This window comes from Danio aesculapii, chromosome 12, assembly GCF_903798145.1.
Source record: "Danio aesculapii chromosome 12, fDanAes4.1, whole genome shotgun sequence".
NCBI lineage: Eukaryota > Metazoa > Chordata > Actinopteri > Cypriniformes > Danionidae > Danio > Danio aesculapii.
This window is the reverse complement of record NC_079446.1, coordinates 5,185,918-5,249,815: the sequence shown is the minus strand read 5'-3', so window position 1 is coordinate 5,249,815 and position 63,898 is coordinate 5,185,918. Positions and strand designations below refer to the sequence as shown.

The following is a 63,898-nucleotide window of genomic DNA, read 5'->3' as shown; positions in this document are numbered from 1 at the left end:
AAAAATAAAGAAAAATTTCCATTTATTTTCTTTTCGGTTTAGTCCCTTTAATAATCTGGGGTTGCCACAGCGGAATGAACCACCAACTTATCCAGCATATGTTTTATATAATTATATTATATATTATATAATTTATATTATAACAGTATTATATGTTTTTTCACAGCGGATGCTCTTTCAGTTGCAACCCAGTACAGGGAAACATCCATACACTCTCATTCACACACATACATTATGATCAATTTAGCTTACCCACTTCACCTACATGTGTTTGGACTGTGGGGGAAACCGGAGCACCCGGAGGAAACCCACGCCAACATGGGGAGAACATATAAACTCCACACAGAAATACCAACTGACCCAGCCGAGGCTCGAACTAGCGACCTACTTGCTGTGAGGCGACAGCGCTACCCACTGCCCCACCGCGCCTCCCAAAATAACGAATATGTAAAAAAATAAGAAAAGAAAAAAGTGAACAAAATTTCTGAAACTTTAACTTAAATTACAATGAAAACCCCCCAAAAACTAAAGCTTCTGACAACATGAAGTTGTAATAACACTGATATAAAGAGAGTGTGTTTCCATCTCTGCAGGTCACAGCATTATGGAAGTGGCAGTTTTGCTGTTGCTGACTATACCAATGAGGACGGCCACACCAGTGAGACAGACGCGCAGGTGTGTGTATGATCACCACACACACAAACACTTGTATAGCTATCTTCATGGGGACTTTCCATAGACGTAATGGTATTTCTATAGTACAAACTATATATTCTCTCCCCAACCCCAACCCTATCCCTAAACCAACTCTCAAAGAAAATAATCTTTAAGATACGTGCATCAAACTTTTTAAAATACTGAATTCTGTGTGATTTATGAACCATTTTCCTCATGGGGACCAAAGAAATGTCCTCGCAAGGTCAAAATTGGTTTAGCTATATTTGTGGGCAGGAACGTAGCAAACATTTTAAAAGTCTGGGGGACAGCTGAATGAGATGCAAAATTTTACATTCATATAATTATTATTTACCTGTTTCTAAATGGTGTGTCTCAAAAAGTGAGGGGGACGGATCCCCCACCCCCTCCCTCCCAGTTGCTACGCCCCTGTTTTCAGGTTTTTAAACAGGTTTTAATACAGTTTTCAGTAGATTGTGATTCATGTTTTTATTCTTTCTTTATTTATTTATGCTTTTGAATTGCATTATGGGATCTTGATCTTTTCTCCAACAACTTACGATGTTGAAAAGTTTGAAAAAGTGATTTTTATTGACATTTTTAATAGTCTGTGGTGATATTTTGTATGGGTTGGTGTTGTAAATTATGGTACAAAGGCCTGGTAATACAGTAAACGGCCAGTACTTTTTCTGTTGTTTTACAGACTTAATTCTCTCTATATTATTTCTTATACAATATCCCTACTGAAAAAAACTGCTTAAACCAGCTTAGGCTGGTTGGCTGGTTTTAGCTGGTCGACCAGCCTGGTTTTAGAGGGGTTGTAGCCATTTCCAGCCTAGTCTTAGCTGGTCAGGCTGGGAGATGACCCAGCTAAAACCAGCTTGACCAGCCTAGCCAGGCTGGGAGCCCAGCCAAAACCAGCTATGTCCAGCTTAAACCAGGCTGGTCAAGCTGGTTTTAGCTAGTTTTAGCTTGTCATTTTCCAGCCTGACCAGCTAAGACCAGGCTGGAAATGGCTGGAAACCAGCATGGAAATGGCCAAACCCCCTCTAAAACCAGGCTGGTCGACCAGCTAAAACCAGCCAACCAGCCTAGGCTGGTTTAAACTGGATTTTTCAGCAAGGATATTGTTTCAAAATAATAAAATGTCAATGAAAGTCACTTTATTAAGAGACAGAGCAGAGATCAAGGTCCCGTAATGCAATTCCGTAAATAAACTAAAATAACCGTGAATCACGAAATACGGGATCTGTTCATTAATAGATATTGTAGCCACCCGCCGTTATTAAAACAGTCCACGCTTCCAAATACTGATGTGCATTCGTTTCATTTATTGAACACCGTGTAACCTAAAAAATAAAAAATAAAAAAACCGAATGTTCTACACAAACACAATCAAAAGGACATCAAAATAAACAAATAATATAGAACAATGTTTAGTAACCGTGTTGGCCTGATAACCAGCTGTAGAATAAGCAGGAGTATTTAACAGGTGTCTGCATTGAGATCCATACAAACGCTCACAGGTTAAATACACAACCTCACGGCAATTCGTAACTTTTTGATTTAGTGGCTAATTCGTATGAATTCGTACGATCTAATTTGTACAGTTTAGTACGATTTGCTCATCCCCCAATGACGGTTGGGTTTAGGGGTGGGATTAGGTGCCACGCCTCCTTTTTAAAATCGTACAATTTCGTACGACTGAACTTGTACGAATTCGTACGAATTAGCCACTAAACTGACAAAACGTAAAATACTTACGTATTCCCGTGAGATCAAGCTGGTTAAATCAATCACAAAAGATCATATGAGCTCCGACTTAAGCCAACCGGAAACAAGGAAATTTAGAACATAAACAAACCAATACACCTTCAAATAATGAAATACAAAACAATAAACAAAGTACTAGCTGACCGATCAGCGTCAGCTACAGATATTTGGACTGTATATCACAGAGTAAACTGAGTGTCAGTCACATCTCTTCAGCAGGACACAGACAGAAAGCGTTTCTCCAGTGAAGAGCATTCAGAGATCCAGAGACGTGAGTTTGTTTGACACTGTCAGAGAGAGCAAAACCATCAGCAAACCAGATCCAGACACGACCTTTACTCTTCTTCTGCAGACCATCCTGCAAAAGGCCAGAGAGTAAGTCATATTTCACCCTGCAGGATATCATGCAATAAACAATATATGGTTGAACACCATTGGGAAAATGTTCTGTGGTCATCTGATTGTTGAACTAATCTGAGCTGCTGGCAAACTATTGTCTGACTAAATAAAATATCAAATAAAATAATATGAAATTAAATAAAAATAAATATCAAATGAATAAAATATAATATAATATAATATAATATAATATAATATAATATAATATAATATAATATAATATAATATAATAAAATAAATAAAATATAATATAATATAATATAATAAAATATAATATAATATAATATAATATAATATAATAAAATATAATATAATATAATATAATATAATATAATATAATATAATATAATATAATATAATATAATATAATATAATAAAATATAATATAATATAATATAATAAAATATAATAAAATATAATATAATATAATAAAATAAAATATAATATAATTTAATAAAATATAATATAATATAATATAATATAATATAATATAATATAATATAATATAATATAATAAAATAAAATATAATATAATAAAATATAATATAATATAATATAATATAATATAATATAATAAAATATAATATAATATAATATAATATAATATAATATAATAAAATAAAATATAATATAATATAATATAATATAATATAATATAATATAATATAATATAATAAAATAAAATATAATATAATATAATATAATATAATATAATATAATATAATAAAATATAAAATAATATAATATAATATAATATAATATAATATAATATAATATAATATAATATAATAAAATAAAATAAAATATAATATAATATAATATAATATAATATAATATAATATAATATAATATAATATAATAAAATAAAATATAATATAATATAATATAATATAATATAATATAATAAAATATAAAATAATATAATAAAATATAATATAATATAATATAATATAATATAATATAATATAATATAATAAAATATAATATAATATAATATAATATAATAAAATATAATATAATATAATATAATAAAATATAATAAAATAAAATAAAATATAATATAATATAATAAATATAATATAATATAATATAATATAATATAATATAATATAATAAAATATAATATAATATAATATAATATAATATAATATAATATAATATAATATAATATAATATAATATAATATAATATAATATAATAAAATATAATATAATAAAATATAATATAATATAATATAATATAATATAATATAATATAATAAAATATAATATAATATAATAAAATATAATAAAATATAATATAATATAATATAATATAATAAAATATAATATAATATAATATAATATAATATAATATAATATAATAAAATAAAATATAATATAATATAATATAATATAATATAATATAATATAATAAAATATAAAATAATATAATAAAATATAATATAATATAATATAATATAATATAATATAATATAATATAATATAATAAAATATAATATAATATAATATAATAAAATATAATATAATATAATATAATATAATAAAATATAATAAAATAAAATAAAATATAATATAATATAATAAATATAATATAATATAATATAATATAATATAATATAATATAATATAATAAAATATAATATAATAAAATATAATATAATATAATATGATATAATAAAATATAATATAATATATTAAAATATAAAATAATATAATATAATATAATATAATATAATATAATATAATATAATATAATATAATATAATAAAATATAATATAATACGACAAGGTGGCACAGTGGGTATCACGATCGCCTCACAGCAAGAAGGTCGCTGGTTCGAGTCCCGGCTGGGTCAGTTGGCATTTCTGTGCGAAGTTTGCATGTTCTCCTCGTGTTGGCGTGGGTTTTCTCCGGGTGTTCCGGTTTCCCCCACAGTCCAAACACATGTGCTATAGGTGAATTGAATAAACTAAATTGGCTGTAGTGTATGTGTGTGAATGAGTGTATATGGGTGTTTCCCAGTACTGGGTTGCAGCATGCAAGGGCATCTGCTGTGTAAAACAAATGCTGGATAAGTTGTCGGTTCATTTTTCTGTGGCGACCCCTGATGAAAAAAGGGACTAAGCCGAAGGAAAATGAACGAATAGTATAAAGAAATCAAATAAAAGTTATTCTGACCAGTTTTCATTTAATCAAAATGCTCTAAATGACAAATCGGGAATAAATGTTGTCAGACATTTTAAAGAATAAAACAGTTTCATTGTCTCCTAATAGAGGGATCAGCAGAGGTGTTGAAGCACATGAGCTGATGTTTGTCTTCTCTCTCTGCAGAAAGCGAGCCGCTCAGAGAGGCTGTCAGCTGGGAACATGTCAGGTTCACAATCTGGTCAACAAGTTATACCGAATGGGTCAGAACAACGGCAAAGACGAGTCCAAAAAGGCAAACGACCCAACAGGATATGGACGCTGAGAATGTAAAACAGACGGGCTTCTGCTCATTCATCAAAGGACAGAATGTATTGGACTGGTACTGCTCAGAGTATTGCTAAGATAAAAACTCCAAATAAATTATTCAGTATTTTATTAACTAATTAATTAATTCAAATATTGCATGTCTTTGATAGACTACAGTTAGGCTGCTCTATTGTATAAAAAGTGTATAATCTATTTAAAAATGTATATAAAGGTAATAAAAGTACTAAAATAAATAAATAACACGCACAAAAGGCTTTATGGTTTACAATCTGAGTATATTGTACATGTATTTTGCATATATTTTAGTGTATATATTACACTTGTGAAGGTATAGGGCTTGTATTTAAGAAACATTTGTCAAATATTTAGTGTAATACACACAGTTGGTCATAATTATTAGCCCCCCTTTGAATTTTTTTTCTTTTTGAAATATTTCCCAAATTATGTTTAACAGAGTAAGGACATTTTCACAGTATGTCTGATAATATTTTTTCTTCTGGAGAAAGTCTTATTTGTTTTATTTCGGCTAGAATAAAAACAGTTTTGAATTTTTTAAAAGCCATTTTAATGTCAAAATTATTAGCCCCTTTAAGTTATTTTTTTCAGACTGTCTACAGAACAACCCATGATTCACGAGTTCACACTTGCAATCGTTTCAGAATAAAGCGTATTTGGCGTGCTGTCTGGGGAGAGGGCTCTGAGCTCGGGGAGATACCCCAACTCGAGTTATTCCCCTTATCAGGAAACACAGAGGAATTGGGATTCGAGCGAAGTATCTAGCCCGGCCCCAGAACGCTCCCCCTAGGATTGTAATGCTTAAGAGGTGAGGTGTCGGGGTGGTGGAGGGATGCTAAAGTCGTGAGATGCTGCAGGTAAGACAGCTTTGCTATATATAGGGGTTTGGTCAAGAACTGATTGGATAATGGAGTAATTGTCAATTACGTATTTGATACTGAAACTTCTGCATGTGCTCCTCCCGAAATGTGTTTACAAAACATCACTTATACGGTAACTTGCTTAATTACCCTAACCTGCCTATTTAACCTAGTTAAGCCTTTAAGTGGGGTTTATTCATAAACTAATTTCGAGAGGATCACGTGCTTATGATTTATCACAGCCGGTCTCGTATTAAGCTAATCAGTATCATCCAATCATATGAGCCATAAGCTACTATAAATAACCACAGTTTTCAGTCCACTTTATCTTCATTTGGAAGAAACCCCCCTTCCTCCCCATTCTCCTCCTTCACTACAGATCGGGCCGCACGGAGGCCCAGTGGTTAGCACTGTTAGCCCCACAGCAAGAACACTGCCAGCCCTGGTCCTGCCAGGTCGGTAGGTGTTTCTGTGAGGAGTTCGTATATTCTCCCCGTGTCCGCGTGGGTTTTCCCCGGGTTCTCCGGTTTCCTCCCACCATCCAAATATATACATCATGCATAACAATCAAGCATTTGTCTAGCCCCCTATTTTTCCTCACGTGTTCCCTTAGCTACTGCAGACGGGGAGTTCTGAGATCCACCGAGCTCAGGCTCCCCTCTCGCTCTGCAAACGGGAGGAAGCCCCGGGCACGAGGATCCCTTGAGCTCGGAGCTCGCTCCCGGGACAGCATGCCAAACAAGCTTTTGATGAATCATCAGCTAAGTGTGAACTCTTGAAATGTCACTTTAAGCTGTATAGAAGTGTCTTGAAAAATATCTAGTCAAATATTATTTACTGTCATCATGGAAAAGATTTAAAATAAATCAGTTATTAGAAATGAGTTATTAAAACTATTATGTTTAGTAATCTGTTGAAAAAAAATCTTCTGTCCGTTAAAAAGAAATTGGGGAAAAAAATAAACAGGGGGGCTAATAATTCTGACTTCAACTGTAGATGACACACTAATCATATTAACCGAATGCTCATAAATATCTTAAGAAAAATGAAGTATTTTTTTATTGCCTATTCAAATTCAATAAAAACTGAAGGATTCAATATATGCATAAGCCTAAAATACTTTAATTTAAAAAGAAATAAAATTATAATTATTTGTACAGCGCTCAGCATATATGAGTACACCCCTCACAAATGTCTCATTTAAATGAATATTTTCAATAGGACGCTTTACAATATTATATTTGTGCATATACATTAGATTAGTCAATACTAAAGGCAAATCTAGAGCTAATCTAACAAAATTATTTACGAGAACGGCCCAAAAATTAGTAGCCCAAATGGATGTTAGGAAAAAATATTACATGAAAATTTTAAAGGGAACAAAAATCAAGAGAAACAAAAAATATATATAATTTTTTCGTTTTTTTTTCTAATATTTCGCATGAATTTAATTGTATTATCTTTCTGTTTATAACGATGTGCGGTGACCAATATATTATTTTAATAAATATCTGTTTAATAAATCTGTTCTGTTCAAATGCACTTAAATATATGACCTATATTCACTGAGAAATGGATAAAAAATTCATTTTTAAATGGGGGGGGTACTCAATTATGCTGAGCCCTGTATAGTTAAATAATATTGTAATAGTAATACAGAAATATTGACCTTATTCTGCAGTGCTCATTTTTACGGTTGTTGCAATTTAAAGTCTATGTTAACCGGAAGTTGCTGAGCATTTTATTTCAGTATAGTGATACTTCTAACTCATGCGGAATATTGAGTAGGAGGTGGGGCTTTCTTTTACATACACACACAGTGTGTCCAATGCAGAATAATATCCTTTTCATGCTTTCTTTCACACCTCAATCACAGTTTCTCAGCTTGCACTGCACACTGTAATAAATATGGTTATACTGTCTGCACCCATACAGAGACCGAGACTGGTTTTCATTTTTTGATGTTGAAGTGCTCATTCCAGTCAGATTACTTTATAAAACCAGGCCCTGGTTTGTAGTTTATTTGTGGAAAGTGTCTGGTACATTATACGTACTCTGTGGCCAAATGTCAGCATATGGGGTTCATAGTTTTCACAGTCTGCTGATCTTTGTAAAGAAATGCTGCACATCTGCTGCATAATGCTGTTTTAGTGAATTATGGAGACATTCCACAGGTTTCCATTGTTTTTACACAGTACATACTGTGTTATCTATCACCCAACCCTATCCCTAAACCCAACCCTCACAGCAAACTGTGCAGTTTTACTAACTGAAAAAGCTCATTCTCATAGTTCACAATCAATTTGCAATCCCTGTGTCTGTCACACTTTACAATAAGGTTTCATTAATGTATTTACTACCATGATCTAATGATCAACAGTACCTGTACAGCATTTATTAACCATAATTCAAAATTAGCTAATGCGTTATTGAAATCCAAACTCATGCTTAAGTTACACTTAGAACTGTTGAGTTTACAGTAAACACAAATTGGGTAAAATATGGACTAACCCAAACACTGGGTTAAACTTGGTCCTATTAAAATTAAGTGGAGTTTAGTTATAAACTAATTTCGAGAGGATGACATGCTTATGATTGCTAGAGGCTGGATCCGCATTATCCAATTCTCAATGCACCAATCAGACAACTCCTAAGCTACTACGAATACCCTGGGTTACGTACCACCGCTATCTTCGTTTTGAAGAATCCCCCATCCACCCCTACTCCTCCTTCTTCCTAGATGGGTGACACGGTGGCCCAGTGCTTAGCACTGTTGCCTCACAGCAAGAATGTCTCTGGTTCTAGGCTTTACCAAACATTTCTGTGCAGAGTTTGCATTTTCTCCCCGTGCTCACGTGGGTTTCCTCCGGGTTCCCCGGTTTCCTCCCACCGTCCAAAAAACATGCAACATAAGTTAATTGACTAATCCAAACCGGCACTATAGACATGCTACTAGTAAATGGTTATCTCTCAAGAGCAATCACTGGCTGTTCATTGGTTATTACAGCGGGGGAGTTCTCGAGATCTCCCTGAGCTCAAACTCCCCTCTCGCCTTGCAACGGGAGGGAGCCCCGGGCTCGAGGATCTTATGAGCTCAGGGCTCTCTCCCGGGACAGCATGCCAAACAAGCTTATAATTAATCATCAGCTAAGTGTGAACTCTTGAAATTAAATAAAAATAACCCAGCAGTTGGGTAAGTCTCTATTACACCCAGAATTGTTTTGAAATAACCCAAGATTTTTTGAGTGTAGTTAATGCAACATGAGTTAACATAACCTAGCAATGAACGGCTGTAATTTCATTAACATGAACAAATTCTGTAATGAATGTAATGTTCATTGTTTGTTCATGTTAGTAAATGCGTTAATTAACATTACTAACACAACATTATTGTAAACCCATGTTATTATACACACCTGTGTCTTGATATGTTACAAAAACACGCATACACACACACACACACACACGTCTAACGTACAATGAACCGGATTGTGCTTCAGGCAAACTCCACTCAATTTGCCGTCTCGCCTCTTTGCGTTCTCACGTGCCTCTCCAGCCGCCACACCCAGCGCTGAGCACACCTGACCCGCAGAGAGTCTCCAGCGGCCCGCAGTTCCTCCTTCCCGGCGGTTATGGCTGTAACGCACGCACACTGAGCACCGTGAACTGAAAACTCACAACAAACAGAGATTTGATAAGATCCAAAAACCACCACCATGAACGAGAAGGACATTGAGGAGGGCGGAGTGGCTGCGATGCCGAAAACAGATCTAGTAAGTCTGACAGAAAACAGATTACAGCCGCTACAACTTTTCCGAAGCTGCTTGTTTCGATTTAATGTTGGCAACGACGAAGACTTCTGGGAGGTTCTCAAAACAACATACCAAATGCAAGGCTGTGCATGTGCTTGCTTGTCATGTGCTGCTTTCTGCTTCTTTATAGAGATAGCTAGCTTGTTATTACAGGCCACGCTTTGTTAACTTCAGCGTTCATGTTACAGGACATTTATTACTGCAGGCACATTTATTGCTGTTAATGAACAGTTAATGACGTGTTTGTGTTAGTTTGTGTTGTTTATTTAGTTAAAAATAGTCAATTGTAATCTTAATACCTTTATTAAATAATGCATTGGTGCTTATAACTTAATGTAAAGAAATATATTTGAACTTCGAAGCTGTTAGTCATGGACAGGCATGAGGGAACTTAAGCTGAGCTGAGTTGGATGCAGTGTTTAGTTTTTTAAAAGTGTGAAATTCTTATGTAATTTCCTCAGTTAGAATTCCCCTGAAGACATGTTTAACATCAGTAGCTCATTGCACTGTGCATCGATAAAGTTTGTGACCAAACACTTTAACAGTTAAACTGAACCCACAATTTATGGTCCAAATAAGTCATCATGAGCAGTCCAGAAATCTGCAGTTACCCACAGATTTTTGAGGCCAAGGTTCAATCTATTTATTTACTTATGTAAATAGGCATAAATATATATTCATTTATTTTTTATGTTAATTTCTGTAATATAATTGAACATTCTGCAAATGTTTATATAGTCTATAATAACATGGTATTATTTTAAGTTTTCTTGTAGATATATCATATGACAGACTTACTTTGTTTTCCAAAGAAGTGGTTCTAATTGTGTTCTAAGTAAAATAATTAATTAAATAAAAGTTCCAAAGACTGTTTTATTCCATATGTTAAGTTTTTAGTTACTATACTCTAAATTATTTATGATTTAAAATGATTATTAAAATGATTTTGTACAAAATTTTGTCATGAGTATGTCCCTGGTCATAAGTAAAGTGATTCTATAAAGAGTAAACAGGTTTTTCTTGCTGTCCTTATGAAAGGGGGCAGGGTTGAGAAGAAATTACGAAATTAAAGCTGCAGGCAGCATTGCGGGAACTAATCCCCAGTGGCACTGCCACTGGCACTGGCTTCAGGAAAACAAAGCACCGTGGGCACAAACTTCAAACACTCTGGTAGTCTTTATTTTTAAGCAACCCTAAAAAACACCAACAACAACAACAACAAAAAAAAAACAGCAAACGTGCCAGTAGCAAGTGCTTTAACCACACCCCTGTCTTTTGCCCATATCCGAGTTGTGTGCAAGTTTGATGAAATTCTGAGCCTCAAACGCCTCAAAAATCGTTTAAACGTTTTAGCTGTTGTCATGAAATCCGTTCGCAGCTTTACATTTGTAGTGTTTTGACAATAATATGCCTGGATTTGAAACAAATCAGATGAAATGAAGATGATTTCAAAGGCACACACTGTCATATATGAGTGTGAACCTACACTGGTCTCACGGTTCGGTTCGGTTAAAATTATCATGCCATCGATTCGGTTTAAATCGATATCTCGATGCATCTCAGTGAATTGACGATGCTTTCCATAAACAATTTAATATTTTACTTAACAACACAATAATGCTTGTATTGAAATTATATTATATGTATTATAATTATATTTATATATTATTTGTAATACAAATTTGTTCTTTAATACAGCAGTCAGATATTTGTACTGTACCTTTAAATTTACCTGCTCAAAGAAAACACTCTTTGAATGTATCAAAAAACTCAAATACAATCACAGAAGACATCATGAGCATTTATAGCAAATAAACAAACGTAAATATTATCCCGCTTCCTTTTGAGCGTTGTTGAGCGAGTTCTTAAACTCCTATGATTAATCACGCGCTCAACAGAAAAGGCTACGATTGGCTCTAACGGTCAGCTCGGCTCTGGCTCTGTTCAGCAAATAGTGACACGGACACTGATGTTAAACGGCCGTGGCAATCACAGCTGATCCATTATAGCCGGCGACACACAGTGGAGAAAACTCGTGTCTGGATCCACAAGAAACGTTATTGTTGGAACAGCCGAGAGAGGAGATAAAACGTTACCTCACGAACACGCCAGCATGTCAAAGGGGCCACAGAGAGTGTGAGGGAGGGTTTACAGCTTTCATTTTTGGGGTTCTGATGTACTTCCCTGTCAGTGAAAGACTGTCCAGCAAACTCACAAGCAGTTAATTGTGCACAGTTGTCTGCTTTTTAAGTAGTTGGAGTTAGGGCTGCGTGATTAATCGAAAAAAGATCACGATCTTGATTCGACCCTACACACGATCTTAATTCAGCTTTTCTACGATTCAGCCAATTATATTTTCAAGGACAGGAGAGAAGAGTAAAGGCAGACCCATGAGTCTTAACAGGAACATGAACACCTTTAAATGGGGGTAGAAGTGTCACATACTGTATTTATAAGGTATAATTCACCCAGAAATGTCATTTCTGTCTTCATGTAATGATATTTGTGGCCGCGAAATCACACGTGAGCTGACCATGAGCTGCTGAGATTGCACGTACGTGCACGCAGCACGCCAATGACGGCTACCTTAGTGAACAGAACCTGCATAGGCTGTAAATAACAAGTAATAAAGTTGTAAATAATGTTCAGTTTGATGGGTGGCAGTTTGGGCTCTTGAGGGCCCCTTGTCCTCCAGCTGAAGGGTCTGTGACCCCAGTGGGCTGCCCCAGGGGCCTGCCACTCTCCCTAGGTGGCAGTTTGGGCTCTTGAGGGCCCCTTGTCCTCCAGCTGAAGGGTCTGTGACCCCAGCAGGCTGCCCCAGGGGCCAGCTACTGTCCCTGGGTGGCAGTTTGGGCTCTTGAGGGCCCCTTGTCCTCCAGCTGAAGGGTCTGTGACCCCAGTGGGCTGTCCCAGGGGCCTGCCACTCTCCCTGGGTGGCATTTTGGGCTCTTGAGGGCCCCTTGTCCTCCAGCTGAAGGGTCTGTGACCCCAGCAGGCTGCCCCAGGGGCCAGCTACTGTTCCTGGGTGGCAGTTTGGGCTCTTGAGGGCCCCTTGTCCTCCAGCTGAAGGGTCTGTGACCCCAGCAGGCTGCCCCAGGGGCCAGCTACTGTCCCTGGGTGGCAGTTTGGGCTCTTGAGGGCCCCTTGTCCTCCAGCTAAAGGGTCTGTGACCCCAGTGGGCTGTCCCAGGGGCCTGCCACTCTCCCTGGGTGGCAGTTTGGGCTCTTGAGGGCCCCTTGTCCCCGTTTGAGAGTCGCGCTGAAAGAATGATTTGCATGCGTGTCGGTTTTATCACAGTGACTGCAGCCATGAGCCGCACTAGGAAGTGAAAATGAAACTGGCCGCACATGATTTAAATGATCATAACGCATTTTACGGTTATGATTACGACAAGCATTTGATTTTTGATTTTTTCTTTCATAGTGAACACATAGTGTTGTGCATGAAAATAAATGTTTTACATTGTCAGTATAGCTACTCTAGCTTATATAATGTTGAATATAATGCAAGAAGGAATCTGATCATGACAAATGTCTGATTTTACCAGTGAAAACAAATGGTCTAATAATGTTGTCAATGACAAATGACAAGCACATGTCTCAAACATAATAATTCAACTTTATAATTATGAATAGTTATATTCTGATGTCATCATTTTACTGTGAATTAACAAACAGGACATAAAGAAAGTCTGTTCAAGTCCACCATAATGACTACAAAATTAAGCATTTTAAGCAATAGTAGACCTACACACAGGCCTAATATTATTATGGTGGCTTGAAAAGCCAGCATACTGTTATCTATCTTAAACTTATTATTATTCTTCTTCTTCTTCTTCTTCTTCTTCTTCTTCTTCTGAGACTAATTTCTAAGTGTATCTCCTCCTAGGCCTTTCAAGCTACATACTTCAAACTTTCGTCAAACCTTCAAACTGGTCTGACTCGGGTTGCTATATCTTTTCTAACTGATCCGACCTTGGGTTTTCCGAAAAACGACCCAGAAAAAACCCAAAAGTCCCATTGACTTAACATTGGGTCAAACTTTGTGAGCTTATAACTCTGCATCAGACTGTCCTACAGACTTCTAACTGGACTCATTTAACTCAGTCTAGCCAGCAGCCAATAACTGATGACTTTTTAACTTACTAGCCACTCCCTAGCAACCACTTACAGCACCCTAGCAACTGTCCCATAGACTTCCACTGTAAAAGACTCCCATTCACTTAACATTGGATCAGCCTTTGTGAGCTCATAACTCTGCATCAGACTGTCCTACAGACTAGAGTCTGGCCTCATTCAACTCAGTCTAGCCAGCAGCCAATCACTGATTACCTTTAAACTTACTAGCCACTCCCTAGCAACCAATTTCAGCACCCTAGCAACTGTCCCAGAGACGGTGACTAGCTATTCTAACACACGCTAACAGTTTTAACATCCTACTGACATGCTAATCTTGCTAGAAAGGTTCTAGCAACACGATAGTGACATGCTAGTCATGCTAGTAACATGCTAATTCATGCTAGAATCATGCTAACAACATGCTAATTCATGCTAGAAACAAGCTGACTCATGCTAGAATCATGCTAGTAACATGCTAGTTACATGCTAATTAATGCTAGAATCATGCTAGTTACATGCTAATTCATGCTAGAAACATGCTAATTCATGCTAGAATCATGCTAACAACATGCTAATTCATGCTAGAATCATGCTAACAACATGCTAATTCATGCTAGAAACATGCTAATAACATGCTAATTGATGCTAGTAACATGCTAGTAACATGCTAGAATCATGCTAGTAACATGCTAATTCATGCTAGAATCATGCTAATAACATGCTAATTCATGCTAGAATCATGCTAGTAACATGCTAATTCATGCTAGAATCATGCTAGTAACATGCTAATTCATGCTAGTAACATGCTAATTCATGCTAGAATCATGCTAGTAACATGCTAATTCATGCTAGAAACATGCTAGTAACATGCTAATTCATGCTAGAAACATGCTAGTAACATGCTAATCCATGCTAGAATCATGCTAGTAACATGCTAATTCATGCTAGAATCATGCTAGTAACATGCTAATTCATGCTAGAATCATGCTAGTAACATGCTAATTCATGCTAGAATCATGCTAGTAACATGCTAATTCATGCTAGAATCATGCTAGTAACATGCTAATTCATGCTAGAATCATGCTAATAACATGCTAATTCATGCTAGAAACATGCTAGTAACATGCTAATTCATGCTAGAATCATGCTAGTAACATGCTAATTCATGCTAGAAACATGCTAGTAACATGCTAATTCATGCTAGAAACATGCTAGTAACATGCTAATCCATGCTAGAATCATGCTAGTAACATGCTAATTCATGCTAGAATCATGCTAGTAAAATGCTAATTCATGCTAGAATCATGCTAGTAACATGCTAATTCTCGCTAGAATCATGCTAGTAACATGCTAATTCATGCTAGAAACATGCTAGTAACATGCTAATTCATGCTAGAATCATGCTAGTAACATGCTAATTCATGCTAGAATCATGCTAATAACATGCTAATTCATGCTAGAAACATGCTAATTCATGGTAGAATCATGCTAATAACATGCTAATTCATGCTAGAAACATGCTAGTAACATGCTAATTAATCCTAGAAACATGCTAGTAACAGGCTAATTCATGCTAGAATCATGCTAGTAACATGCTAATTCATGCTAGAAACATGCTAATTCATGCTAGTAGCATGCTAGTAACATGCTAATTCATGCTAGAATCATGCTAATAACATGCTAATTCATGCTAGAAACATGCTAGTAACATGCTAATTCATGCTAGAATCATGCTAGTTACATGCTAATCCATGCTAGAATCATGCTAGTAACATGCTAATTCATGCTAGAATCATGCTAGTAACATGCTAATTCATGCTAGAATCATGCTAGTAACATGCTAATTCATGCTAGAATCATGCTAATAACATGCTAATTCATGCTAGAATCATGCTAGTAACATGCTAATTCATGCTAGAAACATGCTAATTCATGCTAGAATCATGCTAGTAACATGCTAATTCATGCTAGAATCATGCTAATAACATGCTAATTCATGCTAGAAACATGCTAATTCATGCTAGAATCATGCTAATAACATGCTAATTCATGCTAGAAACATGCTAGTAACATGCTAATTCATGCTAGAATCATGCTAGTAACATGCTAATTCATGCTAATAACATGCTAATTCATGCTAGAAACATGCTAGTAACATGCTAATTCATGCTAGAATCATGCTAGTTACATGCTAATCCATGCTAGAATCATGCTAGTAACATGCTAATTCATGCTAGAATCATGCTAATTCATGCTAGAAACATGCTAGTAACATGCTAATTCATGCTAGAATCATGCTAGTTACATGCTAATTTATGTTAGAATCATGCTAGTTACTTGCTAATTCAAGCTAGTAACATGCTAATTCAGACTCGGCTTTTCAAGCCACCATAAAGTTTGTCCTCAAACTTTAATATCTAGTTATCGTTGTTTTACCATATCGTCACTTTAGAATTAGTTTTTATCTGACATTTTTGTCAAAATTTAGCTATTGACATATTCTAATTAAATGACAACTTACTGCAGCCCAGGCTCATTCCCAAAACGTAGTCCCGAGGACGTTTCTGGAGACCGCGAAATACATCCCGGGAGGTATTTTTGCAGTTTTTGGTTTTCGCGAATCCGCGAGAGGCCGCTGTGTGCGCCTTTTTAGCTTCTCGGACGTCTCCTGCGAGTGCCGTTCACGCCCGCGCTGTTCTCGCGTAAATCCACCAGAGGCCGCTGTCGAACGAACGTCTGTCTGTCTGACTCGCTGAATGATTGACTGGGCGACCGGTCCACAATCTACATAAGCTTTGCGTGGTTTTAAAACATTCATACCTGTCTAAAAGAAATACTGCAAGCATGGTTCTTCAGACAAACACAACGCAACATGTTTCTGGATACAATCTCCAATAGCATCTTTAATGATTGCTAACTTATGACAATTTTATCTTGGTGATTTAATGAGAGTGTACAGTGTATTTGTACAGTATTATGTTTACGAGTGAATAAAAAGTCAATTGTGTTGATTTTAGAGCTGGATTCCAAATTTCTTCAAGAAGAGGTTGTGCACAACATTTGTGGAGGACTCGTTCAGGTAAGACTTTGGCTTTCAGTTTCTCTTGTTGAGGACTGCTCGATTGTGAGAAAAATCATAGGAATATTTAGTTATTGTTCATTCATTCATTTTCCTTCGGTTTAGTCCCTTTATTAAACAGGGGTCGCCACAGTGGAATGAACCACCAACTTATCCAGCATTTTTTACCAGCTGCAACTCAACACTGGGAAACATCCATACACACTCATTCACACACATACACTACAGCCAATTTAGTTTATTCAATTCACCTATAGAGCATGTCTTTGGTCTTTGTGAGGGAAACCGGAGCACCCGGAGGAAACCCACGCCAACACGGGGAGAACATGCAAACTCCACACAGAAATGCCAACTGGCCCAGCTGGAACTCGAACCAGCGACCGTCTTACTGTGAGGCGACAGTGCTAACCACTGAGCCACTGTGTCGCCATTTTGTTATTGTAATCATGAATATTTAACACTATTATATAGTGATATGATGAAAATCTTATGATTAATTTATTTAACGTACATCAAGCATTTATTCACCCTCAGATCATTGTAGAACATTTAAAGGTCCAGTGAATGTAAAATGTAGTTTAGAATCAGTATGTTAGCCATAAGGATATCCATAAGCCAACGTGCTCCAAAACAGTGACAAAATTCACATTTAGAGGATATAAACCTGATATAAACATCCAAAGCTTGCAGTTTGTCAAATCCACTACTTTTGACGTCACCTCATAGTTTCTGACCAAATTTTCTGACCAATCAAATGCTCTATAGTATCTTCCATGTCCCGCCCCTTTAAGATGCTTCTGGTTGGCTTTTCATTTGATGCACTTGATGTCAACCACTCTCACTGGCAGAGCTGCGATTAAAAAACAAAAACACTATTGGTTGTTTTTTAATAAAGGGGAGGGACTATTATACATTCTGCCCTGTCTTCATGTTTCAGTTGCAATTAGGTCAAATTTAGACTAAAACTGCACATTTCAAAGCACTTCACAGGAATTTTAAGAAGATTTTTAGTTTGTTTTGTCACTGTGGAAATGCACAGTGGCTTGAGTTGAGAGAAATCCAGTACATTTTGCTGGCATCCATAAGTGAATTTGCACATTAGTAGATTTGTAACAGCCTCATCTTTTGCACATTAGTAGATAATAAGTTAAACAGCCTCACTTAAAGGGTAGATTATCCATTATATTACATTTGTTATAAATAACAATATATAACTTCAATGTATGGCGGTTCATTCCGCTGTGGTGACCCCAGATTAATAAAGAGACTTAGCCGAAATAAAAAAAATGAATGAATGAACTTCAATATATCATAACAGTCATGTTACAGTACCATTATCATGTGTCATTACTTTCATTTTCCTTTGAATCACCCAAGTCCAAATCATTAGTTCAGCAGGGCCAGATTAGCCAATGGGCATTATGGCCACCTGTGCGCACTTGGGGCCCCTGCGAGGGGAGGGGGGATGGTGCAGATTTTGGAGTGTCTATTTAGGCTAAGTGCAAATAGCGCACCTCGTTGGAATAAGCTAGTTGAATGATTCACGCCCATCACCATTTAATTGACAGTAACAACATAACCAGAGAGAGTGACATACCGCAGTGTAAGTGGCGTAGCTTGTAAAGCACATCGCAACATGTTTTGACGCGATCGATCATGAACCCGGTTCAAATCCAGCATCTGATGAGCACGTTCTTTTTTTTCCCCCACTATATATCAGATTTTGCCTACTCTTCATCACGAGGAAGACAAGTAGGAGTCATTACTAAGTGTGTGTATTATGGAAGACTGGATGAATAGATCTGGATTAGAGAGGTGTTATATCCAAATCATATGCATTATAAGTGTATAGAAGTTATGCATTAAAAATACCCTTAAATATACATTTTTAATAATGCTTCAGTGAACAAGTTTATTAAAATCCATTCATTTTCACTAGTTGTATTAGTATTTTATTTTTCAAAGTGTGCTTTAAATGCTTTAAAAATAAGTTAAATGTTGTAAACTAGAAATATATGTACTGTATGTCATTTATTTTAAAAATGCGGGCATAAAAAAATATTTTATTAATCTTATTTTTTAATTCAACTATAGGGGTGTGGCCAGGTAGGGGGCCTACAAGACTTGTGCCCAGGGGCCTCTGAATTGTGCCCAGGGGCCTCTGAGTCCATGGCTGTCCCGATCATGAGCTCATCAATGTAATCTAATCTCACTCTCATGTCTTTTCTACCGTTATTCATGGACGGAGGCTTCTGTAAAGATTTAGTCGGAATATAGAGTTACTCTTAAACTAAGTTCAGTGGTGCAACACGAAACTATTTAGCAGTGTGTACGTTGTATCTTAGTGCCCTGTTATGTCGCAATGGAAAGAAATGAAAATTTACTCTTCGTATTTTTATATGTATATAGTGGTGCTTGTTATGAATGATGTATCTGTGCACTTCATTATTTTGTAAACATTAATTTTCCCTCAGTATCTACAGTCAAGTAGATGTATATATCAAGACTTTTTTTTTGCTTCGGGTCACATGGAATTCCTTTAGAGTGGGGCTGTCAGCCATTTAGGGCGGAGCTATCAGTCCTTTAGTGTGGGGTTATCAGCCATTTAGGGCGGGGCTATCAGTCCTTTAGAGCGGGGTTATCAGCCATTTAGGGCGGGGTTATCAGCCATTTAGGGCGGGGTTATCAGTCGTTTAGAGCGGGGTTATCAGCCATTTAGGGCGGGCTATCAGTCCTTTAGTGTGGGGTTATCAGCCATTTAGGGCGGGGCTATCAGTCCTTTAGAGCGGGGTTATCAGCCATTTAGGGCGGAGCTATCAGTCCTTTAGTGTGGGGTTATCAGCCATTTAGGGCGGGGCTATCAGTCCTTTAGAGCGGGGTTATCAGCCATTTAGGGCGGGGCTATCAGTCCTTTAGGGCGGGGTTATCAGCCATTTAGGGCGGGGTTATCAGTTTAAGGCAGGGCTATCACTCCTTTAGGGCGGGGTTATCAGCCATTTAGGGCAGGGCTATCAGTGGGTGTCTCGTTTCTGCTCTGAATGTGTTCATTAGTCAATCTTGTTTCATTTTGTTAGCAACACCCATCTTCCAACAATCTAATCGGTTCCCAAAAGACAAAATCATGCACTGCCCTACATTTTTTTTTTCATTTCAGGGTGGTTTCAAGTAGATATATTATGTTACAAATCACGATAGAGGAAAAAAGCACAATTTTATTATCTGTTTCATGGCAGACCTTTAAGCCCCTTTGTTTCAGTCAGTGTTTCCTGTTTATGTAAGTTGTTCATGCTTCCTGTTATGTTTCCTGTTTATATTACCTGCCTTTCGATTGTTCTTGAGTTATTATAATAAATAAACTTTACATTGCATGTGGTTTTGTAGTAATGGAGGTCGGTGTCAGTGCGGGGCGACGCGAGACAATCACCCGTCGGTGGCTCTGGGTGATAACTTCAGCACAGCAGTGGTCAGTCAGTGGCTCAGCGCTCAGCACTCCTCTGAACAGCCCACTGACGCTTATGGAGATCTGGAGTTCGCCGGCATTGGGAAGAGACACAGCTACGTGAGTTCACATCAATGCCAAAACATTTTTATTTACAATTAATTAATTAATTAAATTATATTTTATGAATGTTTGATTCTGAGGGTAAAATAATGCAATTTACATTAAATAAAAAAAAGCAGCTAAATTGATTTTAGTAAAATTTATATAACAACATTTTCGATTGCATGATTAACTTTCTATATACAATTCAGAAATCATTCCCATATTATTTTTTACACCGCTTCTCTTTGTGATAATTGAAATGGTTTACTTGAGGGAATAAAAATGAAAACCATTCCCCTTGATTTACTCACCCTTTCAGATAAGCACAGAGTAGTATTAAATGTTTATCGAGGCTCTTCAATGCTGTATGATGTTGGGTAGTGGGGATTTGTTGTCAAACTAACCCAAACACAGCCAAGTGGTTAACATGTCTTATGAAAACTTGAAGTTCGAGTAGAAGCACATCCAGGAGGTTGTTATCGAAGAATAAACCCCGACAGGCTTATCAGCAGAAGCAGGACGCAGTTGTATAAAACTTTATTCTGTGTAAACCATCATCCTGGATGTACTTTATCCCGCTTATTACACGGCTACTTGCCACAAAACATAAAAGTTAGACACAAAACTAAACTGTAATAGTTTAATAATTTTTTAATGAAGCCTAAAAAAGCTGACTAGCCTGCGCATTATTCACACTGCTGAAAAAAACAGCAGCTTTGAGACCAGCGGTCCGTTCTTCGTACCTCGCTTAAATGATCTAAGATGATTTGGCAGATCCTGGATTTTTTAATCTTGATAACTGATCTCTGGCTAATTTGGTTCTTCAAACAAGTTCGTGAATTAGATTAAAATGTCTGGATCAACTGATCTGAGATCGCTGCGTGTGTTGGAAGGACAGATCTATCGATCCTCGAAATCATGATCAGCAATGCAACGATTGGCTGATGGCACAGCAGCTTAATGACATCATCTGATTAATATTCAATTCTCCATGTGAGCTATATTACATCAAATTCATAGCAAACGGTTTGTTAAATATGATACGCAGTAACTTTCCACATTTGTTGTGGGCTGCAGGCTTTACACTTTCATGTGTCGAGAGTATTTAGCAATTTAGTTTTACAGTTAGAGTGGATTTTCTTTACTATAGTAGCCATAGTATAAAATTTAGCTATTGTAGCGGGTTTCTTAATCGGTGTAAAGAATAACTAAATGTTTACAAAAGCATTTTGATGTTGGTAAAGTCGTCTCCAACTTTTGTGAAGCATCAAATCATCGTCATATTAACCGTCAAAACATGTTCATGACTGCATAAATGTATTATTGCTTTTAAAACAAGTCACATATTGTGCATGTCTAATATCATACACAAATTGTACTAAAGCGATCTAAAAAGTTCATATCAATAAATTCTCTCTTTGAACCATCAGGTGGCAGTCTTTGTACTGCAGTACAAAGTACGTAGTGCAGATTGCATAAGTTTTACTAATATATATATTTTTAACTCAGTGTTTCTCAACTGGTGGGTCGCGGGAACATTTTCAGTGGGTCGCGTGTGGTCAAAAAACAACAAAAGTTTAATTTTTAACTTATTTTGCTTATACCAGACTTTTATTTTGAAATGCGCGCGCGACAACCACAACGTGTCACATGTGAAATTTCATTTAATTGTAGCAACAAATATGTCAATGCGCAAGTACGATCTCGAATATGTAAAGTATGGATTTATATATGTTGACGTCAAAAAAGGCTTAAACCTCAAGTGTGTCAGATGTAGTCAGGTGCCCTCACAGGACAGCATAAAACCTTCTAAATTAAAACGACATTTAGAAACCAAACATCCCGATTGCAAGGACAAACCTGTGGATTATTTTCAAAGACGACTCCAAGAGCTGAGGGCATCACAAAAGTGCATTTTGTTGATTTTATTATCATTTATCTGTCACTACTTGTGTATATTAAAAATAAATTCAAATTATAAAATTATAATTCCTAAAATTATATTATAGTTCCTAAAAATTTGGGATGCGGCTTGATGACAATGTAAAAATGTGGGTCCCATGGCCAAACCAGTTGAGAACCACTGCTTTAACTTGCATATATATATATATATATATATATATATATATATATATATATATATATATATATATATATATATACACACATATATAAGTAAACAAATATATTTACTATTTTCCCAAGTGTATATAACTACTGTAAATAAATATCAGAATTCGGTACATACTTTCAGTATTACAATTGCTTGAAATGACCTGATCTAATCCTGTTTATATGAAATAAGCTGCTGCTCCCTAGCAGGTTTGAGCTACCAGAACTGTTGCTATAACAACAACTCTCGGATCAGTTTTGAAGAACAAAACAATCCTGGATCATGTCAAATCGTCAATAACCAAATCCAGCTAACCGAGTAATCCACGTATGAACGGATGAAGAAGAACAGACCCCAGCAAACCAACATCAATATGCTGTTTTTTTTTCAGACGGGCAGTCACAAGATGGCGCTAAACAGTCAAAAACACAAATATGATAGTGACTGAAATGGCTGAATAAAGCATAGGCTGACTGACCTACATATTATTCATTCACAAAATGGCACCAAACAGTAAAAAACGAAACAAAAACTAATGACAGACAAGCGGATGCATATGAATGTGGATGTAAGTATGTGGATTTATCTCGGGATGACATTTATCAATCAGAATAAAGTTTTCCAGACAGCAGGGTAATTACATACATTTAAGAGTGTATTTTGAATGTTTTTCTTGCATTAGACTTTTAAAAAAGCACTATAAAAGTAAAAAAAGCCAAAACCTAACAACTTAAGACTCACCTTAAAAGAATAATAATTAAAAAACAAATAAGCCATGGTTAACATCCTTTTCTTTAATTTAATAAGAACATGTTAAATAATCCCCATGAGTTTAAGAATTGCTGATAGTTGAAGAAATGGCTGTATGTTGTCATGTAAATGTGATTTTCGTTCTCCGTGTGCCAGTTTCTGCGTCTCTCCAGCACCACAGATCCTGCCAGGGTGTTTGACCTGATGAGGGAGCACTGGAAGCTGCCGCAGCCCAACCTGGTGGTGTCAGTGGTAGGTGGCGAGGGGAGATCAGAGGTCAAGAGCTGGGTGCGGGACATCCTGAGACAGGGGCTTGTCAAAGCGGCTCAGAGTACAGGTATATCTGACCCTTCTCTCTCCACATACACAATAGCATTCATGTCTTATGCTTTATTCATTTTTTCATGCTGATTTTACAGTTCTGGGTGTCCATTCCGATTGTAATAGATTCATAATCAATTTGATTTAATTGGGTTAATCAAGATTTAATACCAATGCTGTTGATATTTCTGAAAATGATCAGTGGATACTTTATTTTTTAGGTTTATGGCTACATAAAAACCCGTGTACTCATCCACCCAAATAAAACATTCATTCATTCGTTCATTTTCTTTTCAGCTTAGTCCTTTTATTAATCCGGGGTCGCCACAGCGGAATGAACCACCAACTTATCCAGCATATGTTTTACACAGCAGATGCCTTTCCAGCTGCAACCCATCTCTGGGAAACATCCACACTCACTCATTCACACTCATTCACACTCATACACTACGGACAATTTAGCCTACCCAATTCACCTGTACCACATGTCTTTGGACTCTTGGGGAAACCAGAGCACCCGGAGGAAACCCACGCGAACGCAGGGAGAACATGCAAACTCCACACAGAAACGCCAACTGACCCAGCTGAGGCTCGAAACAGCGACCTTCTTGCTGTGAGCTACCTACTGCGCCACTGCGTCGTCCCCAAATAAAATATGCAAACAATAATATTTTTTCAGTAACATTTGAAGAGCAGCAAAACATATAATAATAATAAAAACCTTGAGGATTATTATTATATGTTTTGCTGATCTTCAAATGTTTAATGAAAAATGTTTAACAATTCAATATAAAAATGATTAAAAAGTATTTAAGATCACTTTTGTTTGTGGGTTTAATTATATTAATTAAATATTCAATAACTTCGTTTTTTTTTCTAATATTGTGTTTGTTACAAGTATAAAACAAAGAAAAAATTTACAGAAATAATTAGAAAAGCAGAAAATAAAAACCACAAAAAATGTATAATAATAAATATGACTCAAATGTCCTCAATTCACTTAAATGGTTAATTTAATTATTTAAAAAAGGACCAAAAAGGGTTAAAGGGACAATTCACCCATTCATTCATTTATTTTCTTATCGTTTAGTCCCTTTATTAATCAGGGGTCACCACAGTGCAATGAACCATCAACTTTTCCAGCATATGTATAACGAAGCGGATGCCCAGCGTGCTACCCACTGCGTCACCGTGACGGCCACAGTTCACCCAAAAAGGAAAATTTACTCACTATTTACTCTCCCATAAGTAGTTGCAAATGAATGGGTTTCTTTATTCTGTAGAGAACACTAAAGAAGATATTTCAAAGAAAGTTAAAGCCAGTAACCATTGACTTCCATAGTAGAAAAAACAAATACTATGAAAGTACAGAATTTCAGTTTTGGGTGAACTATCCCGCCAACTTACCCAGCATATGTTTTACACAGCGGATGCCCTTCCAGCTGCAACCCAGTACTGGGAAACTCCCACATACTCATTCACACACATACACTACGACCAATTTAGTTTATTTAATTCGACTCGAACCAGCAACCTTCCTGCTGTGAGGTGACAGCACTACCCATTGCACCACCCCTAATATAATACATTAATTCATTCATTAACTAATTTTCGGCTTAGTCCCTTCATTAATCAAGGGTGGCCACAGTGGAATGAACCGCTAACTTATCCAGCATATGTTTTACACAGCGGATGCCCTTCCAGTCGCAACCCAACACTGTGAACCACTTATACACACTCTTACACACACATACACTACAGACAGCTTATTCAATTCCCCTATAGCGGATGTCTTTGGACTTGTGGGGGAAACCGGAGCACCCGGAGGAAACCCACACCAACACTAGGAGAACATGCAAACTCCACACTGAAATGCCAACTGACCCAGCTGGGGCTCAAACCAGCGACCTTCCTGCTGTGAGGCGATCGTGCTACCCACTGCGCCAGCATGCTGCCTAATTTAATACAATAATATAGTAATATTTCAATGCATAACTTAAATATCCTGAGTTGAAGTAAAAACATTGTGTGTGTTGTGTTCAGGAGCATGGGTCATCACTGGAGGACTGAGGCAGGGCATCAGCCGGTGTGTCGGAGAGGCTGTGAAAGATAACGCCACTGCTGTTTCCTCCATCACACTCAATAAAGTGCTTCCTATAGGCATCGCTCCCTGGGGGCTGGTGGAGAACAGACAGCAGCTCATCAACCCAGAGGTAACACTCTGATAAAGGCCACACACTCAAGATGATATTGGGAAAATCTGATATTGCCATATATTATTTTTCTGTGATAAATATTGCGACGTCAATACAGTTAGTTTATTAGATAGTTTAAACAGCACTATTTGACAGTTTTTCCTTAAAACAAGCAAGTGGCGTCAGTAAAATAGCCTTGTTTTCACTTTGAAATGTAGATTTATTTGTATAAATCATATAAATTTCTCATAAATACAATAATTGAATACAGTTCTGGAGCTCCTGATCAATTATAATTCAAACTTATTATTGTATATCATGTGAATGGGACTTTTGCAGACGTGCACATTCTGATATCAATGCTGAAACTAAGGCTGCATTTACACTGCACTGTTCAAGTGACTCAATTCCGATTTTTTTTCTCACAGATCGGATATGGCCCATGTACGTGTAAGCAGGAACAAATCACATGAATTCCAATTTACTCAAATCAGATTCAGGCCTTGTTCATATGTGGAAATTTATCCGATATGAATCTAATCTGTGTTCTCGTGTCTGCAGTGTAAGAATGTAGATTGGATTTTTACCCGTCAATGCGAGTCACGCGTCATTAAAACCCGTAACAAATGATGTCAAGCCTGACGCTTTCATTTCAGAACCGACTTCAGCAGAGTCCCAAACCTTAAATCTCATACACGAGGACTAAAACAGCTTTTATATTGTCATATAGCACAGGTATTTAAGCATGTTAACGAGAGCGAGAGAGCGCGATGTCTGCCACGTAACCAATATAAACTAATCTAAGTGCATACATCACATACATAAATCCCGCCATGGACATTACATTAAGATGCCGATGCCTAAAGGTTTAAAAAAAGCCTATATATCAAAAGAAGACGGACAAATGAGAACCTTTCTGTTATAAACTATAGTAAAAGAGCTTGTCAAAAACTGCGAACAGATTACTGCAGGAATAGAGAAACTCTTTAATTATCAGCTGTTAGTCAGCGCCTGCTCTTTTTTCCTGCTCTTTGCGCCTTTGCCGTGTGCTGTGTAAATGCAGACGATCGGATACGAGTCACTTTTAAAAGATGATGTAAGCAGATCATCAAACAAATCGGATACAGTCACAAAATCGGAATTGACCATCAAGATCTGCAGTGTAAACGCAGCCTATATATTGGGTTGTTAGATCAGATACCGTTCCGCTGGAAGGTAACGAGATTTATTTATGTTATATATTAAATTTCCCATTAATTGTACTTTATTAACATCTACCCCCACCCCAACCTTAAACCCAACCATCACAGTCATGTAAAAACAGTAGTTGTGCCAAGTATTCATTCATTCATTCATTTATTCATTTTTCTTTTCGGCTTAGTCAATTTATTAATCTGGGGTGGCCACAGCGGAATGAACCGCCAACTTATCCAGCATATGTTTTACGCAGCGGATGCCCTTCCAGGTGCAGCCCATCACCAGAGATGTATAGTAACGAAGTAGAACTACTTCACTACTGTACTGAAGTACTAAAAGGCAGTATCTGTACTCCACTGGAGTATTGTATTTTTCTCCTACTTCCACTTTTACTTAAGTACATATTTTCAATGAGTTTAATACTTTTACTCTGATAAATTTTTTAATGTGCTGCATCGTTACTCGTTACTAGCGGTGTCAAAATTATTGATATCGGTTCAGTAATAAATCATAACCAGTTATTAAGTACTGACGTCATTTATCTCCTATGGGCGATGTTGTAGTAGAATACTATGGCGAAGGAGGCGAGTAAATAAAACGCTCCTACTACTTAAAAGGTAGATAATTGTACACAGTTCAACTGCTTGTGAGTTTGCTGGACAGTCTTTCATTGACAATGAAGGCGGCACAGCACACGAGCCGCTATTTCACTACTACGGAGAAATGCTGTAAAACTCCATCTTTACCTCCCTCTCTCTCTCTCTCTCTCTCTCTCTCTCTCTCACTTTGGACATTTGACCCGCTGGCGTGTTTATGAGGTAACTTTCCTCTCCTCTTGGCTGTTAAATCGATACTTGTGGATCTTGACATGAGCGTGCCTGTGGTGCGTGTTTTCTCCACTGTGTCTATTATGGATTACCTGTGATAACCGCGTATTATGCGCATACAGACTGTAACCTCGGCTGTTCTTCCAGCCATCGGTGAACATCGCTTTCATTTCTAAAGCCGATTGCAGCCCTTTCTGTTGAGCAGGTGAAGACAATAACCAATCATAGAGGTGTAAGACCTCCATTGACAGCGCTCAAAAAGCAGGCGGGATAATATTTACATTAGTTTATTTGCTGTGAATGCTCATGCTGTCTTCTGTGCATGTGTTGGAGTTTTGTTTGATACATTCAGAAAGAGTGTTTTCTTTGAGTAGGTCAGATTAAAGGTACAGTTCATATATCTTACTGCTGTATTAAAGAACGAAACTGTATTACAAATAATATAGAAATATTAATATATTTATAGATTTTAATAAAAAAATCTTGTGTTGTGAAGAAAATATCTAATTATGTATGGAAAGCATCGTCAATGCACCGAGGTATTGAATTGAACCCAGTCGATGGCGTGATAATCGTAACCGAACCAAACCGTGAGACCAGTGTAGATTCACACCCCTACTCGTCACAATTATAGACCTTTTTCTTGGCTGCTGCATGGAGGGGCACCACAGCGATCAGCATCTTCCGGTGGAATGTTTAGAACTTCCGTTTACCAGCGTTTACAAACCGGTAATCTGCGATGCGAAAATGGGTTTCAATAGCGTTTTGAGTGGATTATGGAGTGTTTTTGTGACACACAACTTTGAAAGGTGTGCGTTAAAGCTGTTATAATCTGTCAGATCAGTGGTTCAAGTGCGAGAGAATTCATATAAACATTCGTAAGCCATGTTTCTTTTCGTTCTGCTTTATCACGTGCCCCCAAAAAGATATTTAAAATAAACAAAACAATATGATGTCTTTCTTTAATAACTACATTACACAATACTTGTACTTTTACTTTCAGTACTTCAGTAGTAAATTTTTAATCTTTATTTTAGGGAAGTTTTCCTGCAAAGTATATGGTCAAGAACATATCACGTGACTCCTGCTATCTGGACAACAACTATAAGGCTTTCTTCTGGTGGACGACGGGACCACTGGCCGTAAAGGTGGAGAGCTGGCGTTCAGAGCCCGTCTGGAGGATTACATTTCCCGCCAGCGCCCAGGTACAGAATAAAACTGATTAAACTGACTGGGCCACATCTGCCAGTCAGAGTAGAGCAGACTTTCAGAAAGGTAGGGTTTGGAGAGACTGATGCTTCAGTGTGAATTTGGAGAAAATCACATTTATTGACTTTGTATGGATGTAAACCTATGCATGTGACATCCCAATCCAAGTTTTAAACTTTAAAATGGCCTAATAGGGGCATGTTAAAGGTCCTCTTGAGGGATATTATGAGACAGTGTGGCAATGAAAACCACCTAGATCAGGGATGTTAAACTCAATTCTTGGAGGGCCGCAGCCCTGCACAGTTTAGTTTCAACCCTGCTCCAACACACTTACCTGGAGGTTTCAAACAAGCCTGAAGGACTCAATTATTTTGATCAGGTGTGTTTAATTAGGGTTGGAACTAAACTGTACAGGGCTGAGGCCCTCCAGGAATTTAGTTTGACATCCCTGACCTAAATGAACAAGAACACTGAAATATTAAGTACAATATTAACTATAATAACTAGAAATGAGTTAATCAATGATGTGGTGATCAACCCCAAATCAGAAAAAGTTGTGACTATGAAAAACACAAATAAAAACAAAGAAGATTTCTAATTTACTTTGAATTGTATTTCATCGCAGACAATACAACAAACATTATTTAACGTGTTCCCTATGATATATTTTTATAATAATTTATATAAACACATATTCCAATTTTGGTTTTGCAACACATTTCAAAAAAAGTTGGAGCAGTAAAGCATCTACCACATTTGCCGTTCCTTATCACAAACACTTAAAAGACGTTTAGGGACTGAAGACACCAAGTGATTAAGTGTTTCAGGTGTAATTTTGTCTCATTCTTCCTGCAAACAAGTCTTAAGGTGGGCAAAAGCATTTAGTACTTCAATATGTGCCACACGTTCTTTATTGGAGACAGGTTGGGACTGTAGACAGGCCAGTCAAATAGCTGGATTGGGGTTGTAGAAGTTTACCATTACATCTATTTGTCTGATGCCAAGTTGGATAATACATGCTTCCCATGGGTTCGTAAAGTTTATAAAATTATTCAATTTGATTTTTAAAATATAAGGGCATAATAAACCTAAAAGTCTTTATTTTACTAGGGAGTTTTCTGAAGTTTTAAATTACATTGTGACATGGATATTTAATTTTAATAATAATCTTGAACTTTAATTCAAAATAATTAGCGTTAATTGAATTTTGCTGTTCTTTCTTTGTGGATAAAAAGCTAATTTTATAAATAAAATTATATACAATATATGTACAAAATTTAAGTTAATATATGCACATTTCAGAGGGTGTGCAATTTACAGCAGGGGTGGATTTCTTGGCACACAACACTGGTTCATCTGTTATTTCTCTCTATAACAGGGGTGGGCAAACTCGGTCCTGGAGGGCCGGTGTCCTGCACAGTTTTGCTCCACCAATCAAGCACACCTGAACATGCTAATCAGTGTCTTCAGATCACTAGAAATCTATAAGCAGGTGTGTTTGATTAGAGTTAGAGCTAAACTGTGCAGGACACCGGCCCTCCAGGACTGAGTTTGCCCAGCCCTGCTCTATAATGTGAGCCTATAATGTATTATTCTAGCCAAGGTTTTTTTAGTAGATTGATTAATTCAATAGATAAATTTTTTACAAAACTTGAAAACTGAAATGAGGCTTTGTATGAGAAAGTCTGACCTTTTTATATGTCTGTGGGTGTCAAAATTAAAGTGCACATTTTAGCTTATAATATATACTGTAAAAAATTTTTCCATTTTGTTCCAGCAGCTGGGGTGCCGGAAAATAAAGGCACTTAAATTACAGACATTTACCATAAAATAACGGACATTAAATTACAGATATTTCCTTGAATTTAAATTTCTGGTAAATTTTTGTGAATATATATATATATATATATATATATATATATATATATATATATATATATATATATATATATATATATATATATATATATATATATATATATATATATATATATATATATATATATATATATATACCTCATATACGCCTCACAACAAGAAGGTCTCTGGTTCGAGCCTCAGCTGGGTCAGTTGGCGTTTCTGTGTGGAGTTTGCATGTTCTCCCTGCGTTTGTGTGGGTTTTCTCCGGGTGCTCCGGTTTCCCCCACAGGTCCAAAGACATGTGGTACAGGTTAATTGGGTAGTCTAAATTGTCCGTAGTGTAATGTGTGTGAATGAGTGTGTATGTGTTTCCCTGTGATGGGTTGCAGCTGGAAGGGCATGCGCTGCATAAAACAAATACTGGATGAGATTGGCTGTGGCGACCGCAGATAAATAAAGGGACTAAGCCGACAAGAAAATGAATGAATGAATGAATGCTGAATAAAAAGTGTATGTAAACAGTTATACTTTTGACACATTATTTAAAATATGTGGCTAAGAAATTGCTATTAACTACTTTTTTGGTGCGGCCAGTGAACATTTAGCAGGGCAAGTAAAATCTGAACCACTGAAATAAAAAGTAGAAAAAATCCTTAGTGTTGAATGATGCATCATCACATTTTGCATTACACCATCTTGAAAATGTATCGTTACACCCCTAGTGTCCACTGTAATTGCATTGACAAAATTGATTCTAAACACCTTGTGTAAACAGGGCCTGTAATGACTGATATGTGATTGCTCTAATACATCATCTCATACACAGGCAATGCAAGCATTGACATTCCTGTTCTGAATATGCTGATAGCTGGAGACACGTCCATGCTGGAGGTGAGAAGTTTACAGCTTCATTCACACAAAACATCCTCATTACAGGATTTCTGCAGACTCTTATAATGTCTAATTCACTATTTACTCACCCTTAAGTGGTTCCAGATCTTTTAGTATCTTTATTCTGTTGAACACAAAAGAGGATACTTTGAAGCATGCTTAAAACCTGTAACCATTGACTTCCATACTAGGAAAAACAAATATTATGGAAGTCAATGGTCTTGCTTTAAAATATCCTCTTTTGTGTTTAAGGGAAGAAGAAACTCAAACAGGTTTGAAACAAGACAGAATTCTCAGTTTTGGGTGAACTATCCCTTTAAATTTCATTCATAATGGTCTTAACAGGGTTTTTACAATTTAAAATGTAATGTTTGACTGAACCCTGACTCAGTTTGACTCTGACTTGAGATGTTTCTTCACCTCAGTTTTTAGAGATGTCTCTGAAGAATTCAACACCGTGTTTGGTTCTGGCTGTTCTGGTGGTCTTGCCAATCTAGTGAGTGACATTGTGGAGAATGTTCAGTCTGCAGCGATACCTGGAGCATCAGAGAAGGAGGACGCCAGCCCCATCATGGAACTCCGAGAAGAACTAGCGGCAAAAGTCAAGAAATATTTTCCGGCAGAGAAAGATACTGACAAACTTGTTGACAAGGTAAATGTTACACACACTTTACACAGTCATATAATATTGGAGTATAAATACATTTAAGCAGTGTTTTTTTTTCTGTTGTTGCTTGGCTGCTTTTTAAAAGGTTTTAAGCATCTACCAAAACAAAGACATCATCTCCGTTTATAACGCAGAACAGGAAGGAGCAGAAGATTTTGACATTGTGATGCTCAAAGTGCTTGTTCAAGGTAAACTTCACATATTATCTACTTATTATCTGATTAGATTACTTAAAAATGGTTATATTATAATTGTTATTTGTTTGCAGTCAAAACTGACCACAGTGCTTTATCATTTCATTTAAATTTTCATTTATGAAATGAATGTTTTGTTAAAATACACATTTATAATGTACGCAGATTACACACACATATACAGTTGAAGTCAGAATTATTAGCCCCCCTGAATTATTAGCCTGAATTATAAACAAATAAGACTTTCTCCAGAAGAAAAAATATTATCAGACATACTGTGAAAATTTTTTAAACGTCATTTGGGAAATATTTAAAAAAGAAAATAATTCAATGGGGGGCTAATAATTCTGACTTCAACTGTAAATATACACATATATAAATTATACACACACACACAGGCATATATATATATATATGGGCGACGCAGTGGCGCAGTAGGTAGTGCTGTCGCCTCACAGCAAGAAAGTCGCTGGTTCGAGCGTCGGCTGGGTCAGTTGGCATTTCTGTGTGGAGTTTGCATGTTCTCCCTGTGTTCGCATGGGTTTCCTCTGGGTGCTCCGGTTTCCCCCACCGTCCAAAGACATGCGCTATAGGTGAATTCATTCATTCATTCATTATTTTCTTTTCGGCTTAGTCCCTTTTATTAATCCGGGGTCACCACAGCGGAATGAACCGCCAACTTATCCAGCACATGTTTAACGCAGCGGATGCCCTTCCAGCTGCAACCCATCTCTGGGAAACACACTCACTCACACTCATACACTATGGACAATTTAGCTTACGCAATTCACCTGTACTGCATGTCTTTTGGACTGTGGGGGAAACCGGAACACCCGGAGGAAACCCACGCAAACGCAGGGAGAACAGGCAAACTCCACACAGAAATGCCAACTGACCCAGCTGAGACTTGAACCAGCGACCTTCTTGCTGTAAGGCAACAGCACTACCTACTGCTCCACTGCGTTGCTTATGAGTGAATTAGGTAGGCTAAATTGTCCATAGTGTATGAGTGTGAGTGAGTGTGTATGGATGTTTCCCAGAGATGGGTTGCAGCTGGAAGGGCATCCGTTGCGTAAAAACATATGCTGGATAAGTTGGCGGTTCATTCTGCTGTGGCAACCCCAGATTAATAAAGGGAGTAAGCCGGAAAGAAAATGAATGAATGAATGAATGATATATATATATATATATATATATATATATATATATATATATATATATATATATATATATATATATATATATATATATATATATATCTATAAATGTGTATGTGTGTGTATTATATATATTTATATATAATTGTACATACAGATGGGTGTTTATGTATGTATTAGATCATACAGTTATTAATTAAAATGTATTGAACAGTGGCAGATCAGTGCCACCTGGTGAAATGAGAGTAAATAAAATCATCTGTAAAGTGTGTGTTGTCTCTGCATATGCCTGTCTGACTGTATTGTGTGTGTGCATGTGATTGCCAATGTGAAAGAGTGGACCAAATTTTCAGTAGCTAAAAATGCTGCACGCTGGTTTCACTTTCCCTTCAGCTCTAGTCATTTAATTACAGGTGTTTTTAGTGTGCATAACATTCTTCAAATGTTTCATTGCATGTTTTATTTCATTGTTTTTTTGTTGTGTGTGTGTATGTATGTGTTTAGCGAGGTAAACGACATGTATCAGAGAACACTAACTCCTATGCTGATGAGCTGAGACTGGCCGTAACCTGGAACAGAGTGGACATCGCCAAGAGTGAACTCTTCAATGGACACATCGACTGGAAGGTACAGGTTAAACTAATAAACTAACTACTTTTAAACATGAGCCTTCTTCAACTTTTTTCAATCTTACACCACAAAGAGGGTAAAACATGCTTTAATTGCTATTAACATTAGTTACTGACCCGTGTCTCCTGATTAATACATTTCGAGCATATACTTAGCTCTGCATTATGCACTGTTAATGAATAAAGTTGTTCTATTTTGTGAAATAGTTCTGTCATGTGTTGATAACCTGTTATTTCTAATCTGACACCCACAGTATGAGGAGCTGGTGGATTCCATGACTGACGCCCTGGAGAACAATAAACCCCAGTTTGTGCGTCTTCTCATTGATAACGGTCTGAACATTTTGAGCTACTTGACTTACGGCCGACTGGAGGATCTGTACAACTCCATCTCTGACAACTGCCTGGCCAAAACACTCCTGCTCCATCATCTGGACGAGCGCATGCACGAGTCCAACAAGCAGATCTACAGCATCAGCATTTATGAGGTCAGATCTCAAATAGACAACTATAAGCCGATTTACTGACCGGTAGATTCATTCAGGGACGGATTAACATAAGGGCTAGGTGGGGCTGAAGCCCCAGGGCCCACGTAAGAACGGGGCCCTTGATTGGCTGAACAATTAAATTGCACTATGACGCTGGAAACGCCTCTTTGCATTATGCTTTCTCTCGTCAATAATGTGAAGTATCCCTTTTGGTTCGCTGCCAATCAAAATAGTGACACTGGTGCAAAACAAGGGCTCGGAGTGGCTGTAGCCCAATCAGAATATTGAATAGCCCTGTTTTAGTCATCCATTAGAGTGATCAGATGTTCCAATTTTCCCAGGACAGTCCCTTATTTTGGCACTACCACGCAAAACCGTTCAGTCAAAGGTAGGCTAATCAAGCTCATTACTAAAAATAAAATTCAAACAGTCTTCGTCATTGATTAACTTGTACTGTAGTAACAGAAGCTGGGATAGGCAGAATCATGCTGAATGGACTCCTAACTGAAACCCAGTCTCGGCCGTGCGGCGGTAATGGACTTAAAAATCAGGCGCACGCTCGCACAATCCTTCCATCAAACAATATAACCGAGACAGTCTGCAAACAAAGCAGTTATCAAAATGTCCGTCATTGCGGAGTATGTATCCCAAGTAAATACACTCGGTTATGCTTTACAGAAAGTCTAGCTGAACACATTAGAAAGCAAACTTTTTTATGAATGTTTACTTATGAAAACTCCAGTAATAAAATGGAGCTATAATGGCTTTCATCAGACATTATATCTGATGCAAAAACATAAAATTAAATAAAAAATAAAATAAGGATTCTAGCCTTCTGTAACTCAGATATCCACAATATTTTGGAAATTAGAATCAGAATCAGTGTTATTGGCAAATGTGCTTCACACACATAAGAAATTTGTTTCGGCTACAGAAGCTTCCAGTGTACATAAAGTGACAAATGACAACACAAATTAATAAATATGAAAAATAAAATAAAAAAAAGATGATAACATTAAACAGAGATGCAGTTAGAAGCATGGATTTGAATGATATCCTATCATTAGGGATTTATGGGCAGCTAAAGTTCTAAAGAAACTTTTTAAAGGTAAACCCCAATTTAAAGTATTTATTATGAAGCAGTCATTGAGGAAGTATTGCAAATGCTTTTGGTTTTGTTGATTTTTGCAGCCTGTTTGAACTTTAGAGTTCATATTAAATCATTACTTCATTTTGTATAGCCTACTTGTAGACCTTTTTTGATAAAATAGAAAAATATATAATAAATATAAATCAAATGGTGGAAAATTAGATAATATGTTGTAAATGATTAATTATAATAACAATAATAATAATAATAATAATAATAACAACAACATGGGTGAAGCAGTGGCGCAGTAGGTAGTGCTGTCACCTCACAGCAAGAAGCTCACTGGTTTGAGCCTTAGCTGGGTCAGTTGGCATTTCTGTGTGAAGTTTGCATGTTCTCCTTGTGTGCGCGTGGGTTTCCTTCGAGTGCTCCGGTTTCCCCCACAGTTCAAAGACTTGCTGTACAGGTGAATTGGAAAGGCTAAATTGTCTGTAGTGTATGAGTGTGAACGAATGAGTGTGTGTGTGGATGTTTCCCAGGGATGGGTTGCGGCCGGAAGGGCATCCGCTACGTAAAACTTATGGATAAGTTGGCGGTTCATCGCTGTGACGACCCCGGATTAATAAAGGGACTAAGCCGAAATGAATGAATGAATCACAACAACAACAAAATAAAAGGGGGCCCTTGAATTTGCCATAGCCCCAGGGCCCAATGTGTTCTTAATCGGGCCCTGCATTCATCTCACTGTAAATCATTATAGAAATCACTTAAGGTGGCTTCATGCGTTTACAGTAATATTGGAGGATTAAATATGGTATTCTCCTTTTAATGAAACTTTTAAATAAAGTTTAATTAACAGTTAAATTCAGAATAAACACATAAACTAAGTAGATTTTTTTTTCTTTAAAAACCACTCAATACTTGGTTATTATTGAAGAAAGAAATGTAAAAAGGTTCAAGTTAAATGTTTATTCAATGAAAAATGTGCCAAAACTAAATTCAATTCAATTCAATGTGATTTGCACTGCTCTTTTCGCAATAATTATCGTTCCAAAGCAGCTTCACAAATAATTGCACATTATTAATACATTACATTCAATAATAGAAAAGTTAAGGAGTTGTGTATAGGTTGGACAGTATATAAACATAGTTAACCTGCAGTTATACAGTATATAGTGTCCTTTCCAAATGGTGATACCTATGTGTATAAAACATGTTCAATGAAGTGTATTTGTGTATTTAATATAAAAAACATGTACAATAATTGAAATACACACAAATATATATATATATATATATATAATATATATATATATATATATATATATATATATATATATATATATATATATATATATATATATATATACTATGAAAAAAAGTGTATGAAAAAGAGCAGAGCATCTGTTGAGTGCTCATCTAAATGTCTGTGGCTTGAATCGATGATGGAAAACTGACTGTGTTTCACGCAATAAACATCACTTGGTTAAACATCTGTGAATATGTGCTGTTGTAAATGTGTCAGATCTGTGATGGCAGGTGTCTCAGCTGCTGGAGGATCTGCTCGGCGAGGTCTGTCATCCCTTCTACAGGACCGAACTCACACTGAACCCAGCATCTACCAGAAGAAAAGCTATGAAGGTACCAGACTACATTTTGATTCTGTGTACTCTCAGATTTTGAAAAATGAACTGTGATTGTCTTACCACATTTCAGAGAGCATGCGAGGTCCTGAAGGGGGATTGCACATACCGGGATATGATGTGTAAGCACCCGTGGTTGTGTCTCTTCATCTGGGCAGTGCTGCAGAACCGCTGCGAGATGGCCATCTTCTGCTGGGAAATGGTAATATGTTCCTGAAGACAAGCTAGATATTTGTCTTGATCTGCTTTTCAGATAGAACCACTTTGGCATGTGAAAATGCATTTATTAATACGTTTATCTTTGGTGGTATGTTTCCTAATGGGTGTTCCCTCTCCATGCTTATTAACACACAGAAAAGTTCTGCCATAACCCACCCGAACCAGCTAGATAAAGACAGCAGAATTTACATTTAGTCATTTAGCAGAAGCTTTTGTCCAAAGCGACTTACAATTGAGGAGGCATTCAGCAATTCAACAAGAAGTGGCAATACACATGAGAAGTGCATATTATACAAAGTGTTTCTACAGGTGGTTTGTCAAGCCCACTCACCTGTGTGAGGCACACTCACTTCATTTTTTTTGTGCTGATTGTAAGAAAGTGTTTGGGCAAATGTGCAAAACTGGTGCACGTGTCAGTTAAAGTGTCAGAGAGACAAAGAGTGTGTTTTCTACAGGTGGTTTCTCAAGCCCAGGGCTTAATTTATGCCAGAACAAGCCGGATCCAGCACCTCTGGAATCTGATCTGGCACCTCATTTTATCGATCCCCCTCCTCACATGCAACCACGCCCTGCCCCGCTCTCCACTTTCTTCCGCGAGTCCCCAACCCTCTTCACATTCATCCGCGACACTCTCTGCCCCGCTCTGCTGCGCTCTTCAATTTTTTCCCGCGAATCCCCAACCCTCTTCACTTTCGTCCACGACAACACCCACCGAATCAATCCCCACCCCCCCCGGTATTCACTTTCGTCGCCAACACCTCTCCCTCCTCTGGTAACATGCAGGATCTGTTACCCCGATCTGTTCCGGGACCTCGAAATTTACAAATGAAGCATTGCTCTAGCCCACTCACCTCTGTGAGGGACACTCAGTTTGGTTTGTCATGTAGTGTGGTTGGAGGAGAGAAGAGGGGTCCTGGGTTTTGTTCACAGGGGTTCAGGTGATCGCGGAAGAGATGGGTTTTTAGTTGTCATTTGAATGAAGCTAGTGAATGCAAAGTCCATGTGGAAATAGGAAGATAATTCCACCAGCGTGGAACATTTAATGAAAAGGTTTTGGAAAGTGACTTATAGGTAGGGCCAGACAGAATCTGCGGACAGTTTCTGCTATTTCTGCGGAAAATTTTGTAAAAAATCTGCTGATTTATGCGGAATGATTTTAGGAGTATCATAACTAAAAACCATACATATGATAAAAATAATACATTTCTTACTTTTATTAAATGTTTACAATGCAAATCCAATTAGACCCACTTATTTGATAAAAAAAGCAAGTCTCTCATATAATATATCTACTGAACGACAGAAAATATTACTTTGCAAACTGTATTAAACATAAATAATATGAACATTGTAATATTACTATTAATATTATATTAAAATAATATTAGTGAAATTAATTTAAAAACTGAAAAAATAGAAATTTACACACATTTACACAAGTAAATACATAGACTCAATTATGGGCTAAAAATCTGCGGAAATCTGCGGATTTCTGCACGCGCAGATTCCGTGTGGGCCTACTTATAGCCTCTCTGCAATGGTACCACAAGGCGGTGCTCACCCCCGACCGAGTCACCTGGAGTGGATGTAGACCATAGACTGTAAAATATATGGACGTAGCATCCGTGACGTCACCCATAGGTTTCTGAGAGCACAAAAGAAGCCACAAGTAGGCGCGGCCAACCGCCGCCATTTTGTTCGCGCGTCATCGCTCCCACGGCGGGATACCAAACAAGGGCAAAGAGGCGGAGAGTGGGCGGAGCTACAGACACTTGCTGGCCTTTGCTTAGACCTGGCAGACAGACTTTACTTTGGGAGAAACGCTTGATACTTTATTACTCGTTGTGTTCTGACCACATGTGCTTGACTGTACACTATATCAATAAAGTGTTTAGACTTTAAGAACAGTGTTGTAATACATGAGCCACTAAACATTGCTCTTATGACGTTTTTCTACAGGAGGAAAACGCGAATTACATCCAAACACTTCAGATGTGTGTGTGTGTTAGTTAATGCAAGACTATTGATAAAATCCAGTACAACACTGTATGACAACGCTTCAGATGACTGATCTAGAGCCTACAGCTAATCAATCTGTCACATTCTGGAGTGCTTTACGGGTCTAAAGAAAAATATAAATGATAAATGATCTTAAATAAAACAAATACATTAATAGAGATGGTATACAAGTATATAACTTTACTCACATGGGAAACGGAGGCCACGTAAACGGTTTGTGAGCACAATTAAATGCACACAGCATCCCATATCATCTGATAATTGTAAGAAATAAGTCCAAAAGGCAGCTGACTGTGTAAAGCCACATAAAACAGCACAAAAATACGATGAATATGCCGAGATCAGTGGCTAATCTGCCGGATTCAGCTGAGGTGAAGTGACGGCGACCAGCGAGACCTAGCTGTCACTCAAGTGGCCACGCCCTTAATTATGCAAACTTAAAATAACCTAATATAAAGGAAATGGATGAGTTATAAAAAAATTCACCCCTCTAACAGTTGTCATGGAGGGTAATAATAGCTATATGAACCAAAATCGTTCTTTGTACCAGGCTGTAAACACCTTTTTTTCTGCTGTAAAGTTGGCCATCCTAACAGTGGGCTCAATTGCAACTTGCTCTATTATGGAGCCAGGACTAGCGGAACTTTGATGAATTGCAGTTTCTGTTACTTCCGTATTGGCCTCCCGAGGGAGAGCGGGAGGTTGCCGCTTGATGTAGACCTTCAGGAGCTGGTGGAGGTAAAGCCTGGTTTATACTCGATGCGTCCGCTAGTTCGCTTAAGTGCGTGCGGCGAATGTGACGTCATCGCTGAGCTTTCAGAAGTTCGCTTTGGGTGCGCACCACATGATTTCGGCTGGCCGAGCGCATGTTTTTTTGCGGCGCAGCGTTTGAGTTGAATATATAACACTTTTAAGAGATTATTTCTGGAACAGGTACGACTGTACAGACATCTTTATGATCCGTGATCATAGAGATAACCAGATGATCAATCATTCTTGGCTAGAAATTGCAACAGCCTTAGGAGAGGAGGAAAGATTTTGTTAATAGGTTTGGAAAAAATGGGGATACGTTTGTTAAAGCCAAAAGAGGCCATGGCAAAAGCAGAAAATCATAGGTTTTACACTGATGTATAATTACAATTTTGAATTTAAAAATTTGATAGTTACAAAACTAGAATTAATGAACAAATAATTTCTTTGATAACTGGAAAGGAATATTTAAACCTATCGCTTAATATACTGATGGCCGGTTTTTTCTAGGCTTTATTGGTGATAATGGTCAGGAATCATGGACTAGTATTGCCTTTTAGCATAAGTATAGGACAGAAACTAGCCAGACAGTAATGTGTGAATTGTGGAGCGGGATATATCTAAAAAAAATCTGCATTTTTAGTAAGTGTACTTTTTTTTACTTTTATTCTTGCCATAAAAAAAAATATATATATATATTATATTATATATAATATATTTGTAGAGCAACCCTTTTTCTATTGTCAGTAATATGTTAATAAACTTTAATAGGTAGAACTGTCCGAGAGTAAAAGCAAGTGATGCATCAAAGTTTGATTAAAAAAATCTTGAATGTTATAAAAATCCTTATAATCATTAAAATAATTGTTAAAGCAATAAAAATATTCAGTTTAAAATATTGAATGATATTAATGATACGATGTAGTTCAGGAAACTTCCTACCTCTCTGTTTATCCGTCTGATTTTACGGTCAGTTTCTTTTGACCGCCCCCTGTCGTTTTAAAGAATATGACAACGGCGAACACATCAAGTATAAAAGCCTCGTCCGTTTCGCGAAGTTGTGGCCCCAGGCGAATCCAGCTTAAGAGGGTACAGTAATTTTAACCTCGACCGTATCCAACAGTAATCAATACATCCAACCGTAACCAATGCTGAGAGATAAAGAGAGGTGTTACATGGGCTCTCTTTAGCTCATTGAAGACCAGACAAGCTGCAGCGTTCTGGATCATCTGTACAGGTTTGATGATGCAAGATGGGAGTCCAGCTAACTTAAAAGGGCATTGCAGTAGTTCAGCCTTGAAATGGCAAGAGCTTGAATTAAAAGTGGCGCAGCTTGATTTTTAAGGAAGCATCTAGTTTTTCTATTGAAAAGTGCAAACCTAGATGATCGAGTTCTGTTAGCAATGTGCTCTTTGAAGGACAGCTGATCATCCAGGATCACCCCGAGTTTCCCTACTGAATTACATTGGATAATAGCAGACGATTCCAGGTGGATTGCGAAATTGTGATGAATGTGTGGGGATAAGGATGTAATTGAGTTGTATCATGAAGACGTGGTGGTAGATCCAAGGAATGCTATGCTGAGGCTTGCTGTAGAGGATGCTACGTCTAACTAACGGCGTGCTCAAACAACAGTACCGCCCAATGCTAAAAATGCTGTGATGCCTAAATTCACATATTTACTAATTGCAGTTATTGTTAATTACTACATTTCTTATTAGTAGTGTGTTGTGACATCCAGGGAATCTGTTCTGACACTGAACTGATGCTGCAGCTTCACACTCATCAGTCTCGCTCTTCTGTCTCAGTGTGGCGAGTCGGTTCTGACGGCTCTGGGTGGATGTAAACTGTTGGCGGAGCTCTCTAAACAGGAGATCGAGACCGAGGCCAAGCTCTCTATGAAGGAGCTGGCGCTGAAGTTTGAGCAGATGGCACATGGTAAGATTTGGTCTTCTCTGTGGTCTTATTAAACTTATTTCAAGCTTCTATGGCACTACTAACACTACATTACAGATGTGTTTGGAGCATGCTACCAAACCAAAGCAAGTCATTCCTTCAAGCTGTTGATCCGCAAGTCAAAACTGTGGGGTGACGCCACCTGTCTGAAGATGGCCATGGCTGCAGATGCCCGAATCTTCTTCAGCCACGATGGAGTGCAGGTCTGGCAGCACACAAACCATTGTTAATAGTGTCATTTATTTTAAAACAAGGTGGGTGTTTTTCTTAAAGCCCTCTTTTTGCTTAGTCTCTGCTGTCTCAGATCTGGTGGGGCGATATAGAGAGAGGAACTCCGCTCTGGAGACTTCTGCTAGTGATGATCTGTCCTCCTCTCTGCTACGCCAACTTCATTGAATTCAGGTACAGCAGCATGTAAACGTCTTCACAGTTCAGCTTTCCTCACATTATCCCTATCCTTTACTGCTTTAAGCTGGGGCTACACTGTACACATTTTAATAAACCTGCTGTATATGATTGTAGCTTGTTAGACTGTACAAATATGATGGTGTCAAACTTTATACAGCAGTTCTGTCTGGTTCTCGAATCTGATTGGCTGATAGCCGTGCGATATATTCTGCAATATAAGAACTCGTACAGCCACTTCACTCTTGTGTATTACTCCGCCCACAAGAGTGGCAAGCAGAGGACTACAGCTTGGCAGATATTGCAGCCGTTGGACAACATTATGTACCTTTGAGGCTTTTTTAGGCGAGAATGTAGTTGTTTTGTAGCAGAGCAAAGACAGTTGATGTTGTCCATCCACAAGATGGCAACAGAGACCGCATAATAAGCCCTTAGGGGAGAAAAATTCAGCGTAAAACTACAAACTACAGCTGATCAAATCATTAGTAAACAGGTAAATGACATTCCAAGTCGATCTCGCTCTTTTGTATGATGTAGTGCTGTATTTATATCATAGTAATTGTTGTGTGTTGAGTGTGAGGTGGGACTTACATAACAGGAATGTATGTATTTTGTGTTGGCCACTCTTTATATAACCCTGAGTTTGGTTGCCCATTTGTTTGTTTCTAATGAGTCTCCTGTTTTCGTTACTGCAGACTAGTTCAGTAAACAGAAAGAAAGAAGAAATGCCCGCATGTGTTTAGCGTTTTTCCTTATTGCAAACACAACAGTAATCTAGTAGTGATTGCGGTGCTTTGGCTTTTTCGGGGTTAATTATTGCGATATCCTGATTGCAACAGAGAAATACTGGGAAATCTCTGTAGACTGATGGCATTTCATGCTGTTCAGTCTTATAATCTTAAAATGTCACCAAAATAACCTGTTTTGTCATCACTTTAGACATTACGCTAGAGAATCATTCAAACACTAGCTCTAAAGTGACGTTGGTTAATGATCAACGGTTTCTGCTGTTCTGACGTCAGCTGCAGATGTGAATGAATGGCGGAAGAAAGTAGTTCCTCATACAAGAGGATTTGTAGAGTCACCGTGTTTGATTTTCTTTTTTATATACACAATTATGCTGTTGAACTGTTGTATAAATGCAATATCACACTCTTAGGCACTCTAAGGCACTAACACTAAGGCATGCACGCCTACCACCAGTGCCGATATACAGCCACAATGCACTGCTACTCATATGATATTGCTCATGTAAGATCTAAATTCTCATAGTTTCAGATTGTACAATAATCAAGCTGGGTCAAAACAGACACGCAAGAAGACTCATCTGGTTTTGGTTAATCTGACACTGCCTGAAATTTATCGAAGAGAAAATGTGATTACAACAACTATTAATTGGCTTTCAATGAGCATGTCAAATCCACAATCAAAGACCACAAATTTGAGTTTAGGATTATTGGAACATTTTAGGATTTTCCAATTTAATCTCAGATGACCAAATGGAGGCCAAAATTGTAGTGTGAGCCGGGCTTTACTTCACAAGTTTGCATATGTGTTGGTTCAGTATTATATTTGGGCACACAGTAGCATCTAGAAATGAAATCTTAAAGCCAAAATGTCATCCAAAATATATCAAACTGGAAATGTGCTGCATTATGGAAAGGACCTAAGCTTTTGTTTCCAACTAGGAAAAGATCCAGCAGAAAAAAGAAATCAGTGACAGCACCGCCATGTTCAGCTATAGACAACAATTACGGAGAGACAGTTTTCTCCTTCAATGACATCAAACACCAGTACATCAGCTTTTATTCAATACTTCATGCATAAATATGTCTGTCAACAACTACAAAACAACATCTGTTATCTTATTATCTTTAGAAATGAAGGCGAGCATGAAGACTCAAATCATATCAGGCGGACTACTAAAGGTTTGACTGCTGATTTTGAAGCTTTTCCTGAAGCATTTAATAAAACTAGTTGATCAATGCTCTATTGATTTGGAGCAGAAGGGCTGAAATCGTAAGTCTTTCTGTCATCAGGAGCTCCTGCATTCAACAAATCAAAGAAGAGTAGCTTTGTGGTTTCCCGCTGGAAGCAGTTCTGGTACGCTCCTGTCACCTCATTCATCGGCAACCTTCTGATGTACTTCCTCTTCCTGTTTCTGTACGCCTACGTGCTATTGGTCGACTTCAAGCCGCCTCCCCCTGATGGCCCTGCAGTTTCGGAGTGCGTTCTGTATTTCTGGGTCTTCACTTTAGTGTGCGAGGAGATTCGAGAGGTACGGTAGATGCTTTTTTCTACTCAAGTTCTTGTACAAATAAGCATTTACATCACTTTGTTTTTCTTTCTCTTCAGGCGTTCATTGCAGGCAATAAGAAGTTTCCTCAGACGTTGATCGTGTATGCTCAGGATGTGTGGAATAAGTTTGATGTTCTTGCCATTTCCCTCTTTATTACTGGAATGTGCTGCAGGTAAACATGCCTTGATAGTTTACTATCATAAATATATTATACGGTTTGACTATTAAGAGGCTCACTTGGCCACTGGCCAGTTATTAATTAAATATTCATCACACTTTGGTGGTGTTGTAAGGTGCCACCCATCATCCCAATGTTAGAATCTAATAGCATGGGTAAAGGTTAAATCAGGGTTCATGCACATTTTACTACTAAAGTTCTATGATTTTTCCAAGTCTATTTTCATGACCTAATGCAGGGGTGTCCAAACTCGGTCCTGGAGGGCCAGTGTCCTGCAGATTTTAGCTCCAACTTGCCTCAACACACCTGCACGGATGTTTCTAGAAAGCCTAGTAAGTGCTTGATTAGCTAGCCCAGGTGTGTCTGATTGGGGTTGGAACTAAACTTTGCAGGACACCGGCCCTCCAGGACCGAGCTTGGACATGCCTGACCTAATGTTTCATGCAATGTCTACATATACGTGATGAAAGAAAAACATTGCATGTTCAAATTTATTACAGCATATCGTAAAACACGCAACAATCTATTTAGTTTCAATTTATATTTATGTAAAATTGTTTTAAATAATGCTTACACCACACTAATAATGTGAGAGTATGTGATTGGCCAAGGGCAGAAAAGAAGTAAAGACAACTAACCTATAATCAAGTATACAGATACCTGTTTTCCATGACTTTTCCAAAACTTGGTGGGATTTTCAGTTTTTCCAAAACTTTTCCAGGCCTGGAAAATGCGATGTCAAAATTCCGTGACTTTTCCAGGTTTTCCATGACCATATGAACCCTGTTAAATGCATGATAGTCCTTTAAATGCATGTGTGAAGATAAAGTTGTAGAGCATGTGGGGTAATAAATATGGAGAAGGGGGGAGGGGTGGTTTGGAGAGTTCGCCCACGCGAACGCAGGGAGAACATGCAAACTCTGAACGCTGGTTCGAGCCTCGGCTGGGTCAGTTTGCGTTTCTGTGTGGAGTTTGCATGTTCTCCCTGCGTTCACATGGGTTTCCTCTGGGTGCTCCGGTTTCCCCCACAGTCCAAAGACATGCGGTACAGGTGAATTGGGTAGGCTAAATTGTCCGTAGTGTATGAGTGTGGATGAGTGTGTATGGATGTTTCCCAGAGATGGGTTGCGGCTGGAAGGGCATCCGCTGCGTAAAATATGTGCTGGATAAGTTGGCGGTTCATTCCGCTGTGGCGCCCCCGGATTGATAAAGGGACTAAGCCGAAAAGAAAATTAATGAATGAAAATACTTAAATAACAGACAAATCCTAATTTCCAACGCAGGCAAGCTGCGTTCCAGACCAGTTCAGCTCGATGACGTATAATGTCTCCGACACCGCCTGTAGTCCCATTTAGCAACTTGATAGCAATCGTCTTATTAAAGAAGGGTAACCTAAATAATACGTGAAAGTATCTTGAGTTTGTGTTAGCCACAAACCTTATTTAAGCAATTTAACTGAATGATGAATTCAAAAAGCCCATTGACTTTGGGACGAAGGAACAGGAACTGCTAAAATGCTAACTCGCTTCTGGGTTTTTGTATACAAATTGACGTCATAGTTCCTCCACTCTATCGGGAACCACTGGACTAGAGTATAGCATCTGGCAAATGTCTAGGATCAAAACCAAAACTCAGATCAACAGAAGCGAATTCTCATAATAAAAGTGACTACTGTTAAATTGAGACCACACACTGGGACTTTTAATGTGATGCCAAGGAGAGGTGGAAGGAACAAATGGTTTTTAAGTTCAGAAAAAAGCATTCTTACAGTGTGCGTTCTGCTTTCCTTTTTGTTGATCACCTGTGCCTGTGTATCTTTGTTTCTGTCTCAGGATGTTCAGCTGGTCGTTCAGCATGGGTCGTGGTATACTGTGTGTGGACTACATGGTCTTCACTCTCCGACTCATTCACATTTTCGCCATTCACAGACAGCTGGGTCCCAAAATCATCATACTCGGCAAAATGGTGAGACAAACAGAGAGGTGTTCGATGTCTAAAATCAGTATGCGTGTGGTCCACCACCATAAAATCAAGCTTTTTATGGATGACTGTCCTTCACTACATGAGCAGAGAGGCATGGCTGTACCATGCCCTTTTTGGCTGGTCTATTAGTGCATATCTAGAAAATAAGCTCAACTGAATCATGTGGTTTAAATTGGTCTCTCTGCATGCCCCTGTAGAACAGAGAGGCCAAGAAAGCATGAGAGGTGACCTATTAAGAATCGGATGATCAGGTTGTGTTTTTCCACTGAGCAGAGGTGGCAGCAACATATACACTCAGTATGGAGGGAGACAACCAGTGGTGTAAAGTACCAAATTACAAATACTCAAATCACTGTAATTGAGTAGTTTTTCTCAGAAATTGTAATTTACTGAGTAGTTTTAAAAATTTAAGTCGTTTTAAAAACTTTTACTTACCCTTGAGTACATTTTTAGTGCTATATCGGTACTTTTACTTAACTACTTTCCTTCAAGTTGCAGTCACTACTTAATTTTCTAATCTATGGGGATTAGAAAAATCAGTCCTGTGATTTCTGTCCAATCAAATCGCACATGTAAGGTAAATCGCCTCATAATGACCTACCTCAAGACATTGGCGATTTATAATTGCAGACCCCAAAATCTTTACACACTGTGGCCCAGAGACCACATCACATAGATGCATGTCACTGATGAGAAGATGACAGATTTTACTGTATGATGACCGAAATGGCCTTAAACACCCAGCAGACACAAGACGTCAACTTGACGTCAGATTGACATTGTACCCCAAGGTCAGACCGACGTCAAAGTCCAACCTAAAATCAACCAAATATGAAGGTCTAATGATGGTACAGCTTGACGTTGTGTGGACGTTACCCCTATGACGTCTATCAGACGTTGGATTTTGGTTGCCATACCTGACGAATAAATGTCAGTATTTGACGTCAATATGACGTCGGTTTTGGCTCAACATTGGATTTTGGTCACTTTCTAACACAACTTAAAAACTAACCAAATATCAACGTCATTTGACTTCGTTATTGGACATAAAAATAACATTGTGCTTAGACGCTAGCTAGATGTTGAATTTTGGTCACTTGACATCACAACCTAAACATAATCTAGTATTAACATCTTATGATGTTGTGTGCCTGCTGGGCAATAACTAAATGCACTACAGAATGTTACGTTTACACACATCCAGGGCTTAATTTGTGCCGGAACATTCTAAATTTGGCACCTCTAAAATCTAATCCGACACCTCACTTCACTTTCACTTTCGTCCGTGACACCCCTCCGCCATCCAACGCCCCGCTTCCCCCGCCCAACCCGATTACCAGCTCCCTCGATCCTCGGGTAACATGTCGGATCCACTACCCCGATCTGTTCCTGGACCTCTCAATTCACAAATTAAGCACTGCACACATCCACAAATTACATGTAAACACATCAGCTTTTTACAGTGTAATAATCACTACTGATTACTCTTGAGTAGATTTAAGAGATTGACTTTTTTCCTCATACTTTTAGTAATATTTACAGGAGATACTTTTACTCTACTTGCACTACATTACTAGGCAAGTGGCGGTACTTTTACTTAAGTATGTTTTTTCAGTACTCTTTCCACCATTGGAGACAAACCATGCTCTATCTTCCCCTGAAGGACAAGACATCTAATTGGGGAAATTCAGGGTGAGAGAAACATCACTCAGTCCTCCACGTCTATATGTGGTGGTTCCATAAATCTGGACATGGGTGCCAAATTATGCTCTGTCCCTGAAAAAAGCAGGTCTATTCAGGCGGATTTACCAAGCAGGTGGTGCTTGAGCTGAAAAACCAGTTCAGGCGGATCAATGTGGCACAACCAGCAAGACTTGGGATATGGGAGTGTCAAGAGCTCAAACCTTGTTATTGTCCTTCATGTCTGCCAGGTTTAGCCAGCGGTAGCCATACAGAGATCATACAGAAGCTCTTGGGTGTAACAATCCTTGTGTTTTAAAGTCTTGGACTGGTAAAACGAATAGATGGCCATAACATACAGGGCAGAGGCAGAGCATTGAGACATGCTGAGAGCTTTAGATGGGAGGCGATCTCTTCAGGCAGCAGTGAATTGCAGACAAAAACTGCCCACAATGGCCTTCTCCACCTGGGGGATTTACACATACACCTTGGCTGCCCAAACATTGAGGTACTTGAGACTGGAGCAGAGAAAGGTGCTTTACAAACCTGAATAAACTTCTGGGACGAAGGGGACAGAAAAAGTAAAGAAGTCGCAAAAGAAAGAGTAGACTCAGAGTCATTTCAACTTTCTACAAATTGCCATGCATTCAGTTCCTTAAACCTTGTTCACACTACATGACTTTAAACATCGGCCGATCGCTGTTCTGTTTACACTAAATGACTTGATTTTATGTCTTTTAATCGCTGTGGTGTTCACACTACATGACACTATGTAAATGAACCACAAGAGGGGGTCACACACTACATGATTTGACAACAACTCATTCGCCAACAGCTCAGTCAAGCTACCAAACCACAACCAGCGACATTTTGAGGGAGGAGCCGTCAGAAAAAGCTGAACACTATTGGCTGCTTGTGTGCTGATGACATCACTGACAGCGTTTCAAGCTTTCAAGGGAGCATTTAAAAACGTTGCCAGTCAGCTGATGGGTCAGTGGATCAATCGCTCATCTGTAAGGTTCAAGTGGATAGATGTGGCTTTAACACTAGAACTACAGAGGCAGTCAGAGAGTTTTTAATTTTTGTAATTTAAGAACTCTTTGAAACAAAACATATATATAACACCCTGATGTTGCTTAAATATCTGTGTGCTTCTTTCTAACATTGTTATTTTTTTTAAATAACAGTAAAGAACTGAGTAAAGAATTTAAAGTCACTTCGCTGTGACTTTAAATAAGCATGCCTTTTTTGCCTAGCAACTTCCAGCTGACATGAACATAACTTTCTTATAGCAAAAACATAAATGTATGTTTTTTATCTTTTAAAACAGCATATTCTGTGCTGTGAAATAGCTCCTGTGAAAATGAAAGCGAGCCCAAGACCTTTGCATGTCCTAGTATCTTAACTATATATTTATAGGTTGTAATACCAAAAAGATAATATTTTAGGGTAATGGTGTCATGAAATATGATGACAGACATTTAAAGCTTTATTTTTAAAGTTTTGAATGTAAATATGACATGACAATATGATATTATATGAGAACGGTCAGAATGACCAGTATAGTCATTTTAACAGAATTGTAGTTCCACTGTTAATATAGCCTACTCTTGTGTCCGTGTTAATGCAGAATGAAGCGAGTGCATCGATGCCGATTCTGGCCAGTCACAGATGTTTCTGTTGAGCTCTTGAGAACACGGCCATACAGCTCATGCTGATATGCTCTTTCATTGGCTGCAGCTCGTCACTACATCTGACCGGACATGGGGTCGAGTCGGCCGACTGCTCTCGAATGTTCAGCATGCTAGATATTGGATTTCCGTCTGCGACGTGAAGCCGTGGTGGGCTTTAAAAATTTCATTTTCGAATTGCACTGCACTCAGTAGACCAATCACTGCAGATAGCATCACACAAAGGAGGGATTTGTAAAACTGAATCACCACTGAAAATTCACATGTAGCTGGAGACAATTATGGCGACTAAATCAAATCTCACGTGTGTTTGTGTTTTGCATGAATGTTCTTGAATTACAGATCAAGGATGCGTTCCTTCTTCTTGTTCTTCCTCCCTGTGTGTGGTTGAGTGCATATGGAGTGGCCAATCAAGCTCTACTATACCAGTACGATCCGAGCCCTGCAAGAACGTTTCGACGAGTGTTGTACAGGCCATATCTACACATATTCGGACAGATTCCTGTAGAAGAAATAGATAGTATGTTCACTTTTCACACTTCTTACCATTAACATTTTGCCTCTTTTTGATGACATCCACTGACTGTATCAAATCTTTGTGTGTTAAGCTGGCAGCACTGGGAAAGAGACTGCACGGATAATCTGACGTTAATCAATCAAGGCATAGAGCCGTGCAGAGACACCAGCCACAACTGGCTTGTGGTCGTTTGTTGGTCATCTTCTTACTAGTCACCAACATTTTACTTGTCAACCTGCTCATCGCCACATTCAGGTATTATTATCTGTTCATCCTTCACCTTCAGCTAGGCATGGGCCGGAATAAGATTATGACAGTATGATAACCTTGGATAAAAATTACTGGTCTAAAATTTGTTCTTTTTACAACCCCAAATCAAGTTGTGACAGTATGGAAAACGCTAATAAAAAAAAGAAAGAAGTGATTTCTAAATTTACTTCAACTTGTATTTCATTGCAGACAATACAACAAACATTATTTAATGTGTTCCTCATGAATCTTTTTTAAAATAAACTTATGGTCCTTGCAACACATTTCAAAAAAGTTAGAACAGTAAAGCATTTAGCACTTTGTAATGTTGCCATTCCTTTTCAACAACAGTAAAAAGACATTTATGGGACTGAAGACACCAAGTATGAAGTGCTTCAGGTGTAATTTTGTCCTATTCTTCCTGCAAATAAGTCTTAAGGTGAGCAACAGTACAGGGTTTTTGTAATCACATTTTGCACTTCCAAAACACGCCACACGTTCTCTAGTAGAAACAGGTCGGGACTGCAGGCAGGCCAGTCAAGTACCTGTATCCTCTTCCTCCACAGCCTAGACTTGTAATGTGCCCAGAATGTGGTTTTGCATTGTCTTGTTGAAAACATGCATGGTGTCCCTGGAATATAAAAGTAGTTTTCAGCGTTAATGGTTTCATCACAAAAGGTTAAGTTACCTTTGACAAGTTCACTGAACAACTCCATACCATGAAAGACCCTGGCTTTTTGGACTTGCTGCTGGTAACAGTCTGGATGATCCTTTTCTTCTTTGGTCTGTAGCTCATGGGTCCATTTCTCCCAAAAATACCTGAAATACTGATTCTTCTGACCACACATTTCCACTGTGTGATGGACCATCCAGATGTCTCTGAGTCCAGAGAAGTCGAAGACGCTTCTGACACTGTTAACATAGGGCTTCCTTTTGGCAGAGTGGATGTAACTACATATTGTGATACTTGACAAAGGTTTGCCGCAGTAGTCCTGAGCACATTTGGTGATATCGCTTATAGATAATGAGGATTGTAGATGCAGTGCTGCCTAAGAAATCGGAGATCATGGTTGTTCAGCTTAGGGTTGTGCCCTTGTTGTCCTTTATGCACTGAAACTCCTCCAGATTTCCTTGAGTCATTTAATGAGCTATGTTCTGTCAAGGTAAATATCCAAATGTCTTTCTCGTCTTTCTTTGAGGAACATGGTTTTTAAACATTTCCACACTTATTTGTTGGCAAACTGGTGATCCTCGGCCCATCGTTGCGCCGAAAGAACTAGACCTTTTTGGATGGTGCTTTTGTACCAAATTATAATTACAATCACCTGTTGACATCACCTGTTTCAATACACCTCCTTATTTCCTGAATCCTAGCCCTAAACTACTTCTGTCCCAACTTTTTGGAAGGTGTTGCAGGTCTGATGACAGAAAAGGGTGTATATTTACAAATGAAATGAAGTTGATCAGACAAAACATGAAATATTTTGTGTACATATTGTCTGCAATGAAATAACTGTCAAAGTAACTTGTGAACATCACTACTTTCTTTTTTATTTGTATTTTCCATACTGTCCTCATTTTTTCTGATTTGGGCTTGTATAAATGTATGGGGTATAAACCATTTTATTTTAAGAAATAATTTAAATATTTTGGAACAGTAAACTGTCAGGGGCTACGCAGTGGCGCAGTAGGTAGTGCTGTTGCCTCACAGCAAGAAGGGTCACTTGTTTGAGCCTTGGCTGGGTCAGTTGGCATTTCTGTGTGGAGTGTGCATGTTCTCTCCCTGCGTTCGCGTGGGTTTCCTCCGGGTGCTCCGGTTTCCCCCACAGTCCAAGACATGCAGTACAGAGTGGGAATGAGTGTGTATGGATGTTTCCCAGTGATGGGTTGCAGCTGGAAGGGCATCCACTGCGTAAAACATGTGCTGGATAAACCCAGATTAATAAAGGGATTATGCCGAAAAGAAAATGAATGAATGAATAAACATGTCAGGCTAAGTGATTAATATAGATCTTCACTTCTGCCTATAAACAGTAGTTTCAAAAACACAGATTTATTTACGATTTAAAAAGGCATCTTTGGATATCTTTCTTGTCTTTGGATACAAAATTAGCCACTGCAGTGGTGTATAAGTGATTTGTTTTCCAGATGTTTGCTGAATTATGGGATGACCAGTAGCTTTTAATGGCTCTTTTCTGCTGGAGATACTGTTGCCCTAATAAAAATGCCCTTAATTAATTAACATGAATTAATGTTCTTCTGCAGCTATACCTTTTCTAAGGTTCAGGAGCGCAGTGGACACATACTGGAAATTTCAGCGGTATAATTCTGATAGTGAGTATCATTCACGTCCAACACTCGCTCCACCATTCATCATCCTTCTCACATCAACCTCCTGATCAAAAGAAACATACGCAAAGTGTCGTCCACCAAAATACAAACGATTTGGTAAAGTTGTAAAAAAAATTCCATTTTAACAAGAACATTTGTTCGAAGTAATCGATCGATAAATAAATGTCTGTGTTTTGCCTTTAATACAGCCTTGGAGTTAAAAGGGTCCAGAAGCGAACAAGCTGGTGAAATGGGAGAAACCTGCAGAAGGAGAACTATCTGGCTCTTGAGAACAAAAAACAAAGAGGAACCGACTCTGAGAGGCTCAAACGCATAACTTCTAAGTGAGTTAAACTTCACATTTTCAGTTATTAGGACACACTGATACAACTTTCCAATGAGGATTGGACCAAGAGGGAGGACCAAAAAATGTATATGATAAACCAAAACTGACCAAAAATGATAAACTATCAGTTGACTTCTACTGTTTCATCGCAGCTTTAACTAAACCTGAACAAAATGTGATTTAAACTCCTGATTTTCCACAGATTAATAATGATGTGGATGTGTTTTGTTTCAGAGTGGATAGTGTGATCAGACAGGTAGCACAGATCAGAGATGTAGACCACAGACTGAGAGCCGTCGAGTCAGAGGTGAGGATACATGATGTGATACCGGTGTTAACATTGTACACTCACTGGCCACTTTATCAGGTACACTAGAGCAGCCAACAGAGCATCTTTGTGATGTGGCTGGAGCAGGAGATTCACATCATGGAAAAATCAGCAGCAACTATGTGATGCTGTAATGCAAATACTTATCCAAAAACTCTGAGGAATATTTCCAGCAATTACTTGATCAATGCCACAAAGAATTAAGCCAGTTCTTAAAGCAAAAATGTGGCCGACCCAGAAAAAACAAGGTGTACTGTATCTAATAATGTGGTTTAGGTGTATCACTGTGTATATGGACTATTGTTGATTGATTAATACTCTTGTATATGCAGATGGAGTTCTGTAACTCTTCTCTACAGTGGATTATGGAGACTCTTTCTCAGAGCAGCACAGCGAAAAGCACTAAAGCACATCCTACTCGCAAAGGTAAAAACAGATACACATCCACTGTATATATACAGACTAAATGAGACTGTTTCTCATTTACTCACAAATAAATGTCAAAAATTTAATGCAGAAAATAAGTAATATAAAATAAGTAAAATTATATATTTAATTTAAGCTTTGCTGAGTTAATATGAATATTTCTGCTATTTAATTGCTGTATTATTCATATTTGTTAAATAATCATATGGTATGCAAGTGTAATGGGTTGGCAACAAAGGTGAGGATCCACGTGCAGTTTATTAAACAGAAAAGTCGTACAGACAAAGGTTAACACAGGGACAGAGCATGCAGCTAATTCAGAGAATGGTCATTATAACAGGCGAATGGTCACAGTAAAACAAACAAGGGTCCAAAAACACGAAAAGCAAGTGAAGGAACCTCTAGGAAAGGCTCACTAACAGTTAACAAGACTCAGCAAAGTGTGTGTGAGTGAGGTGTAACAATAGTCCTGTGCTGCGTCATAATTCGCATACTTATACTATTCCTAAAACAATGTATTTTTTGTGAAGGAAAAATATATACTTTTGAGTGTGTAACAGAAGAGTATGCAAGCTTTGGGACATACTACTTCCTCATTAACAGATCGTCATGTTGCTTAGTTATGAGCCCTGTCAATCATCCTCACATCATCCTTATTTCTGTCCTATTCAATTTCCTACCTTATTGGAGAAGCAGCAGCAGCAGGTTAATCTCCCATTCACGGGTCTTTCATGCAGAGAAATCTCCTCAGGTCTTTGGATAATTCTGCATTCAGATGTTAATGTCCAAACACGTCTTTACATAAGTTCACATTGTTGTTTGCAGATGAAATATAACACAGAAAATGCGATTTAAATATTTTCCAGTTGGCTCTATATTAATTAACAGTCATAGAAACATCTTTACAAAGCATCTCTACTTGACGTTTGGTCTTGTGCGTCCATCATGTTTGTAGTTTATTTATACGTTTCATCCGCGTTTGTAGTTCTAATCGAATTCACGCCCAACGCGCAATATACTGTGGGCAATATCAGCGGTTTTACCAGATATAGTAAACCATGCGGGAACCTTACTATTTTCAACATACTACGATTTGGGACATACTAATTCTATTTTCAAATATTATTTAGGATGGATAGTATGCGAATTGGGACGCAGCACTGGTTATCAGTCCATCATGAGCTTTCAGCTGTGTGTAATCAGGGGGGATCAGGAACTGGTGTGTGAGTGCAAAGACTTCTGGGAGTTGTAGTTCATATAGTAGCAGATGTGTTGTTCTCCAGCCATCTGCAAATGCTAGTTATTAGGAACTTATATATATAAATAAGCCAGTTAGTTACTGATATCTACTGATATTGTAAACTAGTACAGAAAAAGTAAACGTGATATAATAACTTTTGTTTTAAACAGTATAACAAAAAATCACATTCAAATCTTCAGGATTCAACTGAAAACACTTATTTTGGTGAACTGCTGTAAAATGATGCAATGTTTAAAATACATTGAACTCTATAATCACATTTAATTAGCAAATCAAAATAAATCATGGAGAGGATATGACAAATGTAGCATCCAGTTTATAACCACAGTTTTACTGGACAGATTTCCTTTTAATAAATTTATTTGTGTTTTATGAAGTTTGAACATGCTGCGGTTCCTCTTTTGTCATCAGCCGTCACTTCAGCCAGCATTGAGAAATGAGAAAGAGCCAAGTTTCCCGTTGCTCGTCTTCTGTCTTCATCGATGGATACACTAAACAAGAAGCCGCAGAGAGCCAGTGAAAGGAGGAATGATGCCAAAAACACTCCCCATGTTCTGCTTTCCATCGTTAAACTGGTCATCCTGGTCTTTCAAGCTTCATCCTGCTCCTACAAGTTTACTCAGTGTGCGATTCAGCTTTTGTTCAGTGGTTTTGCGTAATACTAAATAAGCCTCAATATAATAATTCAATATAGCTAATTTATTAATCAAACGTTTAAGCGTTTGGGGATAATGAGTGGATTCTGACCTTTGGTAATCTCTGATGGGCAATTTCAAAGACTTTCGTTTCTCAAGGACTAGCTAATTTTACTCATATGGCTATTTATTGTATTACTAAACGATTATTACTAATGAGTCGCTTATTTAACCGATTCGTTTGAATCAATGATTCATTCAGTAAGACTTGCCACTGAATGCATTGAATCCAGCCGTTCGTGAATGAAATAAGATCATCGTTCTCAATATTACTGATATATAACGTTACTCAGCTTATTTTTACTTTTCCTACACTGAAGTCGAGTCTGCTGGTCGCTACAAATTCATTCGCTCCCTTCTGTGCAATGTGACACAGTTTTACCACTGATTATGAGAGCTGATCTGCAAAATAAAACAGATGCTAAGATGCCGAAGTAAGATGAAAGTCTGAATATTTGTGCCAGCTTGTCAAAATAAAATAACTATGGCGTTATTTTAGTGCCAAATATCTTATAATACTGCTAAAACAGTTTATTTATTTTATATCAATTAATAATTATTAATGGTGGAGCTTCTTGAGTTTGTTCAGTAAGGATGTTTTGATTGGTGGATTAAAACTCGCGATTGGCTAAACAGAATACCCCTCATAAAAGGTGTGTACGAATCATGTCCTGCCAGGAAGGTCTCAAAAATACAGCACACATGCTTGTGTGAGCATTTTTCAAATTCAGTGGTTCATAAACACATCATAATCCATAAATGCATGAGGAAAGTAATCCAAGTACTTTATATATACATAATTGTGTAAACACTCGTGCGCATTTGGAAGTATCTTGCTTTTTACTTTTGAATTTATGAATTGTGCTGTGCATTTATGAATTTATGAATGCAAATGAATTATTTTGAGACTTATCTGGCTCCATAGACTCTTGCATACTCCTATGACTAATATTGGCGATAATATATTGTGCTCTGGATGTGAGTCATTTCAATCGAGCGGCCATCTTGAAACGCCTCTCGAGTATGTGCAGCTCTTATGTCTTTGAATGGGGAAACATCAAATTCTCCAAAACTGTTTGCCAAGCTTACTATATTACATTTCATATTTAAAAATGACCAATGAAATCTAACAACAGCGGTCTCACAGATTTTATTTATAAACAATAAGAAAATGAGCGCGTTCACACTGCGAGAGGAGTCACATGAGCAGCACTGAAGTGATGGTTTCGGCGCCGGGTCTATTTTTGCTGCGATACCTGCACTCAAATAAAGTGATCGCACACATTTGATGAACAAAATAAATATGATTCCACAACTGTTTATTTTGTAATAAACAGTTTATCGTAAGACGCACAAAACTGTACATGCTGGCTGTTGAAAAACAACCTCCGAACGGTGCACGTTTATTGAGTTATGTATTTTTGGTACGTGATGTTACAGTAAATATGAGTCAAATATTCATTAGGGATGTCATAATGTGACGTGTTTTCGTTGATAAAACACTTAAACGAAAACTCTGTTTACATTTTAAATAACCTATGGCTTTATATAGAGAGAGATTATATAAGATTAAGACACATTGCGGTAACAATGTTCTGGAATTTCGGATGTTTGGGTCTTTTTTACTCACTTTTGTTGGTTATTATATATCATTTGTAATTTTGTGATGGCATTTATTATGAGTTGTTTTGTCTTTACTTGGTTTTAATTTGTATTGCATCTTGTTTTTGTCATTTTGTTAAATATTCTCTGAAAACCATATCATCTGATAGAGAGGAGATACAGTAAATGGATTACAAGTTCAAGAGTGTCTCTCAGATTTCTCTACAGCAACTCAAAACTAAAACCAAAACAAGTCTTCACTCAGGTCTCACTACTAATTTGATGTACTATTGAAACAGGATGTTTGGGCAGGAAAAATTAAAGAGTTCATCACTTTAAGAAAACAAATTATAGGCAAGAGGGCTTAATTATTCAAAGCCATGGGCTATGACTTAATTACTAGTGATTGCATTGACCAAGCTATTCAGAACTCCAAGCCAGTCAAACCGATCACACCACACACAGAGGACAGACCTGATGGTCAAATGCCGTACACTCATGCAGAAAAAACATTTGCATACCAGTTGACATGTATGTAAGTGTAATCGATGTGTGTCATCAATAAAAACAAAGTCACTATTAAACCATGAAGTGCCTATATATGACGTGTGTTGTGCTTTCGTTCATTTATACAGCTTGTTTTGCGTCAGCTACTCAGGTCAATAAAAGTAAAAACCAGAAACACAAATATTGTGGTGGGATTTATTTAAAAGCAAACCTTATTAGAATCTATTTAAGGGCAGTGCGGAGGCACAGTGGGTAGCGCTGTCGCCTCACAGCAAGAAGGTCGCTGGTTCGAGCCTCTGCTGGGTCAGTTTTCATTTCTGTGTGGACTTTGCATGTTCTCCCCTGTGTGCTCCGATTTCCCCGACAGTCCAAAAACATGCGCTGTACGCGAATTGGGTGAGGTAAATTGTCCGTAGTGTATGTGTGTGAATGAGAGTGTTGGGTGTTTACCAGTGGTGAGTTGCAGCTGGAAGGGCATCTGCTGCGTAAAGCATATGCTGGATAAGTTGGCGGTTCATTCCGCTGTGGTGGCCCTTGATTAATAAAGGGACTAAGCTGAAAAGAAAATGAATAAATGAAATCCTGTTAAACTTATTAAATCCATTAATCTTTGCTTTATTATAAAAAAGATAAAAGAAAATAACAAATGCGAGTATGGAAGCAAACGAGGTACTCATTTTGAAATGCAAGACCTAAATGGCAGGAGTGTATATTTAATAAACAGTTTTTGTAAAATGTAAAGTTTGGGTGTGAAATTAAATTGAACAATATGATTTACTTTTGCCATTTCCCAACCATAGTTTTAATGTGAATTGCCAGCCTGATCTAACGAGAAAACGTAAGTATTTTACGTTTGACAGTTTAGTGGCTAATTCGTACGAATTCGTACGAGTTCAGTCGTACGAAATGGTACGATTTTAAAAAGGAGGCGTGGCACCTAACCCCGCCCCTAACCCAACCGCCATGGGAGGATGAGCAAATCGTACTAAATTGTACGAATTAGATCATACGAATTTGTACGAAGTAGCCACTAAAAAAAAAGTTACGAATTGCCGTGAGATTGTGTTTGGAATTGCATATGATTTAATAAATTGTAAAATTTAATTGATAATGTATTACCCAGTTTTTTCATTTGTGTAATGTACAAGTGGAAATTGTAGCAAAATGATTGTTTAAATGTTATTAATGTGTGATACTTCGAAGCTTCGGTGACTTCTATAACATAACTACTGTGCAGTAAGTCCCTTCATAAAATTTCCTCAATATTATACTACACGTCTCCACGATACTACTATACTATAATACTAATACAACTACAATACGCCAGTGGGTTTTATAACAAAGTGGGTGCAACTGGGAATAACTACAAGAATAACTTTCAAGAGCTACGACCTCCACATGTGGCCTTCAGATTAGCTCAGGAACTGTGTAGAGAACTTCATGGAAATGGTTTGCATGGCTGAGCAGCAGCATCCAAGCCTTACATGACCAAAGGAAAGCATGGGATGCAGTGGTTTAAACTCCCCAATACTGGACTCTGAAGGCGGTTCCGTCCGCTGTGGCTAGTGTGATGGGCGAGTCTGGGTTTGGTGGTTTCAATGAGGACGATACTGGCCTGACTGCACTGTGTGAGGTGTGAAGTTACAATATAAAAATGATATTTCCTGTTTGTTCAAACTACTTATTGAAAATGAGCTGAAACATAATTATTGTTGTTTATTTTTTTGGCTGACAACTTAAATGTTTTGCGTTCAATCCATTTGAATTTGTAAAAACTAATGATGTAATTTAATTCCTTCATGTTGTCCAAACACAAATCAATTGTTTGGAACCCAGCATTTTTTTAACAGTGTTTGTGTAGGGGCATTATTGTGTAGGCTTGTTTTTTAGCTTGGTTGGGCTTGACCCCTTGAAAAAACACCTAATGCTTGAACACGGAAAGACCTGTTGGAACCATGTTCCTGTTCCAACATGACTGCGCACAAATGTACAAAGCAAGGTCCATAAAACATAGATGAGCGAGTTTAGTGTGTGGGATCTTGACTGGCCTGCACAGAGTCCTGACCTCAACCTGAATAAACACCTTTGGGGTGAATTAGAGCAGAGACTGTGAGCCTCCTCATCCAACATCAGTACCTGAACTTTCAAATGTACTTCTAGAAGAATGGTCAAAAAGTCCTATAAACACAGAATAAACTTTCCAGAATAAACGAGTGGTTATAGTGGGAAGTCCAGGACAACTCCATAATAACCCTACAGATTTGTGTAATCTCTTTTCTTTTGCAAAAACAAATATGTATTTGATTTTTGAGACAGGGTTGCTTCATTCTTTTTCAAGCATCAGCTCATACAGTGCCCATGAACTTGAGGTTTTCATAAGATACAGCTCTGTGAATGTTTTATTCAGATGTAAAGTCTTTGTTTTGTTTTTAATAATGTTATTCTATTCAAAGTAGCATTCAGGGACATGCTTTGGGGGGGATTATTGGTCTTTTGATCAATTCCTGATCCTTTGCATAAGATTTTAGTCAAAGACACCTAATTTAATTGCTTTAGATTTTTTTAAACAAAGAATATACATTTAAATGTTACAAACGCAAAACAGAATTATGGGTCGAGGCAAGGAGTTCAAAGGAAATAAAAAAAACCAGTGACCTATAATTTCATTAGTCAGTGTATTCATTGACAAGAATTTGTGAAGTGTATGAAGGGTATTTTTAAATGAGATTTGTGTGTGTGTGTGTGTGTGTGCGTGTGTGTGTGTGTATGTGTTAATTAAACTGCACCCATATAGAAATCTGAAACACGGAAATGTATGCATATTACATTTAAGTTCATATTGAATTGCACATATATAAAGTATACAGTCAACATTGTAATCCCAAGATTTAGAGGGGTTTTGGCCATTTCCAGGCTGGTTTCCAGCCATTTCCAGCCTGGTCTTTGCTGGTCAGGCTGGGAGATGACCAGCTAAAACCAGCTTGACCAGCCTAGCCAGCCTGGGAGCCCAGCCAAAACCAGCTATGTCCAGCTTAAACCAGGCTGGTTTTAGCTGGATTTAGCTGGTCATTTCCAAGCCTGACCAGCTAAGACCAGGCTGGAAATGGCTGGAAACCAGCCTGGAAATAGCCAAAACCCCTCTAAAACCAGGCTGGTCAACCACCTCAAACCAGCCAACCAGTCTAGGCTGGTTTAAGCGGAATTTTAGCAGGGTTGCATTTATTTTATATGCGTGAAATTAAAATAGACCCATGAACTTGTATATTATATATGTCATTTGCAGATACTTGCCATATATCAGATTTCTATGTGGGTAATGTGACTCCTTGGTCCACTAGCGATGCGGTCGAAGAAACGCATCCTAGCAGGTGTGTGAATGGGGCCAATGAGCCACACCCACCGCTGAGCGCACACACCTGAACCGCCGAGAGCCTCCAGCGGCCCCGGACTTCCTTTTTCACGGCTGCCGTGGCAGTAAAACACTGCTGCAGAGCTTCGTGAGCTCAATCTCACCGCAAACAGGACTGTAAAACTTCACAAACCATGATGAACGAGAAGACATTGAGGAGGGCGAAGTGGCCGTGATGCCGAAAACAGATCTAGTAAGTCTTGACAGAAAACTGGCATCTTTAACCTCGTTTCCATTTAGCCTCATGTTGACATCCAGCAAGACCTCGGGGAGGAGTCAGATTCTCTAAACAGCACACCAAATACAAGATTGTACATGTGCTTCTCATGTTGTGCTTTCTGTTTCTGTTTTTGTTAGCTACTGGTCATGCTTTGTTATAGAGCGTTCATGATACAGTCTAGCCTGGTAACATTTGAAGAGTGCCATCTGAAAAAATGCTTCTAAAATGAGCATTTGTTTATTAATTTAACTTGAATGAAACTCAAATTAAATTAAAGTAGCTAAAGAATGACTGAACCTACGCAAAGAAAATGCAGTTAGGCGAGATTTTACTTACTCTCGCTGAAGGATTGGGGTAAAGTTGGTTTTATTTTCACACATTTGAACAAATAAAACAACTTTACCTCAGTAGAAACATGCTAATTTTAAAGAAAATGTGGCACTTGGAGATTTATTTGCATCTGAACTAGGCATGGGCCGGTATATGATTCTGACGGTATGATAACCTTGGACATAAATATCACGGTATTGTGATTACTGCTCTAAAATATATTATATTTAAATGTCTGGGTAAAAAACAAAACCTTTTGTTCCCATTTGAACACATTATATTTTAATTTGGGAAACATTTATGATATTCTGGAGCAGTAAACATGTCAGGCTAAAAATAAATGCATTATTGACTTCTGGTGTCTTCATTAGTTTCAAAAACACGGATTTTTTATTTTTTTTTTACAATTAAAATGACATCTTTGGATATATATTCTGCTGGAGATACTGTTGTCATACTAAAAAACAACCAAAAAAAATTTACATAAAAAAAATTGTACTCATACCTTAGGAA

The 63,898-nt window shown here is 37.7% G+C and overlaps 1 pseudogene; it reads left to right on the top strand.

Moving 5' to 3' along the window:
* The first annotated feature begins 9,747 nt into the window (after nt 1-9,747).
* Nucleotides 9,748-58,305, top strand: LOC130238826 (transient receptor potential cation channel subfamily M member 4-like; annotated as a pseudogene).
* The last annotated feature ends 5,593 nt before the right edge of the window (nt 58,306-63,898 follow it).